General features: G+C 41.5%; 1 protein-coding gene across 1 annotated transcript; it reads left to right on the top strand.

The window, feature by feature from the left end:
- Positions 1–25,508: 25,508 nt before the first annotated feature.
- Positions 25,509–49,211, top strand: ppp4r2.L (protein phosphatase 4 regulatory subunit 2 L homeolog). Its single transcript, NM_001095418.1, is given in 9 exon segments — positions 25,509–25,675; positions 31,736–31,817; positions 34,408–34,578; positions 40,923–41,016; positions 41,421–41,458; positions 43,827–43,901; positions 45,016–45,156; positions 46,719–46,975; positions 48,749–49,211. Coding segments are annotated over 9 exon segments (1,212 nt in total). The 5' UTR covers positions 25,509–25,641; the 3' UTR covers positions 49,069–49,211.
- Positions 49,212–62,696: the final 13,485 nt, after the last annotated feature.

Genomic DNA, 62,696 nt, shown 5'->3' with positions numbered 1-62,696 from the left:
TATTTACGTAAAGTGTGGTTTCAAACTTGCAAATCCCATAGAGTCTATTGATTTGGTCGTTTCTTGACGTATTGGTGCTTCTGCTGAAAAACGCCAATACTGGTTTCCCGTAGCAGATTTCGGCTTGCAATCGCCCTGTGAGAATTGCCATAGTGCGTTTTCCATTAGTTTCAGTGGTAGTGCAGTTTATGCGTATTAATGCCCGACTGAGCTTTTTTAAAAAAAAAAAAAAAAAAAAAGCCTAGTCACCAGATTGCTGAAATTGCAAACTGGAGAGCTGCTGAATAAAAAGCTAAATAACTCAAAAAAACACAAATAATAACAAATTAAAACCAATTGCAAATTGTCTCAGAATATCACTCTTAATATTAAAATTTTATTTAAAGGTGAACAACCCCTTTAAGAGAGAGCGAGAGGACACAAGCAAGTGAAGACTTGGCTTCCTTTAATAGCCCCCAGACATGAAGGACACTCTTACATTGGTGTATTTACCATATAGGCCCTCGAGGGCCTGTGCCTAGGGCAGCAGCTTTAAGGGGGCAGCCCTCTGATGCCTATATGGTAAAAAAAAAAAAACACACTTCCCCTGCTGCCGGATACTTACCTATCAAATCCATCAGCAGAGGTGGGGAGAAGGTGGTCCCTGTTGAGTTGTGCAATGGAAATGACGCTCACACTGTGCCGTAATGAACAGAGGGGGCTCTTACACGTCTGCTGCCTAGGGCTGCTCCGGACTTAAATACGCTCCTGCTTGTAGCTCAAGCTTGTATAGCCCCTTGGGCAGACAATACAAGCTACTTTATAAACTTCAATTTACTATTGAAGAAGGGAAGCTACAAAGCAGTTTATTGCCAATAGATTAGCCACAATAGTGCAAGCTATAACACTAAAGGTATGCTTTACCATACCTGAGTAAACAGCTCTAGAAGCTCTCTGTTAGTTTAGGATAGCAGCTGCCATATTAGCTTGGTGTGACATCACTTCCTGCCTGAGTCTCTCCCTGCTCACTCATAGCTCTGAGCTCAGATTATAGGAGGGAGGGGTAGAGGAACAAACTGAGCATGCTCAAGCCCTAGCCCTGGAGATTTAAACTGAAAACAGGAAGTCTGATACAGAAGCCCATGTGTACACAATAGAAGGAAAGAAATGCTGTGATTCTTTTGACAGAGGACTCAGAGCAGCATTACTTTGAGGGTTTATTGGTGTATTTATATAAAGCTTTCTGATAAAGCTTACTTAGTTTTAGCTTTCCTTGTCCTTTAAAAAAAAAAAAATGTAAAACTAAGGGCAGATTTATCAAAGGTCGAAGTGAAAATTCGAATCAAAAGAAATTCGAATTTCGAGCAGATTTTTGTCTACTTCGACTAGGGAATAGTCCACATTTGTTTCAGATTTTTAAAAATAATTTGAATTTTGAAATTTATCATGTACTGTCTCTTTAAAAATTCGACTTCTACCATATACCATCTAAAAGCTGCCGAATTGGTGTTTTAGCCTATGGAGGACCTCCTAGAACCTATTTGGAGTCAATTGGTGGACTCTGAAAAATCAAAGTTTTTTTGTTTTTTTGCGCTATCGCTTCGCTATTCGAATTCGATCGAAAATGGACCCATTCGATCGAAAATTTACCTATTCGGCCAAAAAAAACAAACTGACTTTTTTCAAATAAATTTCGATTGTCTTTTTGAAATTGAATTTCGAAGTTTTTCATATACGAAATTCGACCCTTGATAAATCTGCCCCTAAATCTAAATCAGATGATAGTCCTTTAATTCCACAGTATGGCTAAAACCTGGACCATTGCAATGGTTTGGAAAAACACGGTGCTCCAGGATAAATGGTGAATGACTCACCAAATAATAAATGTGGTCCGGGTGCTCCAGCCCCAGACCCCCAGCTTTAGGGAGCGGTACAGCAAAGGATAGAAGAGACAGGGGCGAGCAGCACTCAGACGGATCCACAGGACCAGAGAAAATTGTTTAAAAAAATATTTTTATTTATACAAAGTTTAAAAAATTTATATTTGCATCTCCATCCGCCCTACGCGTTTCGCACCCACTCAGGGCACTTAGTCATGGGCTCTCAAAATCTGGAGAGAGGCACAAGTCAGCATATTCTGGCTATCTCTAGTAGATTACACAACGTGCCATTTATTGCAGAACATGGGAACAATATACTGTTATTTTGCCCGGCTAGGAGCCGTCGCCTGCTTCCCCCTTTACGCTTTCATTACTGCCCGCAGCCTTTACTTTTTCACAGTGTGCGGTAATTGAGAGCGCGGCGCTTTCTGCTGGCAATTGAATCCATTCTCACTTACCCGGTGTGATGTAATGGTGATGAGCTGCGTGCTGCAAAACGCAGGGAAAAAAAAGATTAAAATGTTTGCTGTCAGACGGGCAGTGATTTAGTGGCAGCGTAACGAGGAGCCGGTATTGATTGCTAGTGAGCTGGCACATGCACTGGGGACGCCTGCTGGCTCTGTGCTTAATTCTCGGAAAGTAATCTCTCTACATGGGCACATTTCATCCAGAGTAACGGAGCCGATGGATGTTGGAAGTATACAAACAGAGCAGAGAAGGCTTTGGATAATCAATGGGGCACGCTAGCTAAGCCTACTCGTTATCTCTGGGAGGTGAGAAAGGAACAGCAGTATTTATAGCTGCTTATTGGCCTGATTTAAACCCTTATTCCTGGCCGAAAACCCATTAGGATGTTTCCACGGAGCAGCCACATTTGGGCTCGTTCCTCCTCAGATCATTGAAAGATCAAGGAGTCTTTCTCTTCCCTTGCTCTCAAATTCGCTCTTCAGCCTCTTCTGGAGTCCTCCTCCCATGAAAGAAAGAAAATATCATTTTAAGCAACTTTCCATTCATTATACTTCCCCCCAATAGTTACATTATTTGTAAGTGCAATGACTATTAAAAGCTGCATCTTTCTGGCTGTTTCTATTCTATGCACTGCTGGTTCAGATTCTTGAAACTATGTAGGTGATTAAGGAGAACTTATATCTGTATCGTTTCAAGGGACAGAACCAGACAACAGAAAGGCATAAAGAAATACTGATTTTAATTTCTGTGCAATGCTGGTTCTGACTATTGAAACTATGGGGCAAATTCACGAAGCGCCGAACGCTAGCGTTACTTCGCTAGCGTTTGGCATTTTCGTTACTGCACAAATTCACTAACGAACGAAAGTCCCAAAAAACGCTGGCGTGTTTTCTACATTATGGGTGATAGGCTGAAAAAGATCGAAAAATTTTTTGGGGCTCCCCTCCTTCCCCCCTACATTTCCTGACTCATGGCAACTTACCTAGACAGTGGGCACATGTGTAGGGCAAAATAAAATATTTTATTTGATATTTTGAAGCTTTTCTAGCCATTTGTAGTGCTGATATGTATTCCTCCATTGAAATTTGAATTTGGCGCCGTATGCAAATTAGCCTTCGCTAGCGTAACTTCGCTTTACTTAGCGAAGCAACGCTAGCGCAACTTCGCAACCTTACGCTACCCCTGAGCGCAACTTCGGATTTTAGTGAATTTGCGAAGCGCTGGCGAAACCACGCCTGGCGAAGTTACGCCTTGCGCAACTACGAATCTTAGTGAATTTGCCCCTTAGTAGGTGATTAAAGGACCAGTAACATCATAAAATATAAAAAAAAAATTTGTTCGTATACAACAACAACAAAAAAAACCCACAAAGACATATTAAACTTTTAAATCGCTAAGTCTTTATTAAGAAATAACTTACCGAAACTCCACTTGCACTCCTCTTCAGAAAAGGCGATCCAGTGATCCATCGTGCGGCGCTCCATTTCTCTTCCCTGCCTTCCTTATAGGAGACAGCCTGGGAGGAGAAATCGAGAGCCGCACAATGGATCGTCGCCCGGTTGCCTTTTCTGAAGAGGAGCGCAAGCGGAGTTTCGGTAAGTTATTTCTTAAAAAAGACTTGGCAATATCAAAGTTTAATTTGTCTTTTTGTTTTTTTTTCCGTTGTATACTAACGAATTTAAAAAAAAATTGATGTTACTAGTCCTACTACTAGGAGAACTGATGTCTGCATTGTTACAAGTGTCAAAACTAGACAACAGAAAGACATAAAGAAATACTGCTTTCAATTTCTGTGCAGTGCTGGTTCTGACTATTGAAACTATGTAGGTGATTAAGGAGAACTGATGTCTGCATCATTTCAAGCGTCAAAACCAGACAACAATAAGGCATAAAGAAATACTGCTTTCAATTTCCGTGCAATGATGGTTCTGACTTTTGAAACGATGTAGGTGATTAGGGAGAACTGAAGTCTGCATTGTTTCAAGTGTCAGAACCAGAGAAAAGAAAGGCATAAACAAATACTGCTTTCAATTTCAGTAATAGATATAACTTTAAAGTCACTGAAAATGTGATATGAATGCATGCTGGAAAGTTTCTTAGAATTACAGTTTCTCCACTTTGGGTGGAGTTCCCCTTTAATGAGGCATGTGGTATATCTAGTATATGGCCTTCCAGCTTTTAGATTTTTGGGGAACTGCTGGGAGTTGTAGTGCATGCAGGGTCAAAGCTTGGATGTTGTTGGTACAGCAGCTCAAAATAATTGGCTTCTGTGTTGGAAGTTTCCTTAAATGAGAAGGATCTAGGGGTCTTTGTAGATAACACGTTGTCTAATTCTGGGCAGTGTCATTCTGTGGCTACTAAAGCAAATAAAGTTCTGTCTTGTATAAAAAAGGGCATTAACTCAAGGGATGAAAACATAATTCTGCCTCTTTATAGGTCCCTGGTGAGGCCTCATCTGGAGTATGGGGGGCAGTTTTGGACTCCAGTCCTTAAGAGGGATATAAATGAGCTGGAGAGAGTGCAGAGACTAAGTGCAACTAAACTGGTTAGAGGGAGGGAAGACTTAAATTATGAGGGGAGACTGTCAAGGTTGGGGTTGTTTTCTACAGACGAAAACAGACCCTGCTACTACAGGGGGCCCAGGAGGCATAGGGGGGACCCATGAGGACCTAATTAATGAGCAATATCAACATATATTGGTAAAATATTGCTGTTAATTTGATAGCATTAATAACATCTAGTTACACCACTAAACAATTGTTGGACTGAAAAGGGTGTTTTAAAAAAAAAAAATCGGTATTAAAGGGGTGGTTCACCTTTAAGGTAACTGTTATTATCTCATAAAACGGTCCATTATTTCTTGTTTTATAGTTATTTGCCTTTTTCTTCTGACTCTTTGCAGCTTTCAAATGGGCGTCACTGACCCCATCTAAAAAACGAATTCTCTGTAAAGCTGCAAATGTATTGTTATTGTTACTTTTTATTACTCATCTTTCTATTCAGACCTCTCCTATTCATATTCCAGTCTCTTGTTCAAACCAGTGCATGGTTGCTAGGGGAATTTGGACCCTAGTTACCAGATTGGTTAAGCTGCAAGTTGAATAAAAAGCTAAATAACTCAAAAACCCCAAATAATAAAAAATGAAAACCGATTGCAAATTGTCACTCTCTACATCGTACTAAAAGTTATCTCAGCTATACATATGTAGCTGAAATGTGCACCCATCTTAAAAAAATGGTTTCATGTTTGCTAGGGAATAGGAGGTGACTAACAGGGCCATGGCTTTATTATTATTATCTCCAGAATCTAAGTGCACCCCATTAGGTGTTGATTTGCCTTCCAAAACACTGTGAATTCTTTGTTGAGGTCATGTGACAGCGTTTTTTATTTTTAGTAATGCTTTGCACTGACACACGGACACCTGAACTAAAACCGCTGTAAATATATAGAGTATAGCTTTAAAGTTAGAAAAACTTTAATACAGTTTTCTATATAAAATATGAAGATAAATTTTATATGACTGTGGCCAAATGGTATTTTTTTTAAAAATGCAGTTACTGGATCTGGAGGAATTTGTATATGCTTTATAAGATTTATATTTATATAACGGACAAAACATTTCAGGAAGTCATTTGTGCCTATGGAAAAATGCTTAAATGGGGGAAAAAAAATGTATTTGTGTTTTTTGAGTTATTTAGCTTTTTATTCAGCAGCTCTCCAGTTTGCAATTTCAGCAGTCTGGTTGCTAGGGTCCAAATGACCCCATCAACCATGCATTGATCTAAATAAGAGGCTGGAATATGAATAAGAGAGGGATTTAATAGAAAGCTGAGCAATAAAACGTAACCATAGTAAATTTGTAGCCTTACAGAGCATTTGTTTATTATTTTTTTTTGATTGGGTCAGTGACCCCATTTGAAAGCTGAAAAGAATCAGAAGAAAAAGACTAATCTTTAAAAAACTGTAAAAGACCAATTGAAAATTAGAATTGGCCATTCTATAACATACTAAAAGTTAACTTAAAGGTGAACCACCCCTTTAAGGCGGCTATACACGGGCAGATTAAAGCTGCCGATATTGCATACCTCCCAACATTTTGGAAATAAAAAGAGGGACAAAAAAGTTGGCGCACGTAGAGCGGTGACATTTTTTTAATCACGCCCATTTTGTGGCCACACCCTCTGATTACCATGTTCATTTTACAAAATTTGGCAGATTATGAATGTATTGAACATATTTCTGAGGGTTTTTTTTTTCAGTTATTACAGTTTTGCTAATGAAGGTGAATTGCCCTTTAAGCTGTGAGTGACTTCTCCCAAGGGATCTGTTATCTTATATTGTTACAATTACATATTTGCTTATCTCGAAATTGTTACAAAAGTATCTTATCTGCAGCTGTGGCTTTTGTGGGCTCTCTTCTCTCCAATTCTTCTCTCATGGTTTATTTTACTGTACTGGACTTTTGAGTACAAATGATTGACTGAGGGTTGAGCTGTCAAAAGAGGGACTGTCCCTCTAAAAACGGGACAGTTGGCAGGTATGATTCGGCATCTTATCAGCCCGTGTATGGGGGCTTCCGATGGGTCTCCTCGATTGATATCAGGCCAAAAATCGATCGGCGAGGCATGAATTTTTCTGCTATTGAGGACTGAATTGACTAGCCATTGGTTGGCTTATAGGGGAAAGATCTTTAGTAGGATCCTACAAATCTGGTGCTGTTGTGTTGTCTGGAAAGATCAGATAAAATCTGACCCCAAAAAAATCCACGCATTTCCGCAAAAGACATTAAAAAAATAGACAAGAATCACTAATTATTTTTTGGGAATATTTTGCATAATGAGCAAAAAATACTATGGAACATTGCAACAAACTTAATCTGGCCGTACATTGAAAGTTCCAAGGTCACTAAACAATCAAATCAATCCCTGATAGGCCCACACTGAGGTGGGCAACATTAGGCGCGTCCAATCCATGGCTAATTTTCGACATGATATCATTCATTTAGGCCCATCAAAGGGCTCCATAAATGGGCAGATAAACTGCCAATTTGGACTGAACTAATCAGCAGATAAATCTGCCCGTGTATGGCAACCTTTACATAAACCCTAATTATCACGTTCTTTTCACCATGTCATTCAAACCACAACTTGGTTGCCAGTAGGGATGCACAGAATCCAGGATTCTGCCTTTTTCACCAGGATTCGGATTCGGCCGAATCCTTGTGCCTGGCCGAACCAAATCCTAATCCTAATTTGCATATGTAAATTAAGGGCAGGTAGGGAAATCACGTTACGTTTCTTCCCAAAAGAAGATTTTTTTCCCCTTTTTCCTTTCCTGCCCCCAATTTGCATATGTAAATTTAGATTAGGTTCGGTATGCGGCTGAATCTTTCATGAAGGATTCAGGGATCCGGCCAAATCCCAAATAGTGGATTCGGTGCATCCCTAGTTGCCAGGGTCCGAAATCCTAGCAACGAGACAGCAGTAAAACCAGAGAACACACAAACAAACAAATGCCACCAAAAGTATTACATCCGATTGCAAAATGTCTCAGAATACCACTGTTTCTTTGTTGTATTATAATATAAGCTAAAGGGGACACGGTTTCATGTTTTCCAATTCACTATATTGTTCTAAACATAAAAAGTAATGTGCCTTTAAAAGATACCTTTTTTGTGCTTTAAAAAAATATTCCCAAAAAAAAATATTCCCAAAAATCCTTAATAGCAGCAATTTAACTATTATATATTTACAGATAGCTATAAAACTATTGAAAAATGTTTATTGAACAGTTGCTTATAAATAAATTTTCTTACATTGCGCGAAAAATACAGTTTTTTGGGTGAAGTTCCCCTTTAATATAAAGACAGACCCAGTGTAAATTATTTTGCTGGGATCAAGCAAACCTAACACAGCCAATCAGATTAAATATAAGTCCCATTCTTTTGCACTACAAGTTTGCTTATGGAGGGCCGTTAACCCATATGCAAAATTGGGCTCATTAAACCGGAACTATAAACCACTTAAAAAATGTCTCCCTCTGAGAAATGTACACTAATTGCTTTATGTCTCCCAGGGAGATGGCAGATGTGCGGTTATACGTGCGAGAGATTCTCAACGTGTCTCACGTTAACTGTTTCAGGGCCGGTTATTCGGCATGTCGCTGGTTGACGTGCGGTGATCCAGACTGGCTCGTGACTGTTGCTCCATTGGTTAAACTGTGTCTCTGAGTGTAATGTTTTAATCTCTGGTTGATTTCTGTTTAATCTGCATTTCATATAAACATTAATAAAAATCTCTTATGTAAATAATGAATGCGTCGGTCCCTGTGTTCCCGAAAATGCAACATACAGAAGGTGACACTAATTAGGTTGTTTTATTTTAAGGGGCAATATCCAATATGTCTACCATAAGCCGTGTAAAAAAAAACGGCTTAATATGAAAATCTGTTCTTTTCGTTTAAAAATAGATGTATTTGGTGTATTTTTTCACTGTGACGTTCTAACGGGTTTTGTTTTTATACTTCCAACCTCCACCACCCTACCCCTCGGTAAGATGAACAGCAGCCCCTGTCTATCTTTTAGGCTTAAAGGGGTTGTTCACCTTGAAACAACTAGTTGTTTTCAGATAGATCACCAGAAATAACGACTTTTTCCAATTTTTCACCGTGTCACCGTTTTTCTAATATTGAAGTGTAAAGGGACATTTTTCTCCTTCGAAAGCCGCTCAGAGGGTGACCCTGTAAACTTTTCTAAATTGAAACATTTAGTTGATACTAGGGATGCACCAAATCCAGAATTCGGTTTGGAATTCGGCCAGGATTCGACCTTTTTCAGCAGGATTCGGATTCGGCCGAATCCTTCTGCCCAGCCAAACCGAATCCTTCTGCCCAGCCAAACCGAATCCAAATCCTAATTTGCATATGCAAATTAGGGGCGGGGAGGGAAATCGTGACTTTTTGTTAGAAAACAAGGAAGTAAAAAACGTTTTCCCCTTCCCACTCCTAATTTGCATATGCAAATTAGGGTTCAGATTTGGTTTGGTATTCGGCCGAATCTTTCGCAAAGGATTTGGGGGTTCGGCCGAATCCAAAATAATGGATTTGGTGCATCCCTAGTTGATACATTTCTTATCTTTGTCCCTGCTGAGCAGACTCTCTGGGGCAAATTCACTAAGCAGCGAAAATGCGCTAGCGACGGCTTCGCCACACTTCGCCACACTTCGCCACACTTCGCCGCATTTCGCCAGGCGAAGTTTCGCCAGGGCGCTGCTAATTCACTAAAATCCGAAGTTGCGCTCAGGGAGGCGAACGGTTGCGAAGTTGCACTAGCATTAATTCGTCAAGCAAAGTGAAGTTACGCTAGCGATGCCTAATTTGCATACGGCGCCAAATTAAAGTACAATGGACGTATATGTAGCAGCAAATACATTACACTACACAAGCCTGGGAAACCTTCATAAAATAAAATAAAGGTGTTATTTTGCCCTATACATGTGCCCACTGTATAGTTTATGTGCCACATGTTAGGAAATGTAGGGGGGAAGGAGGGAACCCCCAAAAAAATTTATGATCTTTTTCAGCCTATCACCCTTTAAAAAGGAAAAAACGCCAGCGTTTTTTGGGACTTAGAAAAAATTTCAACTTTTTTTGAAGCAATCCCTATCTACTCTATTGCACTTCGCCTGGTCTGAGGTGGCGAAGGCAGGTCTAGCGCAAGAGGTAACGTTCAGAAAAATGCGCAAGTTAGTGAATTAGCGTAGTTATGTCGCCCCTTCGCCATAGCGCAAATTCGCCTGGCGTAAGGGTGCAAAGTAGCGCTAGAGTAGGTCCACTTCGCTAGCGAATTTACGCCAGCGCCTGTTAGTAAATCAGCGAAGTAACGAAATGACATCACGCTGGTGAATTTGCGCTAGCGTTGGGCACTTTGCGCTTTAGTGAATTTGCCCCTCTGAGTTTCATTACAGGCAGCTGTTAGACTTGATACAATAGTTGCTAATACTCCAGAGATGCTGCTAAGAAATGTATCAACTAAGGGGCAGATTTATCAAGGGTCGAATTGCGAGGTGATGGGAGTTTTTTTGTAGTACTCTAAAAATAGCTCGAAAATCGAATTTTAAAATTCGATTTTTTTAATCTGACCCTTGATAAATCTGCCCTCAAATGTTGCAAAATTTGTAACAGTTTAGAATCTGCACCTGAATTACTGAGCTGCCAGAGTCCACACCAGAGACAGGGACATTAAACTTTAAACTTAGATTTTGGAAAAACAGTAAAAAACAAATAATGGAAAGTAATTGTCTTTTACAAAAAAGTCTTTATTTCTAGGGAACAATCTAAAAACAAATGAACTGAAAAAAAAGCGTTTGGAAGGTGAACAATCCTTTAATGGCCCACCAGGTGCTTTCAACCCAGAGAAGCAGAAAATAACCCATGATTGACTCCCGCGGTTTTCATTCACTTGAAAGCTTAGGTCTGAGCACTGTTTTGGCTCAGTACATAGCTGTGGTACCCAGTGTTTCCCTTAAATAGATAGGAGCTATGGGAAGTGATCGTAGACACCTTTCTGCCAGTTTAATTTATGAGGGTGAAAATCTTGTGCAAACCTTGTGTAGCATTGGCCTAAGGAGAAGTTGATTATACAGGCCTGGGAGTTAAAGGGGGGACTGTTTTCCGGGCCCAATGAAATCTTGATCCAAAAGGGGGCCCGGCCATGTAGCAAAAGTTACCTTAAAACTTACGCAATATACATAACTTCTGTAAAAACTGTTGTGACTTGCCTAGAAACCTACATATGTTTCAAGCAATGACAATGACAAACTCCACTGATCCCCAATGAACTGGTGGATTACAAGCACAATGGTTGGTGGGTTTGTAGCTGTAGCTGTGGTTGAAGAAAATATCTCCAACAAGTTCGATCTTTTGTCCTAGCAAAACCAACCTACCTGCTAGACGATCGTTTGTGTAGTGCACACAAGGGGCATGGATGAACAGGGGTGCTTCGCCAATGAGGCGAGTTGAGGCAGTCGCCTCAGGCAGCAGCGCCCCACTAGGTACCAGGGGCAGCAAAAATGCTGCTCCTGGTACTTTAAGAGTGAATTTCCGGGGTAGGGGGGGCAGCAGCAACTGCTGCTGCCTCAGGCGGCGGAGGGGCCAGGATCGCCCCTGTGGATGAACATTAGTGATGTGTTTTGCAGGTTCGGGTCGACCTCACACTTGTCTTCACGGGTGGCGTTGGGTGCGGGTTGAGCTCTTCTCCTGCTCTCCTTGCCCGCCACCTTCAAATGCCGGCTTTCGACTTCCAGGTTTTTCTTTTAAAGACGATGCAACTGTACGCCCGCCCATTTTGTGACGACGTTGGCGGGTCGGGTGGTGCGGGTCTATAAAAGGAACCCGGAAGGCGGTTGAGGGTCGGGGAAATGAACATTTTTGTACCGTGCACTTGTGTTCATGTGGGGCTCCATAACTTGTACAGGGCCCCAAAGTCTGATGGCAGCCCCGGTATACAGAGTAAAGGTGGCCATAGAGATACGATTATGATCTTGTCTAGAGCTGAATTGTCAGATATAAACAATAGAATTCTACCTGTAACTGATGATTCAGCACTAACAATGGCCGATGTGCTGGTGCTTTAAAAGACACCCAATCAAAATTTTCCAGCCAACCCGATCAGCAAGTTGACCGATATCCAAGTCTTCTGCCGATATCGGTCGGCTCATCTCCCACCATGCACGCACCAAATATTGTACGAAAATTAGTATTGTACGATATTATCTGTGCGTCTATGGCCACCTTTAGGGTCAGTTTATTAACTGCTTTTTTCAAAGGTGGCCATGACTCCTCCGGGCAGCTTATTGTCCCATGTATGGGATGCTTACAAGTTCCTTTCCAGTTGATATTTGCCCAGCCAGATATCAATTGGGGTGGATTAAAAATCCGGTCAGGTGAGGTCTTAGCATGTTGACATGGTTATCTCCTGACTGGTCTCAATAGGCCCCCCCATTATGATCTGATCGTTGGCCTTGGGGCCAAACAATCAGAACATTAGGATATTACTATGTATGGCCAGCTGAACATTAGTTACAGTATGAAGAACCAAGGGTAAAATGAAAGTGGTATTCATTTCAAAATAGCCAAAAATTTATGTTCATCACAAGCTTTGTTTATTGGACACATATTGAACCTAGATGTATATTGTCCTAATTAAATACTATTAATTTTATTGAGCTTCCAACAAATAGTGTACACATGTACAGGTATGGGATCAGTTATTCAGAAACCTGTTATCCAGAAAGCTCTAAATTACAGAAAGGTTGTCTCACACAGACTCCATATTTTCCAAATAATCAACATTTTAAAAATTTCTCTGTAATAATAAAACAGTAGCTTCATCCAAACTAAGATATAAATAATCCTTATTGGAAGCAAAACTAGCCTTTTTGGCTTATTTAATGTTTACATGATTTGCTAGTAGACTTTAGGAATGAAGAACCAAATTACAGAAAGATCCTTTATTTGGAAAATCCCAGGTCTCGAACATTGTGCATAACAGGTCCCATACCTGTATTAGAAAACATTCTTGTGTTTTTCTTGCTTGTGGAGAGTGGGTGTGCATAGGCAGAAAACTAGATTATCATTGTCCTTGGGGACCAAACCAAGGGAAAATCCTGATTTATCCTACTAAATTGGTGGCCAGATCGGCTAAAGAGCACTGCAGCTAGGGCTTGCATGTGAAGCAGCTGCTGCATCAGGGAGCGCTATATTGTACAGATCACCCCGGCTTCGGTGTAACTACCCACTCCCGAGTACAGAGTCTCGGGAGGAGCCTCGAACTCGGCTCCCTCTGCCGCTCATAGTATTCTAGGGACTGGCTGTGCCTGTTGTCCCTCTGGCAGCGATTCCCCACTGATGAGCCCAAATTCCCACCTGTACAGAGCGCGATATAGGAATAAGGGGGCTTTTCCGGCGCGGGAGACCTGAATTTGGCTTCTTATTCTTCGAGAAGCCTCAACTGGAGGAGTTGGAAGACCTAGGTACCACCAGTTGCTTCCTATATCGCGCTCTGTACAGGTGGGAATTTGGGCTCATCAGTGGGGAATCTCGGCCAGAGGGACAACAGGCACAGCCAGTCCCTAGAATACTATGAGTGGCTGAGGGAGCCCGGGTTCGAGGCTCCTCCCGAGACTCTGTACTTGGGAGTGGGTAATTACACCGAATATATATTGCTCCCTGATGCAGCAGCCACTTCACATGCTGTCAGTACAACATGAGAGATAGCCAGGGAGGAGAAATCCAGCGCCGCACAATGGATGGTTGCCCTGTTGCCTTTTCTGAACAGGAGCGGAAGTGGAGTTTCAGTAAGTTATTTCTTAATAAAGGCTTTGCAATTTTAAAGTTTTATTTGTCTTGCTGTTTATTTTTCGATGTATACTAACGAATTTTTTTTTAAAAAAAAATTGTTGTTACTGGTCCTTTAAAAGGGATATAAATGAGCTGGAGAGAGTGCAGAGACTAAGTGCAACTAAATTGGTTAGAGGGAGGGAAGACTTAAATTATGAGGGGAGACTGTCAAGGTTGGGGTTGTTTTCTCTAGAAAAAAGGCGCTTGCGAGGGGACATGATTACACTTTACAAGTACATTAGAGGACATTATAGACAAATAGCAGGGGACCTTTTTACCCATAAAGTGGATCACCGTACCAGAGGCCTCCCCTTCAGACTAGAAGAAAAGAACTTTCATTTGAAGCAACGTAGGGGGTTCTTCACAGTCAGGACAGTGAGGTTGTGGAATGCACTGCCGGTGATGTTGTGATGCTGATTCAGTTAATGACTATAAGAGGGACTTGGATGATTTCTTGGCCAAACATAATATCAAAGGCTATTGTGATACTAAACTCTACATGTTAGTGTAGATATTAGTATATATATATTATGTGAGTGTATGGAGGGGTCGGTGTGATTGTGTGTGTGTATGAATGCTGGGTTTTCATTTGGAGGGGTTGGACTTGATGGACGTTGGTCTTATTTTCAACCAAATTTAACTACCGTATATAACTATGTAAATATGAGCAAACTAAAAAATCATGATCTGAATAAAAGTTTGCTGCATACAGTAGTCCAGCTATTTAAAGTTACATCATATATTGGGTTCAGATTTGGCTTGGTTGAACACGGAAATCCAAATCCTGCAAAAATGGGCTGGGATACAACTGCATCCTGCCCAAAATCCTGGATTTTGCTGTTTTTAGTGGTGTCTGGAGCCTTTGCAGCAATGCCATTTTCCAAAGATGTCAATTGAATTTTCTCTGCTGTTCATGTGCCATTTATTTATGAGAAAAAGCAAGGTTTCTCATAATATGTGCTTCAATTGGAGCTGCCATACCGATTGCTTCGTGTGCAGCTATCTCCATCGATGGTGATGTAGTAGTTGTTATTGTGTGTTAAGGTTAAGCTGAAAAATTTCATAAAATTAAATAATGTTTCTAGTTTGACAGTATTTATCCACATATCGACAAGCAGGGCCGCCATCAGGGGTGTACAGAGGGTACATCTGTACGGGGGCCCAGCTGTGTTGCACTTTTTTAAATAGTTGGGCCCCCTAGACAGCACTGGACTGGCGACGTCCTGTAGAGCCGAAGCGCTGATGACCCGAAGCTGTGAAAAGACCCAAAGCCACAAAAAGACCAGAAGTTGAAGTCCTGAAGCCGCATAAAGACCCGAAGCCACAAAAAGACCTGAAGTTGAAGTCCTGAAGCCATGAAAAGACCCCAAAGCCACAAAAAGACCCAAAATTGAAGTCCTGAATACCCGAATCCAGGAAGGAAGTCCAAGCTGAAGGCTCAAAGCCATGAAAAGAGCTTAAGGTACGTTTCACTGAAAACGTTCCATGTGTTTTTTTGTTTTTATTAAACCCCTGGCCACCAATGTATTATTTTAATACTATTTAAGCCCCTGACCACCAATGTTTTTTTTTAAATATTCTATGGGGCACCTGACCACCAACAGGTGGCCATGGTGACCAATATTTTTTTTTTTTAAACTTATAATGGGGTTCTGACCACCAATGGCTTTCTATAACGTGTGTGTGTGGGGGGGGGTAACCATTTTTAGCTCTGTCTGTGTGGCCTTTTTACTGTGGTGTGGGGAGGGATCTTGGGTGGTGCTTGGAGGCTGGGGTCGGACCAGGAGCCCAGAAAATATTTTTTTCCGGACCCCGTAATTTTTGATGGCGGCCCTGTCGACAAGAACACAGTAATGTGTTAAACTTAAAGCTGCCTGAACAATAATTACAGGTTCCTGTGTGCCAGGCAAGTTAGAACATTTTAACATGTAATAATATTTATAATCTGAATAAAGACCTGTCACATCCATATTCCCCTCCTCACATCTGGATCATATTTTCAAGTGGAACTGTAAATGTTTCTCAGCTGAGAGAGAGATTACTTGCAAAGAAAACATATGAAACTCATGATCCGCTCCTCTCTCTGCCAGATAGACCCTAAAGTCCCCCGTCCTACTTCTCTAATGGTCAGAGAGTGATGTTAACAAGAGGAGAGTATAACAACTGCATATCATCATTCTGGTAGTTGGATCCAACAGGGCAGCCATATAAGTGTAACAGTTCGTGAAGGGGGTATGTCTTTTCTAAATATAAATGTATATAATTTAATTCAGGGATAGCCAGTCTACTGAGAATTGTAGTTCAACATCTTCAGGGTTGCAGGTTGTTCACCTAGCTCAACCTGTGTTTTGATTTCCCCTAAAGAAATGACTTCTCCTTTTCTCTGTTTCTTCTAAAATGAAGCAGTGACTGCTCCGAGCTGCTGTACCAGTGGAACACTTTCTATGACTGAACCAATTAAGACTGCAATTTTACAGTGCAACTCGGTCGACATTGGAAAACAAAGCGCTCTGAGTTAGAGTCCTGCAGCGGGTCCGGTACGGTTATCCGCAAAAACCTGTGGTACCCTGCGGGTAGAAGTTCCGGGTGCGGGTATAGAGGCGGGTTTGCTGGTCGGGTCACGGGTTTTCTCAATAGCGATTTTTACTCCTTTTTTCTGATCATGCCTACTTCCGATGATGTCACTTCCGGTTTACAATGCGATAATGAAGTGCTCAACCTTTGTGCTCTGTCTTGTCAGACCAGGTGCTTAGTTGTCAATTACCCTCTCTGCCAAGGGTTGAAATCATATATCCCATCCATGCGACCCTAGCACGCTGATAATAAGCTCCTGTTGTGCTTTATATGTTTATTGGCTCATTTCAGTAGACAAAAGGCAATGTTTCGGGCCTCACAGGGCCCTTTATCAAGCCTTCCGGTTTACAATGACAGCACTTCCTGTTTTACTCTTTTTTTTCTGATCACGCCTACTTCCAATGATGTCACTTCCAGTTTACAATGACATCACTTCCTGATTCTTGATGGTCAGCAGGTCGCAAGTCTGGTTTGCGGATAAGGTACTTGCGGGTCGGGTAGCAGGTCCAAGTGGGTAAGAGTGCGGGTTGTGGGTCTGGTTTGCGGATTGCAGGTTGCGGGTACGGGTTCCAAAAAATGGACCCACTCAGGACTCTACTCTGAGTGCCATCCCACCGGCGATTTAGATTCTAGCTGGCGGGAAGGCAGTTCGGGTGGAATAGTCGCCCGAAGAAGAGGCGATTTGTCGGCGGGTGACTAATTTACCCAATCTCCACGTTTGTCTCTGCCCTAACTCTCCACTCGCAGAAGAGAGAGTGGAGATCCTTTCATGAGAATGCAAGCAGATTTGTCATGTTCTTGGAAGAAGTCCCTTCTGTCTTGCAGCAATCCTTTCCTGGCAATCATGTGTAATACCAAACGCTATGATATGTTACCAGTAACGTAACTAGAGGGGGCGGGCCCTGGCGCGGGATGTGCAGCCGGGCCCCCTCCGTAGGCCCGGAATTCCACCAGAGTCAGTGGCACGCGAGCTGCCGGGGGGCCCTGAGGGGGTGCAGACCCTGGCCCAATCGCACCCCCTGCTCCCCCAGTAGTTACTCCACTGTATGTTACATGAATATATAATATGAATTATATGCACATCTGCCTACCACCCTTCCATTCCTTAACTCCTGAGAACTGCAAGATTCCCTAGATCCAAAAAAAGAATGATTGTAGTGGTCATTATTCACAGCCAAAAAGCTGGAGAAAGAACACTGAGCAGCGCTGCATTTTATTAAGTTACATATCACCCGTTTTTTCTCTCCCATATGTGCTACGCTGACGTTGCAGAGACACTTTTCGGTCCCTGCCCTCCTGCTTCTGCTGCTGGATCAATTTATAGGGCTGGTAGGGCCATGTAGGGATTGAAGATACTGTTTACATCAGTATCATATGGTAGGGAAAGTACATGCAGTCCAAACCAGTAGTGAGAGCATCAAGTGCAGAGACTTGTACGCTGACATCCACACTGAACCCATTAGTACTGGGTAAAAGGTCCCCAAATTGTATCAATTGCCCCTCTAGCACGAGGTCAGGATGCTAACATGAACACTAGAATGAGATATGGGCTCGATTTGAGGCTTAAAGTCTGGTATTAGGAGTTTAAAACTCCTACTGTAGCAGAAACCACAAAAAAAAAAAAAGCAAATGTATGTAAATTGCAGTTGTACTCAGAGAAGCAGCCTGAGTAAGTTTACATCAATTAATTTTTTGGGTTTATATCCCCTTTAAAACTAATTTTTTGAAAACAATGGCTTACTTTGTCGTACTGTAAGGTTTTTGCCCCAGGGGGTATAAATGGGTTATTTCCAATGAGAGTGATAGCTGGAGAGAATTCTTATTCCCTCTACTGGAGTCAGAGCAGGGTGTCCATTGTACCTCCATTGTCTTTCTGAAACCAGGTTTTGGGGCAAGGGGTTCTGACCAAATGAAAAGCTCAAACCCCCAGTATGTGTGGAAAGCACTGGCTTCAGTGTGCCGGCTGTGTGTCAAACCCCTCTATTGTCACCTGCTTTTTTTCCCATTTGGTAGACAATCAACACCCATTTCCCAGGATGCAAAGAAATGTTTGGAATGTTCTCCTTTTTGTTAAGGAATGCTTCTAATCGGTCAGTATGGAACACACGCACGAGCCTGGTTTGTCTCAATGTGTTGGTTTCATCTGGAGAAACTGGACAGGGTCGCTGGCTATTAAAAACCCTATTCACACACAGAAAGGAGATGAGAAGTTTGTTTTAGAAAACACGCAAACTAATTGCATAGCAGCTTCTGTCATTTCAGGAGAATTTGCTCTTTAAAGGAACAGTAACACCAAAAAGTCAAAGTATTTTAAAGGAATGACAATATAATGTAGTATTGCCATGCACTGGTAAAATGGGTGTGTTTGTTTCTGAAATAATACTATAGTTTATATAAACAAGCTGCTGTGTAGCCATGGGGGCAGCCATTCAAGCACAGGATTCACAGTAGATAACAGATAAGTACTACTATAGTTTATATAAACAAGCTGCTGTGTAGCCATGGGGGCAGCCATTTAAGCACAGGATACACAGTAGATAACAGATAAGTACTACTATAGTTTATATAAACAAGCTGCTGTGTAGCCATGGGGGCAGCCATTCAAGCACAGGATACAAGGTAGATAACAGATAAGTACTACTATAGTTTATATAAATAAGCTGCTTTGTAGCCATGGGGCAGCCATTCAAGCACAGGACACACAGTAGATTACAGATAAACTCTGAAGAATCCCATTGTATACTATTATCTGTTATCAGCGGTGTAACCTGTGTCTGTTCTCCTTTTCAGCTTTGAATAGCTGCCCTCAACTTTCGCTGGAACTTACAAAGGTCTGAAACAGTGAAAACTAATGGGGTAAAATCTGCTGTTTGCTTGGCGTAAAATAACACACAGCTTAATAAATTCGACATTTATTTTACACTGCTTTTTACACAATTTTTTTTGGCAAATTTTGTTTTACACAGTATAATACATATGCCCCTAAAACTCCTACAAGTATTCCGGGCTCTTATGTATTGCTGGTCTATGAGAGGAACATAAAGAAAGGATGGTGCTTATTTATAAATAAAATCTATTATTTTCCCTTTTCAATGGGCTGCAACCTTGGCACAAGTGAGGGGGCTGGGCAGTGAGGGCAGATAAAGCTGTGAGTGGCACAAGTGAGGAGGATTGGGCAGTGAGGGCAGATAAAGCTGTGAGTGGCACAAGTGAGGAGGATTGGGTAGTGAGGGCAGATAAAGCTGTGAGTGGCACAAGTGAGGAGGATTGGGCAGTGAGGGCAGATAAAGCTGTGAGTGGCACAAGTGAGGAGGATTAGAAAGTGAAGGCAGATAAAGCTGTGAGTGGCACAAGTGAGGAGGATTAGGAAGTGAGGGCAGATAAAGCAGTGAGTGGCACAAGTGAGGAGGATTGGGCAGTGAGGGCAGATAAAGCTGTGAGTGGCACAAGTGAGGAGGATTTGGCAGTGAGGGCAGATAAAGCTGTGAGTGGCACAAGTGAGGAGGGCTGGGTAGTGAGGGCAGATAAAGCTGTGAGTGGCACAAGTGAGGGGGGCTGGGCAGTGAGGGCAGATAAAGCTGTGAGTGGCACAAGTGAGGAGGATTAGGAAGTGAGGGCAGATAAAGCTGTGAGTGGCACAAGTGAGGAGGATTGAGTAGTGAGGGCAGATAAAGCTGTGAGTGGCACAAGTGAGGAGGATTGGGTAGTGAGGGCAGATAAAGCTGTGAGTGGCACAAGTGAGGAGGGCTGGGTAGTGAGGGCAGATAAAGCTGTGAGTGGCACAAGTGAGGGGGGCTGGGCAGTGAGGGCAGATAAGCTGTGAGTGCACAAGTGAGCACAAGTGAGGAGGATTAGGAAGTGAGGGCAGATAAAGCTGTGAGTGGCACAAGTGAGGAGGATTGGGTAGTGAGGGCAGATAAAGCTGTGAGTGGCACAAGTGAGGAGGATTAGGAAGTGAGGGCAGATAAAGCTGTGAGTGGCACAAGTGAGGAGGATTGGGTAGTGAGGGCAGATAAAGCTGTGAGTGGCACAAGTGAGGAGGGCTGGGTAGTGAGGGCAGATAAAGCTGTGAGTGGCACAAGTGAGGGGGGCTGGGCAGTGAGGGCAGATAAAGCTGTGAGTGGCACAAGTGAGGAGGATTAGGCAGTGAGGGCAGATAAAGCTGTGAGTGGCACAAGTGAGGGGGATGGGCAGTGAGGGCAGATAAAGCTGTGAGTGGCACAAGTGAGGAGGATTGGGCAGTGAGGGCAGATAAAGCTGTGAGTGGCACAAGTGAGGAGGAATATGGGCAGTGAGGGCAGATAAGCTGTGAGTGGCACAAGTGAGGAGGATTAGGAAGTGAGGGTAGAATAAAGCTGTGAGTGGCACAAGTGAGGAGGATTAGGAAGTGAGGAACAGATTATAGAGGAGGGCTGGGTAGTGAGGCCGCAATAAAGCTGTGAGTGGCACAAGTGAGGAGGGCTGGGTAGTGAGGGCAGATAAAGCTGTGAGTGGCACAAGTGAGGGGGGCTGGGCAGTGAGGGCAGATAAAGCTGTGAGTGGCACAGTGAGGAGGATTAAGGCAGTGAGGGCAGATAAAGCTGTGAGTGGCACAAGTGAGGGGATGGGCAGTGAGGGCAAGATAAAGCTGTGAGTGGCACAAGTGAGGAGGATTGGGCAGTGAGGGCAGATAAAGCTGTGAGTGGCACAAGTGAGGAGGATTGGGCAGTGAGGGCAGATAAAGCTGTGAGTGGCACAAGTGAGGAGGATTGGGCAGTGAGGGCAGATAAAGCTGTGAGTGGCACAAGTGAGGAGGATTAGGAAGTGAGGGCAGATAAAGCTGTGAGTGCACAAGTGAGGAGGATTAGGAGAGTGAGGGCAGATAAAGCTGTGAGTGGCACAAGTGAAGGAGGATTAGGCAGTGAGGGCAGATAAAGCTGTGAGTGGCACAAGTGAGGGGAGATTAGGCAGTGAGGGCAGGATAAGCTGTGAGTGGCACAACGGTGAGGGGGATGGGCAGTGAGGCAGATAAAGCTGTGAGTGGCAACAAGTGAGGAGGTTTTAGGCAGTGAGGGCAGATAAGCGTGTGCACAAGTGAGGGGATGGCAGTGTAGGGCAGATAAAGCTGCACAAGTGAGGAGGATTGGGCAGTGAGGGCAGATAAGCTGTGAGTGGCACAAGTGAGGAGGATTAGGAGTGAGGGCAGATAAAGCTGTTGAGTGGCACAAGTGAGGAGGATTAGGAAGTGAGGGTAAATAAGCTGTGAGTGGCACAAGTGAGGGGTATAAGGAAGTCAGAGGACAGATAAAGCTGTGAGTGGCACAAGTGAGGGGATGGGAGTGAGGGCAGATAAAGCTGTTGAGTGGCACAAGTGAGGAGGATTGGAGTGAGGGCGATAGTGGCAGTGATTAGGAAGTGAGGGCAGATAAAGCTGTGAGTGGCACAAGTGGGAGGATTTTAGGGTAGTGAGGGCAGATAAAGCTGTGAGTGGCACAAGTGACGGAGGATTAGGAAGTGGGAGCAGGATAAAAGCTGTGAGTGGCACAAGTGGAGGAGGGCTGGGTAGTGAGGGCAGATAAAGCTGTGAGTGGCACAAGTGAAGGGCAGATAAAGCTGTGAGTGAGGGCAGGTAAAGCTGTGAGTGGCACAAGTGAGGAGGATTAGGCAGTGATGGCAGATAAAGCTGTGAGTGGCACAAGTGAGGAGGATTGGGCAGTGAGGGCAGATAAAGCTGAGTGGCACAAGTGAGGAGGATTAGGAAGTGAGGGCAGATAAAGCTGTGAGTGGCACAAAGTGAGGAGGATTTGAGTAGTAAGGGCAGATAAAGCTGTGAGTGGCACAAGTGAGGAGGATTAGGGAGTGAGGGCAGATAAAAGCTGTGAGTGGCACAAGTGAGGAGGATTGAGTAGTAAGGGCAGATAAAAGCTGTGAGTGACACAAGTGAGGAGGATTAGGGAGTGAGGGCAGATAAAGCTGTGAGTGGCACCAAGTGAGGGGGATGGGCAGTGGAGGGCAGATAAAGCTGTGAGTGGCACAGTGAGGAGGATTGGGCAGTGAGGGCAGATAAAGCTGTGAGTGGCACAAGTGAGGAGGATGGGCAAGTGAGGGCAGATAAAGCTGTGAGTGGCACAAGTGAGGAGGATTAGGAAGTGAGGGTAGATAAAAGCTGTGAGTGGCAACAAGTGAGGAGGATTAGGAGTGAGGACAGATAAAGCTGTTGAGTGGCACAAGTGAGGAGGGCTGGGTAGTGAGGGCAGATAAAGCTGTGAGTGGCACAAGTGAGGGGGCTGGGCAGTGAGGGCAGATAAAGCTGTGAGTGGCACAAGTGAGGAGGATTAGGCAGTGAGGGCAGATAAAGCTGTGAGTGGCACAAGTGAGGGGGATGGGCAGTGAGGGCAGATAAAGCTGTGAGTGGCACAAGTGAGGAGGATTAGGCAGTGAGGGCAGATAAAGCTGTGAGTGGCACAAGTGAGGAGGATTGGGCAGTGAGGGCAGATAAAGCTGTGAGTGGCACAAAGTGAGGAGGCCTGGGCAGTGAGGGCAGATAAAGCTGTGAGTGGCACAAGTGAGGAGGATTAGGCAGTGGAGGGCAGATAAAGCTGTGAGTGGCACAAGTGAAGGGGGACTGGGCAGTGAGGGCAGATAAAGCTGTGAGTGGCACAAGTAGGAGGATTGGGCAGTGAGGGCAGATAAAGCTGTGAGTGGCACAAGTGAGGGGGATGGGCAGTGAGGGCAGATAAAGCTGTGAGTGGCACAAGTGAGGAGGATTGGGCAGTGAGGGCAGATAAAGCTGTGAGTGGCACAAGTGAGGAGGATTAGGGCAGTGAGGGCAGATAAAGCTGTGAGTGGCACAAAGTGAGGGGGCTGGGCAGTGAGGGCAAGATAAAGCTGTGAGTGGCACAAGTGAGGAGGATTAGGCAGTGAGGGCAGATAAAGCTGTGAGTGAGGGGGCTGGGCAGTGAGGGCAGAATAAAGCTTGTGAAGTGGCACAAGTGAGGAGGATTAGGCAGTGAGGCAGATAAAGCTGTGAGTGGCACAGTGAGGGGGATGGCAGTGAGTGCAGATAAAGCCTGTGAAGTGGCACAAGTGAGGAGGATTGGGCAGTGAGGGCAGATAAAGCTGTGAGTGGCACAAGTGAGGAGGATTGGGCAGTGAGGGCAGATAAAGCTGTGAGTGGCACAAGTGAGGAGGATTAGGAAGTGAGGGTAGATAAAGCTGTGAGTGGCACAAGTGAGGAGGATTAGGAAGTGAGGACAGATAAAGCTGTGAGTGGCACAAGTGAGGGGGCTGGGCAGTGAGGGCAGATAAAGCTGTGAGTGGCACAAGTGAGGAGGATTGGGCAGTGAGGGCAGATAAAGATGTGAGTGGCACAAGTGAGGAGGATTAGGAAGTGAGGGCAGATAAAGCTGTGAGTGGCACAAGTGAGGAGGATTAGGAAGTGAGGGCAGATAAAGCTGTGAGTGGCACAAGTGAGGAGGGCTGGGCAGTGAGGGCAGATAAAGCTGTGAGTGGCACAAGTGAGGAGGATTAGGAAGTGAGGGCAGATAAAGCTGTGAGTGGCACAAGTGAGGAGGGCTGGGTAGTGAGGGCAGATAAAGCTGTGAGTGGCACAAGTGAGGGCAGATAAAGCTGTGAGTGAGGGCAGGTAAAGCTGTGAGTGGCACAAGTGAGGAGGATTAGGCAGTGATGGCAGATAAAGCTGTGAGTGGCACAAGTGAGGAGGATTGGGCAGTGAGGGCAGATAAAGCTGAGTGGCACAAGTGAGGAGGATTAGGAAGTGAGGGCAGATAAAGCTGTGAGTGGCACAAGTGAGGAGGATTGAGTAGTAAGGGCAGATAAAGCTGTGAGTGGCACAAGTGAGGAGGATTAGGGAGTGAGGGCAGATAAAGCTGTGAGTGGCACAAGTGAGGAGGATTGAGTAGTAAGGGCAGATAAAGCTGTGAGTGACACAAGTGAGGAGGATTAGGGAGTGAGGGCAGATAAAGCTGTGAGTGGCACAAGTGAGGAGGATTAGGCAGTGAGGGCAGATAAAGCTGTGAGTGGCACAAGTGAGGAGGATTAGGAAGTGAGGGCAGATAAAGCTGTGAGTGGCACAAGTGAGGAGGATTGGGCAGTGAGGGCAGATAAAGCTGTGAGTGGCACAAGTGAGGAGGATTAGGAAGTGAGGGTAGATAAAGCTGTGAGTGGCACAAGTGAGGAGGATTAGGAAGTGAGGGCAGATAAAGCTGTGAGTGACACAAGTGAGGAGGATTGGGCAGTGAGGGCAGATAAAGCTGTGAGTGGCACAAGTGAGGGGGGCTGGGCAGTGAGGGCAGATAAAGCTGTGAGTGGCACAAGTGAGGAGGATTAGGAAGTGAGGGCAGATAAAGCTGTGAGTGGCACAAGTGAGGAGGATTGAGTAGTAAGGGCAGATAAAGCTGTGAGTGGCACAAGTGAGGAGGATTGAGTAGTAAGGGCAGATAAAGCTGTGAGTGGCACAAGTGAGGAGGATTAGGCAGTGAGGGCAGATAAAGCTGTGAGTGGCACAAGTGAGGAGGATTAGGCAGTGAGGGCAGATAAAACTGTGAGTGGCACAAGTGAGGAGGATTGGGCAGTGAGGGCAGATAAAGCTGTGAGTGGCACAAGTGATGAGGATTGAGTAGTGAGGGCAGATAAAGCTGTGAGTGGCACAAGTGAGGAGGATTAGGAAGTGAGGGCAGATAAAGCTGTGAGTGGCACAAGTGATGAGGATTGGGCAGTGAGGGCAGAGGAAGATATGACTGGCACAAATGTCTCTATAGAAAATATTGCTGTAGCCCCAAAACATAAAACATGTGAACTGCACACCACCAAACACAATAGAACTAGAACTCCTCACACAGGTTAAAAAATACAACAGAACAGTTTGTTCTGCTCTCTCTCTCTCTCTCTCTCTCTCTCTCTCTCTCTACTGGATGAGGTCATTCGTTAACGGCCAATCACACTAAAGTCTGCCGGTACACACGTCCAATCAGCGGGTCCGACGAGAATCTTTTCTAGAAAGCGTCAATCAATAGCGCCCAACCCTCCCTCCTCCTCCCCTGCTATGTGCTCGTTCCCGTGACGCGCCCAGTATCAGAGAAGCCGCTGCCTTCTCCCGCCTCTCCTCTTGGTGACGTCACGAGCGCCATTATTGCGCGGCGGCTTCTGGGATCTCAGTTCACTTAGGTGTTTCCGTCGTTGCTCAGCGTGGTCACCGAAGGCAGGGGACTGGACCTCGTTCCCTCCTGTGGGTTTCCCTCTCTGTGACGGAGGAAGCGATTTCGGACGGGGCTGAGAGCGAGGAGCGACGGGAGGCAGCCGGTGTCTGTCTGTCTGTGTGTGTGACACCCTCCTCTTCCGGCAATGGACGTCGACCGGCTCCAGGAGGCTCTGAAAGGTCATTGTCCCGACAGTTTCATGGCTATAGGGGTGAATGGGACGCAAACTAGGCATCTAGTCTAGTGGGGCTTTTAACCTCTGGCTGATTAGGGATCATGGGAGATGTAGTTCAGTGTAGGCTTAATCTTTAAAGGGGAAACTCCACAATGGTAAAAGAAATGTCATTCTTAGTAACTTCTCCATATACATTCATTACACATTGTCATTGGTTATAAAGTTGTGGCTAAATATAATTATCTGGCTGCACTGCTGGTTCTCACTCCTGAAGCAAAGCCACATTAGCTCAGGTGATTAAAGGCTCTGTTCCCCTTTAAATTAACTTTTACTATAATGTACAGCGTGATATTCTAAGACCATTTGCAATTGGTTTTCATTTTTTAATATTTTCAGGTTTTTGAGTTATTTAGCTCTTCATTCAGCAGCTCTCCAGTTTGTAATTTCAGCAGACTGGTTGCTAGGGTCCAAATTTCCCTAGCAACCATGCACTGATCTGAATAAGAGACTGGAATATAAATAGGAGAGGCCTGAATAGAAAGAGGAGGAATAAAAAGAAGCAATAAGAATATATTCGTAGCCTTACAGAGCATTTGTTTTTTTTAGATGGGGTCAGTGAAACCCATTTGAAACGTAGATAGAGTGAAAAAAAAATGAATTCAACAAATCAACTATAAAAAAAAATAAGGACCAACTGAAAAGTTGCTTAGAATTGGCCATTCTAAATCTTACTAAGTTAACTTGAAGGCGAACCACCCCGTTAACAGACCTGGAGGAGAACTGAGTTCTGCTGCATGATTTTAAGTGACATAAATCAGCCAAGAGAGGAATAAACAATATGGCACTTTCTATAACTATGACATTTACACAAGACTTTATAACCACTGAGGATGTATAACGTGAGTGTATTGGCATGGAATTCTTTATTTTCTTACATGAAGCAAAAAAAAAACAGCTTTTGGGTGGAGTTAAAGTGTTTTAGAAGAATGACAATATTATGTAGTTTTGCCCTGCACTGGTAAAACTGTTGTTTGCTTCAGAAACACTACTATAGTTTATATAAACAAACTGCTGTGTAGCCATGGGAGCAGCCATTCAAGCACAGGATACACCGTAGATAACAAATAAGTACTACTATAGTTTATATAAACAAGCTATGTAGTCATGGGGGCAGCCATTCAAGCACAGGATACACCGTAGATAACAGATAAGTACTACTATCTATGCTTCAGAAACACTACTATAGTTTATATAAACAAGCTGCTGTTTAGCCATGGGGGCAGCCATTCAAGCACAGGATACACCATAGATAACAGATACGTTCTAAAGAATCCCATTGTATACTACAGAGCTTATCGGTTATCTGCTGTGTATCCTGTGCCTTTTCTCCTTTTTCAGCTTTGAATGGCTGCCCCCGTGGCTACACAGCAGCTTGTTTATATAAACTATAGTAGTACTTATCTGTTATCTACTGTGTATCCTGTGCTCGAATGGCTGCCCCCATGGCTACACAGCAGCTTGTTTATATAAACTATAGTAGTACTTATCTGTCATCTACTGTGTATCCTGTGCTTGAATGGCTGCCCCCATGGCTACACAGCAGCTTGTTTATATAAACTATAGTAGAGTTTTTGCAGCAAACACACAAGTGCAGCACAATCAGAACTTTATATTTTCATTACTTAAATGCATGTTATTTTTTTTTTTTGGTATTCTTTTGTGTTTTCTAGAAGGACCAATTCCAAACAACCTTCAATTAGTCTTCATTTTTTTAAATAGTTTTTAAATGATTTGCCCTTTTACTGACCTATGTACATATGACTAAAAAGTATCTTGGAAGTTGTTGTGCCAGTGGTTGGTTACAGGTGGCTTCTAGAAATGGTGGCCATTTATTTACTGTAAACTCTATGAGAATGATCAGTGCACCCTGAACTACAGATGGAAAACCAATTGTGTTTTGAAGGAGCTGGGAGTTGTCATTCAGCAACTGCTGAAGTCCCTGGGGTTATAACTATGACTGGCCTGGGCATGGAGAGTCTCGGCTGTAGTATTCTGTGTGTTATACAGGTGCTGTCCTTTGCTTACTTGCTGGCCATGTGCCCCAGGGGGAAATTGGTGTTATATTTATGGATGGATATGGAAAAGTCTCCTTAGTCAATGGATACCTGGCCAGCTGCTGTTAAAGGGCAAGTCAACCCCAAAATAAAATGTGCCTAATAAAAGAAAACATAGTTCTAAGCACATTTCCAATATACATTAAACATTTTCAGCACTTTTAGTTTTTTTGTAAAAACAATTGCTTTTGAAAGCAGCATTGGCTTAAAGGGCATGTAAAGGCAAAAAAATAAAGTAATTGTTACCTCTATGGCCACCTTTACAGAGCATTTGTTTTTAGATGGGGTCAGTGACCCCCATTTGAAAAATGGAAAGGGTCAGAAGAATTTAAAAGCTATGAAATATAAATAACGAAGACCATTTTAAAAGTTTCTTAGAATTGACCATTCTATGACATACTAAAAGTTAAAGGTTAATCGCCCCTTTAAGAAGCACTGGCATAGGCAGTAATAGAAAAGTTATACAAATTCACCCACACCCCTCCCCATAGACACGCAGATCTAACCCAAATTATCCATAGATGAAGCAAGAAATCCCTGCGGGTGGTGCCAAGATGTTAATGAATGTAGGGTACGTTTAGGAGAGGGCCGGGTGTGGGCCTGGCTTTTTGTCTGTCACGTGTTAATTTCCTTCCTCTTCTGCCACTTTCCACCTTTTAAGTGGGATCACTGGTCAAAAAAAAAGATGATGGCTCTGTGAAGCTGCAGTTTTATTGATACTTTATTTATCGTTCTTTCCGGGCCCTCTCCTATTCATCTTCTAGTATCTCATTCATATCACTGCCTGGTTGCTAGGGTTATTAGGACCCTAACAACCACATAGCTACTGAGAGTTTAAACTGAAGAGCTGCTGAACTAAAAGCTAAAACCATTAAACCACAAACAAAAACTAATGAAGATCAATTGTAGAATAACACTGTCCACGTTGTACAATAAGTTAATTTAAAGGTGAACAACCCCTTTAAGGACTTTGGTTAGGGAATGGTATTAGCCTTAGGGTTCCAATGGTTTATGTGCTGGCACAAACAATAGGCCTTTACTGATCAGGTTGGGTAGGGGGAATTCTCCGTGACATGGTTCTGAACAAGAGCTGTGTCTGTAATGGAACTGTAATGGTGATGAATGCCTTATTAAAAGAAGGAAGGTTGATGCATTTTAGCAGGGATAAATGTATTTGGCCTCAGCTCTGTGCCAGGGGAACGTTGGACATTTGTGTTAATGAAAAGTGAACTTTTAAAGTTGCCTCTGGCTGAAGGTGCACTGCTTTCTCCTCGCTTTGTACTAGGGATGCACCGAATCCTGGATTCGTTTCGGGATTCGGCCAGGATTCAGCCTTTTTCAGTAGGATTCGGCTGAATCCTTCTGCCCGGCCAAACCAAATCCGAATTTGCATATGCAAATTAGGGTTGGGAGGGAAATTGCGTGACTTTGTCACAAAACAAAGAAGTAAAAAAATGTTTTCCCCTTCCCACCCCTAATTTTCATATGTAAATTCGGATTTGGTTCGGTTTTCGGCCCGAATCTCTCGCAAAGGGTTCGGCCGAATCCAAAATAGTGGGTTCGGCCGAATCCAAAACAGTGGTTTCGGTGCATCCCTACTTTATACACATTTGCCTACCTAAATATACATGTGCCTAAAGGACCAGTAACACCAAAAATGAAATAGTTTTAAAGTAATACAAATATAATGCAGTGTTGCCCTGCACTGGTAAAACGGATGTTTACTTCAGAAACACAACTATTGTTTATATAAATAAGCTGCTGTGTAGCACTGGGGGCAGCCATTCAAAGCAGAAAAGGCTCAGGTTACACAGCAAATAAGCTCTGTAGAACATAATGGCGTTATCTGTTATCCACTATTTAACCTGTGTCATATAGCCTTTTTTTCAATGTCTTTAATTGCTACACAGCAGCTTATTTATATACACAATAGTAGTGTTTCTGAAGCACAAACATCAGATTTACCAGTGCAGGGCAACCCTGCATTATATTTTCTTTATTTTAAAATACTTTAAAAAAATACTTTTTCATTTTTTGGTGTTACTGTTCCTTTAAAAGAGAAGGAAAGGCTAAAATTAAGTAAGCTTTATCAGAACGGTCTATATAAATACACCAATAAACCCTCAAAGTAATGCTGCTCTGAGTCCTTGCACAGCATTGCTTTCCTTCTATTGGGTACACATGGGCTTCTTTATCAGACTTCCTGTTTCCAGCTTAAACTTCCAGGGCTAGGGCTTGAGCATGCTCAGTTTGCTCCTCTCCCCCTCCCTGCTGTAATCTGAGCCCAGAGCTATGATCAAGCAGGGAGAGACCCAGGCAGGAAGTGATGTCACACCAAGCTAATATGGCAGATGCTATCCTATAGAGACAGAGAGAGCTTCTAGAGATGTTTACGCAGGTTTATAATGCATTCCGCAGAATAAATATAGTGTTATAGCTTGCACTACTGTGGTTATTCTATTGGCAATAAACTGCTTCATTAGCTTTCCATCTCCTTTAAGGCCAAAGTCGGACCTGATGTGCAGTCTGCTGGTCTCCGTCTGTGTTTTGTAGGCAGGCGAAGAGAAGCGGATCCTCTCTCATCCACAGCTCCGTGTAGCTGAACTGACCGGCACAGCTTCAGCCTGAGTGCCACTACACAGAGCTGCGGATGAGCTTGCATCTGAGATCAGCCTAAAAAAACATGAAAGCCAACACTTTGGAGCTGATCTGTTTTAATGTTTTTTTTTGGGGGGGGGGGGCTGTGGTTAGGAGCAGATCCAGTTTTCTCCTGCCTACAAAACGCAGACTGAGAGAAGCAGACTGTGCTCCAGGTCGGACTTTTTCCTAAAGGCAGTGGCACCAGCACATCCATAGCTTCAGCTTCTCCGTGTCCTCCCTCCCCCATCCCTTCCATTGCACCGGCGTAATCCGGCTTTGCACTGCCTCTGCTTTCTCCATCTGTCCTCTGTTTGTTTGTTAGCAACTGAGCAAATAACATCCCTGTTAATGTAGTTCCCTTACTAGTGCTGGCCACTCCACAGAGCTTTTAAAGGGGTTGTTCACCTTTGAGATAACTTTTAGTATGATATAGAGAGTGATATTCTGAGACAATTTGCAATTGGTTTTCTTTTTTTATTATTTGTAGTTTTTGAGTTTACATTTTCTTTATATTTAGCAGCTCTTCAGTTTGCATTTTAAGCAGTCTGGTAACTAAGGTCCAAATTACCCTAGCAACTATGCATTGATTTGAATAAGAGACTGGAATAGGAGAGGCCTGAATAGAAAGATGAGTAATAAAAAGAAGCAATAATAATACATTTGTAGCCTTACAGAGCATTTTCTTTTTAGCGGGGGTCAGCGACGCCCATTTGAAAGCTGCAAAGAGTCAGAAGAAAAACGCATATAATAACTATAAAACTATAAAATATAATGAAAACCAACTAAAAAGTTGCTTGGAATCATTCTATAACATACTAAAAGTTACCTCAAATGTGATTGGTCTTCATTATTTATATGTTATATGTTTTGTTATTTGCCTTTTTTCTTCTGACTTTTTCCAGCTTTCAAATGGGTGTCAATGACCCCATCTAAAAAACAAAAGTTCTGAAATGCTACAAATGTATTGTTATTGCTACTTTTTATTACTCCATTTTCAATTCAGTCTCTTATTCAAATCCATGCATGGTTGCTAGGGTAGCTTGATTCTTAGCAACCCGATTACTGAAATTCCTGAAAATGGAGAGCTGCTGAATAAAAAACTAAATTCAAAAACCACAAATAATGAAAACCAATTTCAAATTGTTTCAGAATATCACTTTCTGAATCATAGTAAAAGTTCATTTAAAGGTGAACAACCCCTTTAACTCAGGTTTTTCCCTCTTTAATCTGTTAATATGTTTGGGCTGCTAAATCGCTGGCTCTCATATAATGCACATATAATGAACTCTCTCTTGCTTTTCCCTCCTTAGATTTTGAAAAAAGAGGAAAGAAGGAAGTTTCTCCTGAACTCGACCAGTTTCTGTGTCATGTTGCAAAAACTGGAGAGACCGTGTAAGTTGCAGGATATTTTTATCATTTTTAAAGTTCTCATCCACCTCGTTTCCTATCTTTGTTATTCTTCAGCCCTATACTTATAGTATGAGTTAAGGTGGCCGTACAGATTTTATTTTACTTCCAAACAACCGATTTCAGAACGTTCCGATAATATCGGTAACTTATCAGATGGTTGATAGCGTACGAACGATCGTCGGACGAACGATCGGCTCGACTTTATCGTTCGCAAAATTGGTGAGTTTAAAAATTTTGGTCGTTCAGGGATAAAATCGGGCAGTGGGTGCAGATTAGACATTTGTCGTAGAAAGATCGTTCTTTGCGCATGTCAGGATTGCAGCGCAAGTCAACGAACATATATGGAAGGACTTGAACGTTCTTTGCTGAAAGCTTCATTTTTAACCATATGGACCAAGTAAACGTATAAGTTGGTGCTGACTGCAGGAATATCACCCTATTTAATATGTGCGGGTTGAGAATTTCTCGACCCGCACCCGACCCTAACCAGCCCCCTCCCAAACCGCAGCAGGCCCAGGCCTGCTCCTGCCCTTTTCATCGACCCACCCAACAGTGACGTCACAAAAGGGGCGGGGCAGGCAAAAGTCTATAGATTTCGGCACCGGAAGCTGAAAGTACTAGGTCGCGGGGAGAGCTGGAGAAGAGCTCGACCCTCACCCGCCTGCGACTCGAAGATTTTGTGCAGGAGTCGTCCCGAACCCGCCCGACCCGCGGGTAAACCTGCTAAATCCCGCGGGTTTCAGGTCGGCCCACACATCTCTACACCCTATCACCTCATATGTGAAAGAAGTTTATTATGCCATAGCATAAATCCATATGTCTACAGGAAGCCTCCTTACAAATTCAATGCAAAGCAAACATAAGGATTGCACACGCAATAAATCTGAAAAGTCAAAATTTATCAAAAACTTGAATGTCAACAATTAACCCTATGCCTTTCGACGACATAGGTGGTCTTCATTAGGGGTAAGATACACATTAATTGCAAAAAAGATGAAAAGGGCAGGTGCCCACCTATGTGGTCAAATCATGTAGGGCTAATTGCTGACGTAAGTTTTTGATATAATTTGACTTTTTATATTAAATGCAATCATTACATTTGTTTTGTCTATTGTTTAGGGCATCTTTTGTATGTCCGTGTCACTGCACATGCTCTGTGTGCTCTGGGCTGCTGTTGAGAAATTAAGCGTATGGTTGGAACAAGTCATCAAAACAGCAGAAAGTCAAGGTTCTGCCTGTCAGAGAAGCTGAAGCTACAGGTTCAGATTTTTAAAGGGGGACTATTGTGAAAATGAAAATTTAAATAAGCATCATACGTAAAATTTAATACAATCAATTAAAAATTATTAGTGATGCACCAAATCCAGTATTCGGTTCGTGATTCAGACAGGATTCGGCCTTTGTCAGCTGGATTTGGCCGAATCCTTCTGCCCGGTTTAACCAAATCCTAATTTGCATATGAAGTAAAATTGCTTGACTTTTTGTCACAAAACAAGGAACTAAAAAATGGTTTTCCCTTCCCACCCCTAATTTGCATATGCAAATTAGGATTTGTTTTAGTATTCGGCCTAATCTTTCGCAAAGGATTCGGGTGTTCGGCCGAATCCATAATAATAAATTCAGTGCTTCCCTAAAAATTATGTACCGTTTCTAGGGATGCAACGAATCCACTGTTTTGGATTCAGCTGAACCCCCAATCCTTTGCAAAAGATTTGACTAAATACCAACCCAAATCCTAATTTGCATATGCAAATTAGAGGTGGGGAAAAACATTGTTTACTTCTTGTTTTGTGGCAAAAAGTCATACAATTTTCCTCCCCGCCCCTAACTTGCATATGCGGATTCGGTTCGGCCTGGCAGACGGATTTGGCAGAATCCTGCTGAAAAAGGCCGAAATACCGAACCGTGCATCCCCAACCGTTTCTGAAATAATCAAGTTTATCTTCGCTATCCCTCTCTCAGCATCTGTTATTCTCTTCATTCAGGAGTTGGGTGTCGGATAATAGACAGTTAGATCCAATATATCTTATAGGGGGGCTCATTTTGCCCAGAAGATGTATTAGAGCTCACTCTATTAAAATCACCAGACATCATGTCTCTCTATATGCAGAATTTGTGCAAAAGTCAGTTATTTTGTTACATTTTGTTTGTACTGGAATCAATTATTTGAGTGAGCTCTAATTCATCTGCTAGGAAAGGACATATTTTTATTTTCGCGATAGCTCTCCTTTAATAAAGGAGACTGCATTGGTTTCTATTCTACCATGCAGTGCGATTGCTAATCGGCCTTGCAGAAGCACAGATCACTGCTAAAGGGCTTTGTAGGTGTACCATTTGAAATCTTACTTGACGTTGAGCTTTATTTCTCTTTTTTAAGTTAAAAGATGGAGAGACAGAATAGAAAGACTTGTTTAAAAATGCAAAAAGAAACAATAATGGCAAAATTGCTTATATCCATTGTTGGAAAACTGTTTTGCAGCTGAATGTTATTTTGCTCCATACATTCACATAGTTCTAGTTTCAAGGCAACTATTCGGTTGTAAATTCTTTAACCGTCTGAACTGTTTTGCAGGGTCCAGTGGCCACAATTCAAAGAGTACTTCGTATTTAAACTGGAGATGGTAATGGATGATTTTCGCACTTCTGCTCCTGAACAAAGAGGATCCCCGAATCCAAATGTGGAATATATTCCTTTTGATGAGATGAAGCAAAGAATACTGAAGATTGTCACTGGCTTTAATGGGTATGTTTTCCTTATATACAGTTGTAATTCGAAGACTAAAGCTGCTTCAATGTGAGATCACATGCTTTTTAGCGGCATCTCTGCCAATTTCGGTGTAAATTAATCCACTATTTGGGATTCGTCCAAATCCCGGTTAGGCTAGGCAAAATGATTCGGACGAATCCAAACCCTGCTGAAAAAGGCCAAATCCGGAACTGAATCCTGGATTCGGTGCATCACTAGTGCAAATTTCTACACAGTGTGTTGCACTTGTGCCCCCACCTATTAGAATTCTCCCATTAGAAGCTGATAGACTGTATGCTTTATTTGTTTTGGCTTCAAGCTGCTACTTTGAGGGTTACGGGTAAATTAACACATTCTCAACCATTTAGCCATATTGTACAGTAGTTGGTATTGCTGCTTTGCAGTGTTGGGGCTCTAGCTTTGATTATAAAGCTGGCCATAGACGCAATGATCCGATCGTACGAGTCGTACGAATTTCGGACCGTGTGTGGAGAGTCCCGACATTTTTCGTCCGGCGGAGATCGGTCGTTTGGTCGATCGGACAGGTTAGAAAATTTCTATCGCCTGCCGATAATATCTCTGCGTGTATTGCCGATCGTACGATTTCCAGTGGGAGACTGTCACCAGCTTTGTCAGACATAACTTTCGTACGATTGCTGTCAGGGGCAGAACATGGTAAGACTCTGATTTGAATGGTTAGTGGAGGGTCGGGAGATGGGAAAGTCCGATCGTACGATGATTCGTACGATCGGATCTTTGCGTCTATGGCCAGCTTAACTAGGGCACTATCTGTATGTTCTTCGTGTGTATGCATGGATATGTACCCTCTTGTTTCCACCCATACTTCAGAAACCTACCGGCATGTTTGTGCTATATGAGCAAATTAGTCTTCACCCTAACTGTCATTAAAGGTATAGTGACACATTCAGTTTAAAGGAGAACTAAACCCTAAAAATTAATGTGGCTAAAAATGCCATATTTCATATACTGAACTTATTGTACTAGCCTAAAGTTTCAGCTTCTCAATAGCAGCAATGATCCAGGACTTCAGGTCACCATCTTGGAAAGTGTCTGTGACACTCACATGCTCAGTGGGCTCTGAGCAGCTGTTGAGAAGCTTAGGGGTCGTCACAATTTATTACTACTATATCACTAGCAGTAACGACAATGTGCACTGTGTCAAAGCTGACATGCTATCAATTTAACAATAAATAAAGAAGCTTTTAACATTTCACGAAAAATGAGCCATGGAAATCCATATTTGAAATTAGTGAGGACGTTCCGTTGCCAGGGAGCTGGATTTTGGACACGTGATGGTCGGGAGCCAATTGGGGAGCTTCAAACTGGTGAGAGAAACCTCATTTTCTGCTGCTTAATTAGTGAAGACCCCTAAGCTTAGCTTCTCAACAGCTGCTCAGAGCCCACTGAGCATGTGAGTGTCACAGACACTTTCCAAGATGGTGACCCCCTGTGACAAGTTTGAAGTCCTGGATCATTGCTGCTATTGACAAGCTGAAACTTTAGGCTGGTGCAATAAGTTCAGAATATAAAATATGGCATTTCTAGCCATGTTCATTTTTAGGGTTTAGTTCTCCTTTAAGGCTAAGCTTCCAGCAAATGGGCAATGTCAGGCTGCCCTCCCCCCTCCAGTCAGTTAATTTGGGACCTGCAGTAATAAAAACACAAACACATACTGGCATGTCCATAAACTGCACAAACTGGGCTGAGAGGAAAGTATTTAGTGCATTTTCTCATTGACCTTCATAAGATAAACCGGTTACTGTAGAGGACCCCTGCGTGCAATTGCTGCAGCCAAAGGGAATTGACTTTCATTCAACTCCCATTGGGACAGAGCCTGGTGCAAGAGGCTAAACAAAACAGCATTATTAAGTGGTTTAAGGACAGAGGATACAGAATGCAGGGTAATGAGGAGCTCTCATTAATAAAGCACAGTATTAATTAACATAATGGCTTTGCACTGAATGGAGGTTCCTTTCTTGGTCAGCGAAAATTTAGCGGGGCACTGTGTAACTACACGTGTGAGAACACAACTTCTGCAGAGTGGTAGCAAGTCTCTGGCAGTGATGATTGGCTAGCCAACGCTTAAAGGAACAGTAACACCAAAAAATGTATAGTGTTTTAAAAGTCACAAAATAATGTTCTGTTACCCTGCGCTGGTAAAACGGGTGTTTGTTTATATAAACCATAGTTGTGTTTCTAAAACAAATTGCTGTGCAGCCATGGGGGCAGCCATTCAGGCACAGGATACACAGTAGATGACGGATAAGTACTACTATAGTTTATATAAACAAGCTGCTGTGTAGCCATGGGGGCAGCCATTCAAGCACAGGATACACAGTAGATAACAGATAAGTACTACTATAGTTTATATAAACAAGCTGCTGTGTAGCCATGGGGGCAGCCATTCAAGCACAGGATACACAGTAGATAACAGATAAGTACTACTATAGTTTATATAAACAAGCTGCTGTGTAGCCATGTGGGCAGCCATTCAAGCACAGGATGCACAGTAGATAACTGATAAGTTCTGAAGAATCCCATTGTATACTACAGAGCTTATCTGTTGTGTATCCTGTGCCTTTTTTTTTTATTTTTTCAGCTTTTAATGGCTGCCTCCATGGCTACACAGCAGCTTGTTAATATCAACTGTAGTAGAGTTTCTGAAGCAAACAGATCAGTTGTACCAGTGAAGCGCAACAGTACATTAAATTTTCATTACTTAAATACACTTTCATGTTTTGGTGTTACTGTTCCTTTAAGGGCTATAGCCATCGGAAACCATGATGGACGAAATGCCCCTGTTATACAATTACCATGCAATTGTTTATTACTCTTCAGCTGTACAACATTGTGGTTTACGGCAGCCATGTGTAAGTATGCTTGCAATCTGACCTCTCCCCTAGACAGCAACTTCAAACTAGAGAGGTACATTTCCTGAAGAAAATGTGAGTGGTGCTTGCCGTGGCAAAACTCAGGCCCAAATCTGATTGGCTGTTGTTGCCCCGCCCCTTTTTTTCCTAATTGTGAACCACAGTCACTCAGTGACTAACATACCAAAGTTTGGGAATGCTGTCATTTAATGTGTAAAAATGGCAGCATTTCTATTTATTTCTATTGAAAATCAATGAATGAAATTTGATTGGTTGTTGGTGGCTCCGCCCACTTTTTCTAAACTTGAAGTGGAAACCCCCAGCGACCACATTTGTGATATTCAAGGTCCATGACATCAATACTGAGAGAATGGCAGCCTTCTTAATTTTTCCCATTAAAACCAATCAAAGAAATCTGATTGGTTGGTTTTGGCTCCACCCACTTTTCTTAATTTTAATCCCAGTCCCCCAGTGACCAACTGTGCCAACTTTGAGGAGGCTGCCATTAACCGTCTAAGAGTGGCAGCAGTTTAAAATTTTCCTATTTAATTGAATGGCTGAAATTTGATTGGCTGTTGTAGACTCCGCCCACTTTTTGTAAATTTTGGCTGCAGTCACCCAGTGACCCACGGTGCCAAGTTTGGGAGCTCTGGCTTTATTACTGTGAGAATTACAGCTGTTTACATTTTCTCATTGAAGTCAATAGGGAAAATCTGATTGGTTGTTTGCGGCTCCGCTCACTTTTTTGGGTCCCCAAAATAGGACAGAAAAGTCACAACACCCCATTCCCGAATAAGCTGAACGGTTTGACACCTCATTCATGGGTCTGCGACAAACTAATTATTCGATAAATTCCCCATTATAAGTCAATGGGGCAAATTTGGGGACCTCTCCTGCCCCGGGGGTAAAACTTATACCCCTGTGTGGGGTATCATCTGACACAGGTCGCAAACCTCTTCAAATGTGGTAAATTTAACGTTTCTACAAGATTCCCTCTCTGCGCTAGAATCCGTCAAAAGTTGGCCTCAATGTTAATCTATGGGACTTTTCGGGGTGGTTAATTGCCCCCGCAAGGGGCAATTAACCACCCACCCCTTAGAAAAGTCATACCACCCCATTCCCGATTAAGCCGCACGATTTGACACCTCATTCATGGGTCTAGGACAAACGGTGCGGGACTAGTTACGCGCCAAACTTTCATACGGAAGAAGAATAAAAATAAGTTTGCAAGATAACAGTAGTGATGCTTTGCTTCGCAAGCACCACTAAAAATGAAAGTGTTTTAAAGTAATAAAAATATAATGCAGTGTTGCCCTGCACTGGTAAAACTGGTGAGTTTGCTTCAGAAACACGACTATTGTTTATATAAATAAGCTGCTGTGTAGAAATGGGGGCAGCCATTTAAAGGAGAAAATGCCTTCGTTACACAGCAGATAAGCTCTGTAGAACATAATGGTGTTATCTGTTATCCACTATTTAACCTGTTTTCAATTCCCACCATTGCTGCACAGAAGCTTGTTTATATGAACTACTGTATAGTTGTGTTTTCTGAAGCAAACAGAACATGATATTTTCATTACTTTAATTTTTTGTTTTTTTACTGTTCCTTTAACTCGCTGGTTCCTTATGTGCGTCGTTCAAGCCTCCCCCGCTGCCTGTATCTGCATCAACTGCATAATAGAGAGGTGTATCTGTGCACCCACAATACAGAGGGACAGACCTTTATATCGTATAACAGACACTGCTGCTGGATTAAAGTGTCTGTGAGAATCTAAATGATCTTATTTCTTGTGAACTCCAGCAACAACTTTGTTTATGATAATGTTAATACATTCTAGGCCTCAGACTTGCATCCACACAAGTGGGCAGCCTATTGGCCCTCGCACGCTCCAAAGCAATCCCATCCATCTCTAATCAGATACATCAGAAAATGATCAACCGCCTGGAAAGTCTTGTTTACAGAGGAATGTTAGGGGCTGGCGCAGAATCGATGCCCATCTTTGTTTCCAGGCGAAAGAAACTAAACTTGAGCTCATTCTCCATTATGTTGGTGTCTCAGACGCTAGTAACATGTGATCTTCATGTTTAATAGTGACCTCTAGAGGGAAATTATTTAATTACACTAGTGCTCATCACAGCACAAATGACTTCAATTGTGTAAATTATGAAAAGGGAATTTTTTCTGTAGAGAGAAAAGTAGAAAGTATCCCGCAAGAAACTATTATTGTAGAGTGTCGGTCACTAATTCCCTTCGCTTCCTCCCTACTAATTAGACACATGTATTAATTCTAGAATCAGTGGTTGGGGATTTGTATAACACCACTGTATTAGGCCAGGGATCTATGCCTTATAAATACTTATAATTGGCTGCTCTGTGATACCGCCAATACACTTATTTAAAGGGATACTGTCATGGGAAAACATATTTTTTTCAAAACCCATCAGTTAGTGCAGACTTCTCCACTGAAATCCACTTCTCAAAAGACCAAACCGATTTTTTATATTTAATTTTGAAATCTGACATGGTGCTTGACATATTGTCAGTTTCCCAGCTGCCCCCAGTCATGTGACTTGTACCTGCACTTTAGGATGGAACTACTTTCTGGCAGGCTGTTTTCTCCAGCCTACTACTACTTTCTGTTAGGCTGCTGGGGGGGGGGGGAGAAGGGAAGGGGTGATATCACTCCAACTTGCAGTACAGCAGTAAAGAGTGATTGAAGTTTATCAGAGCACAGGTCACATGACTGGGGGCAGCTGTGAAATTGACAATATGTCTAGCCCCATGTCAGATTTCACAATTGAATATAAAAAAATCTGTTTGCTCTTTTGAAAAATGGATTTCAGTGCAGAATTCTGCTGGAGCAGCACTATTAACTGATGTGTTTTTTTTGTTTTTTTTTTAAAAAACATGTTTTCCCATGACAGTATCCCTTTAACAAACCAGTGAAAATTGCTTAGTCCATTCAAAATATAAATTAGTATCTAGTCTGTTTAGTAGAAGAAATTCTTTTAAATTGATTAGTTATAAAGTGCAGTGTATACATTAATCCATTTCATATCCATTAATTAATTCTAAATGAAATGCGCTAAAGTGCATTGCAAACAATTGTCGAAGGACCAATCCTACTAATTGTAGAGATTATGTAAAATAAACATAGTATTCAATTAATTCATCCCCATTAATTAATAAAAATAGAATTCATAGGTCTAAAGTGCAGTGCAATAACTATTTGTGCAATGCCAATGCCTGTTAATAACAGGTAGGTACGGTAAAATTATGCTGTGACCAACAATAAATTAGGATATATTATGCAACTTGTGTAAAAGAATGTATCCAATTATATCCGGATGACACAAATTTAAATTATTTCAGTACCCTTGGATTTCATTTTATTTCGCATTCCTCATTTGACCTTCCCCCCCCCCATATACATGTTTCTTTTCTTCCAGCACTCCTTTTACTATTCAGCGGCTCTGTGAGTTACTGACGGACCCACGAAAGAATTACAACGGCACGGACAAGTTTCTTAGAGGAGTGGAAAAGGTATATGTATATGCACATCAGAACAGCAGCTCTTCCACAAAATCTCTGTTTTTCACAAGAATAGATAACAATTTTGTTTTTTATTTTGAACTTCAGAAACTCTTAATGGCAAGGCAGAGACCATTCGACATTCTTTAGATTTCTCTCTAGCCCCAGGCTCCCGTGTCTCTCTAGCCTGGGGCTCCCGGGTCTCTCTAGCCTGTGCAAAGGGAGGAGGAGGGCTTTGAGAGAAAGCAATGTTGCTTGTCTTGTATAGTTTGAAAATGTTGGAAACCAAAGAAATCATTATACATTCTGGCTTTTAATAGGCAAATACAAGGAGAAATAAATTATAGAATTTAAGAAAAAATCAGTGTTAATTATCCTCCATTTAGCACTCGCTAAATGTTTCTTTCCTTTTGCAGAATATCATGGTTGTGAGCTGTGTATACCCTTCTTCTGAGTAAGTACTCTCGATTAAACACCTTGTTGGAACTTGTTTTTAATTCTCCCTGTTCAGTTAAATTGACAGGACCACTTGTATTTAGTTCTAAACCACAGGTACACGGTTAAAGGACCAGTAACATCATCATTGAAAGTGTATTGAATTAAAATATAATGAGCTGTTGACCTGCACTGTTAAAACTGGCGTATTTCCTTCAGAAACGCTACTAAAGTTTGTATAAACAAGCTTCATGTAGCCATGGGGGCAGCCATTCAAGCACAGGATACACAGTAGATAACAGATAAGTACTACTATAGTTTATATAAACAAGCTGCTGTGCAGCCATGGGGGCAGCCATTCAAGCACAGGATACACAGTAGATAACAGATAAGTACTACTATAGTCTATATAAACAAGCTGCTGTGTAGCCATGGGGGCAGCCATTCAAGCACAGGATACACAGTAGATAACAGATAAGTACTACTATAGTCTATATAAACAAGCTGCTGTGTAGCCATGGGGGCAGCCATTCAAGCACAGGATACACAGTAGATAACAGATAAGTACTACTATAGTTTATATAAACAAGCTGCTGTGTAGCCATGGGGGCAGCCATTCTAAGCTGAAAAAGGAGAAAAGACACAGGATACACAGCAGATAAACGATAAGCTATGTAGAATCCCATTGTATACTACAGAGTTTAGCTGTTATCTACTATTTGTCTTGTGCTTGAATGACTGCCCCATGGCTACACAGCAGCTTGTTTATATAAGTATAATAGTCTTTCTGAAGCAAACATCCCCATTTTACCAGAACAAGACAGCACTACATTTTTTGTCCATTACTTAGAAACACTTTAATTTTTTGATGTTACTGTTCCTTTAAGGATGAGCTTTTCCAAAAGGACATTCAGTTGTAGCTTTAGTCATTTCAGGGATGTCAGCCCAAATTTCAAATATTTTACTGTGGAAGAACCAGTCAACTTTCTGTTTTACATTAATTGCAAATGTAAGCGCTGTTAAAAGCAGTATCTGTCGGTACCTTGCTGTTCTCTGCTCCATTCCCCTACTAGTACCATTAACTTCTACATGAATTCAAAGGGGTTGTTCACCTTTGAATTATCTTTTAGTATGATGTAGAGCAGTGATCCCCAACCAGTAGCTTGTGAGCAACATGTTACTCTCCAACCCCTAGGATGTTACTTCCAGTGGCCTCAAAGCAGGAGCTTAATTCCAGGTTTGGAGGCAAGTCTTGGTTGCATAAAAACCAGGTGTACTGCCAAACAGAGCCTCAATGTAGGTTGGCAATCCACAAAGGGGCTACTAAACGGCCAATCACAGCACTTATTTGGCACCGCAGGAACATTTTTCATGCTAGTGTTGCTCCCCAACTCCTTTTAATTCTGAATGTTGCTCAGGGGTTCTAAAGGTTGGGGATCCCTGATGTAGAGAGTGATATTCTAAGACAATTTGCAATCGGTTTTCATTTTATGTTTGTGGTTTTTTCAATTATTTAGCCTCCGTCATGGAGGTTACTTCGAATATCCTCAAATTTTCCAACAATTGCTAATTTATTTATTATAATACACAAATTTTATTAGTCGTATGACAAATTACATCACTACTCACCGTTTATAACCAATGACATCACTACTCACTGTTTATAACTGATGACATCACTACTTACCGTTTATAAGGATATAATTTACTGGATATTCATGCCTCTTGTGTATATATTTAAAGGGGGACCATAATGAAAATGTAATTAGCGTCATCATGCTGAAATAAGAAACTTTCTAAATACAATCAATTAAAAATTCTGTATCGTTTCTGAAATAATCCAAGTTTATGTTCATTATTCCTCTCTCAGCATCTGTTTCCTCATTCTGTCTTCATCAGGAGTTGGGTGTCAGATATTCATTGATGGTTAGATCCAATATACCTTATAGGTGGGCTCTTTTGCCTAGAAGATGTATTAGAGCTCACTCTATTAAAATCACCAGACATCATGTCTCTCTACATGCAGGATTTGTGCAAAAGGCCGTTATTTTGTTACATTTTGTTTATACTGGAATTAGTTATTTGAGTGAGCTCTAATTCATCTGCTAGGAAAGGGAGCCCCCCCTATAAGATATATTGGATCATTCATCTGACACCCAACTGCTGCATGAAGAGAAACAGATGCTGAGAAAGGGATAGTGAATATAAACTTTATTATATCAGAAACAATGCAGAATATTTAATTGATTGTATTTCTTTCATTATTACAAAGCTTATATTTAATTCATTGTCCCGATAGTTTCCCCTTTAATTTCTCAGCTTTTCCAAAAAATTTTTTAACCTTCCTACCTGTTCACTGCCCGCCTAAATGTAACATTTATTTCTAGGAAAAACAATTCTACTAGTCTGAACCGCATGAATGGCGTTATGTTTCCAAGTAACTCCCAGAGTTACACAGACAGGTAAGTCGTGCGCACACCAGTTACACATCCTCCATTTTCAAAAAAGAAGAATCTTAACCAAAATGTTCAGTTACCCCACCTCCCCCCACTCCTGAAACTAAATGGTGCATTGAAAGTCTAATATTACCATTTTTGTGCGCTAATGTTTGAAAATTTGTCCGTATTTCAGACTCACTGCCATTTTCATCTCGCAGCATCACCCCCCCCCCCAACACTTCGATATTGCGCATGAGTCTCCTGTAACCAAATGGGAGCTGGCGTCCCTATGGTAACGACACCAAAAATATTGGTTAAAGGAAAACTATACCCCAAAATGAACACTTAAGCAACAGTTCACATCATATTAAGTGACATATTAAAGAATATTACCAAACTGGTATATTTAAGTAAATATTGCCCTTTTACATCTCTTGTCTTGAGCCACCATTATGTGATGATCTGTGTGCTGCCTCAGAGATCACCTGACCAGAAATACTGCAGCTCTTTCTGTTAATTGACTCATGTGACCTAAGAAGTATGGTTTGTGTGCATCATGAATCATATGATCCCAGGGGACTGCCCTTATTTTTTAAATGGCAATTTTCTATTTAGCATTGCCCAATGGCACATACTACTAGAAAAGTATATTATGAAAATGGTTTATTTACATGAAGCAGGGTTTTACATATGAGCTGTTTATGCAATATCTTTTTATCGAGACCTACATTGTTGGGGGGTATAGTTTTCATTTAAGGGGATAAGCCAGGCGAGGTTCAAAGGTCACTGACATGTGGGATCACATGACCTGGCAGCCTTCACTAAGCAGACAGACAGCAAGGAACGTGTGCGCAGTTGCAGGGCTCCTAAATTATTTATTGCGTGTACCCTAAACTGGCTCATTGTAGTGATCAAAGGAAAAAAAGAATTTACACAAATTAACTTGTTTTAAAAATGACAAAACCAGATGACTAAGTGAGCAAGTCCATGGAGAAATCACTCCATGTAAGTAAATCTAAATTTAATGCCCAATAATTTGATTTTCTTCATTTTTAAGGGGCATAGAGATTTTGTGTGTGTTCATTATTTTCTTCACAAAAGAACTTTGGTTAATTTTTTTTTTAATTTTTTTTTTTAGGTCAAACGTTAATGGTCCTGGAACCCCAAGACCAATGATTCGGCCAAAATTCTCCTTGTCAAGCCCAATGAACACAAATGGTTTGCCTGACAGTACGGAAAATAAAGAGTCGGACTTGCAGCAGAAAGAGAAGAGTCAGAGGTTGTTATTCTGTACTCCTGATACAATGGAGCATTTGTATTGCTTGGGGAGTGGGAAGCACAGTTCTGTTGGATTCATTTGGGGAACATGGTGGCAGATCTCTGCCAAATTCATGTAGACAGTGCAGTATTTTACAGAATTTACTCATTATTTGTAGGGATGCACTGAACTGAATGCACTATTTTGGATTCGCCCGAACCCTTAGTGAAAAATTTGTCCGAATACCGAACCCCCGAATTCTAATTTGCATATGCAAATTAAGGGTGGGTTGGGGAAAACATTTTGTTACTTCCATGTTTTGTGACAGTCATGCAATTTACCTCCCCACCCCTAATTTGCATAGATTCGGGTTTGGCCGGCAGAGGGATTCTGCCCAATCCGAATCCTGCTGAAAAAGGACAAATCCTGGATTTGGTGCATCCCTAATTATTTGTAAAGATAACGGTTTAGCAGCTTATTGGCCCATAACTTCCAGAAACCTTGGGACTACTGGACAATATGGGGCAAATTTATTAAAGTTTAAAATTCGAAATTTCTAATTTTTTTTTTTATGGTCAAAACTCTCAAATTTGAATTTTGAATTAGAATTTCGAGATTTATCAAACTCTTGCCCTTTAAAAATTCGAATTCGACTATTCGCCATGTAAAACCTGCGGAGTTCATGTATAAGTCAATGGGAGAGGTCCAGGGACCAATTTGGACATGTTGCTAGCCTTCCTGACATTCAAGGAGAAAATTTAGTTGAATTCAATTCGAGATTTGGTACAATTCGTGCTTGTTTTAGCTATTCGATTTTTTTAATTTAATAACCCCCCCCAATCGAATTTCGAGTTTATTCAAATTTATTAGTTAAAAAAAACACATTCGACCTTTTATAAATGCCTCCATTAGTCCAAACAAACAGCCTACCTTGCTGGTTTCTGGTTGGTGATTGGCCACATATACGTCTGCTCCGGTGTGCTGTAGTTTAAAGTGGACCTGTCGCCCAGACACGCAAATCTGTATAATAAAAGTCCTTTTTAAACTAAACATGAAATCCAATTTCTATGTTTTTATTAAAGCATTCATAGCTGTTGTAAGCGCATTTAAATATCTCAGCTGTCAATCAAATATTTCCTACTTTCACTTTCCATTCATCCTAGATGTCACTGCTCTCCCCACATTCCCCAGTTCTCTTCACGATTTAATTGTGTAGCCAGGGCATGGGGATGGACATCAGGTCCCCCATTCTGGTGCACAAACAAGATTCTGAGATGATACAAGACTTGTCTTAATAACAGTGTCCACAAAATGACTCCTGCCTGCTTGTTATAATTATGAGCTCCCAGACTGAGGGAAACAAGATTCAAATAAATTATACAGTGTAATTAAAGCTCATTTTGTGATAAAATAGGATTTTGATTTTTTTTGGGTGACAGGTCCATTTTAATGTAAGAAGAGTGATAAGAATGCTAAAAGGGCTTATTTCAGTGGTAGCCGGAACCAAATCCTAACAGCCGCCATTCAGTCTCCTGTGTAAATGCCGCCCGCCTTCTGAAAGATTCACTTTCTTCTATTCTCAGTGATTCTGCCGTGTCTGATGATGGATCACAAGCAACCACTTCAAGAAATAAGCACTCGGCTGAGGACTCGGCAGAGGTTGAGGAACACGAAGTGAAGAGACTAAAATTCGACCCGGACGAGGAGGAGGAAGCTGCCTGTGCTAATCCAGACGCATCTAGTGAGGTCTCCACAGAAATGGCAGAGGAAGCAGAATCTGCATCTACAAGTGCGGATAAAGGGAAAGAAAGCTGTCAAACAGCACAGGCTTCTGATGAAGGTATTGGCTGACTTGCATAGTGTGTAAGCTGCGGAATCTGGTTTGCCTGTACTTAACAGACCGTAATCTTTATTATATACTCCTAATATCTACATACATTTTCCTACTCTTATTGCGGTGTGGAATTTTTAGACTTTTAAAATGAGGTTTGTCTGTAATAAAACCTGCAGACAATTTAATTTACTCCATGAACAGTGGGCACATTTCCTGACCCCAGGGCTTAAAGGAGAACTAAACATTAATATGGTTAAAAATGTCATCTTTTATATACTGAATTTATTGCACCAGCCTAAAGCTTCAGCTTGTCAATAGCAGCAATGGACTAAATTTGTCACAGGGGGTCACCATCTTGGAAATTGTCTGTGACACATGCTCAGTGGGCTCTGATTGGCTGTTGAGAAGCTAAGCTTAGGGCTCGTCACTAATTATCCAGCAGAAAATGAGCTTCCCCTGTAATATAAGATGATGCTACAGGTTTGCTGATTATTAAATTCTGATGCTAATTGCACTGGTTTTTGTGCTGCCATGTAGTAATTATGTGTATTAATTACTAATCAGCCTTATATTGTGACATTTCTATTCTATGTGTACTGTATATTGTGAGTGGGTCCCTAAGCTCAGTAAGTGACAGCAGCACAGAGCATGTGCAGTGAATCAGCAGAAAAGAAGATGGGGAGCTACTGGGGCATCTTTGTAGACACAGATCTTTACTGCTTAAGGGCTGTGGTTGCCTTGGGCTTGTACAGAAGCACACAACATAATGTACAACATTTCTAGCTACTTTAATTAGGCTTTAGTTCTTCTTTAAGGAATTCTATGGAGGCAGGGTATCCTATTTTATCATTGCCAGTGTAAGTCACACCTGCAAATCTATTGAGGATTGAGAATGGGGCAGTAGCTGCTGCTTATTCCTCCTAGTGCCTGTTAACATTTCTCTTGTTTTATTGAAATTCTATAGATCTGTAACTAGCTGAATACTTAGGGTTTTGTTCAGGGGTGTAAAGTTAAAGCTCTGGACAACTGAATAATTCTAGATTTGTTATATCCCTAACTAAAGGGGTGATTCACCTTCAGCTAAAGTTTTAGTGTGTTATAGAATGGCCTGTTCCTAGCAAGTTTTCAATTGGTCTTCATTTTTTATTTTATAATTGAATTGTTTGCCTTACTCTTACTCCAGCTTTCAAATGGGGGGTCACTGACACCAGGAGCCAAAAAAACTATAGCTAAATAACTGAAAAAAATTAAAACCAATTGCAAATTTTCTCAGAATATTACTCTCTGCATTTCCTATAGCAACCAATCAGTGATTAGCTTTTTGAAGCCAACTGCAAGTAGAAAAATAAATGCAGCAATTTGATTGGTTGCCATGGGTTACTGCCCATGGGCAAATTTGCCCAGTGTTGATAAATAACCCCTAGAGAGTGATATTCTGAGACAATTCGCAATTGGTTTAAATTTTTTATTATTTGTGGTTTTTGAGTTATTTAGCTTTTTATTCAGCAGCTCTCCAGTTTGTAATTTCCACAACTAGGTTGCTGGGGTCCAAATTACCATAGCAACCATGCACTGATTTGAATAAGAGACTGGAATATGAACATGGAATAGAAAGATGAGTAATAAGTAACAATACATTTGTAGCCTTACAGAGCATTTGTTTTTTAGATGGGGTCAGTGACCCATCCACTTTCCATTGGAAAGCCGGAGAGAGACAGAAAAATAGTCACTTGGGGCTTATTCGTTCTCATTCACTCTCGCATATGTTTCCCTTCACAGAGTCTTTAATGACAGCGAGTGAATCGACGGAGGCAGAAAGCAACGAGAGAGACAGTGAGAACGTGAGTGTGACGGAAGAATCCTCAGAGGAGAGTCATCACATGGACCAATCGGAAGAGTCCGAATCAGCCTGTTCTCTGACCAGTGACGAGCACAACTCTACTGCGGCAGCAACAACGAGCACTGAGGATGCCGACCCCAGCGAGGAGGAACATCTGGCAACTTCTAGTGGGAAGTCCACTGAAACCCTTACATTGTCTCCTATGGAAAACAGTGAAGAGGCCACCGATGCTCCAGAGGAACCAATGGAACAAGACTAACCCCCGACACACCAGTATTTTCCACACACTTCTGTTTTTACACTGTATAAAAAAATTTTATGTACAAAAACAAAAAAAAGGACCTTTTAGTTTTTTCAAAAGGCAAGTAAACCACAAACTCCTGGAATAAAAACAAAAAAAAACAACAAACGAGCTTTATTTTCCATTTATAAGACTGTGAATCTGCGCCTTCAGGTTCTGCGCGCGCCGCTACGTTGTCAGTTTGGTAAAAAAAAAAATGGTTTCTGTATCGATCTTTCTTTTTTTTTGTTTAGAAAGTGTTTTTAAACAGGAAGCCTCCTCCTTTCCACATTGGTTACGTTATTAGAAGAAAGAAAAAAAAGCGTTTTGTTGTCGTTTGGGTTCTTTCAGTTCATTTCATCTGTTTTGTAGCGTCGCCATTTAAACAGTTACATTTTCAGATTCACAAAGAAGCGTAATATCGGAAATACTTCTCTTCCCCCCCAGTCAGCAAAGTTTTTCCTTTTTTGCATTTTTTTTTTTTAACAAATCTTCTATACCAAGGGGGTTATTTATCAAAATCTGAATTTATCATTATTCTCTGAAATATACGCCAACCAAATCCCCACGGGTTATTTTTCAATACACTTTGCCATAAAATTCTAGTTTGGGGGAAAAAACTCGAAACAATCATCCCAAAATTTGTACTGTAGGAATTTTTCAGATTTTCCGCCTGTTTTCTTTTTTTTTTTTTTTTTTTTTTGGATCTTTGCCTAAAAGCCAGGAAATCTTCAGATTTTTGCACAAAACCCAACACCGATCAAGATATCTTTGGATCTTCGGGACGTCTCCCGTTGACTTATACAACCTCGGCAGGTCTGAGATGCCGGATCTTTCAGATTTAGACTTTTTCCATTCTCTGTGTATAACAAATCGCGAAAAACTCGAGTTTTTTGGGGTTTTCACTATAAATCCAGATTTTACATATAAAAAAAAAAACAAACCCTTGAGTTTTGGGAATTCAAACTTTAATAAATAACCCTGCAAGAGTTACGGTGGGCGGGGAACGGACGCTGCAAAAATCCCAATTTCCACACATTCCAACTGATCGAACCGCCGTATTTCGTGTATGTTTTATTTCTTTTGGAGGTGCCGGAGGATGAAGTTGTGTTTTTGTTTTTTGTTTTTCCCCCCCCATTTTATTGATGAGAGAATGCCCTTATCAGGAAACTGCACTCGATGTGTTGGTGATTCTGTGCGATTTGGGGTCGGCATTCAAAAGGTATTTTCTTTCTTACTTTCTGTCTCTTTCATTCTGTCTTTCCTTCTTTCTGTCTGTCTTTTTCTTCTTTTTGTATTTCTTGTCTTTCTTTCTTTCTCTATTCTTTCTCTATTTTTCTTTTCTTTGTTTTCTCTCAAATTTCATGTACAATGGAATTGCCGTATCGAGAAATTTAAGTTCCCTGCCTGGGCTGAATGAAGTTCTTGGGGTGCATTAAGACCGCCGGCATTTGTATCACATTTTTGAAGTGAATATTTTTGAACTAGGGATGCACCGAATCCACTTTTGGATTCGGCTGAACCCCCGAATCCTCTGTGAAAGATTTGTCTGAATCCAAATCCTAATTTGCATATGGGAAGGGGGAAACATTTTTTACTTCCTTGTTTTTTAACGAAAAGTCAAGTGGTTTCCCTCCCCACCCCTAATTTGCATATGCAAATTGGTGTTCGGCCGGGCAGAAGGATTCGGCCGAATCCGAATCCTGCTGAAAAAGGCCGAATCCCGAACTGAATCCTGGATTCGGTGCATCCCTATTTTGAACACCCTCCTCTGACAGCCATCGGTGAGAGTTCTCCGAGCAGCTCAAAAGCACAAACAGCCGTCGTTCTTACACATTATTCTGTGGTTTTCTCTCCCGACATCCTCTGAACTTGATGTAGTCTGGAACTATTTTTTTCTTTTTTTCGTCGTCGTTGCTGGCTGCCAAATTTCTACCTGTTTTTTCTTCCACTTAAAGTTTTTTTTTTGGATATTTAGAATTTTTAAATTTATGTAAAGTAGATTTTGTAGGATGTAAACAAGTGTTCACTGCCTTTGTGAAATGTTCTCTAATTGTCTAATTCCTGTGTGTAAACTGAATGCTTGGGCTTTCAATACAGTATTCATACGAAGCAATAAATATTAATGTTATTAAAAGTCCCCGGAGTAAATTTTTATCAAATATATGCACCGAAAAAAAATAAAAGCAAAAGTACACAAATCAACGTTGGTGGTTTTTCTCTCCAGCTTTAATGTATCTTTGCCCTGGCCATTTTTAATTCAAGGGGAAGTAGCACTTGATCTAAAAGTACATATGCTGTCGCTAAATGTCTCCTATGAAAGTGCTGAGTCTTGTAATATTTCCCTGTATATGTGTTATTACCTAGGGGGTTAATGCTTATTAACTTTCTGAACACACCGTAAGATTAAAGAGTCCGGCAAACCTTTTGTATGTCATAGGATAGCGGATTCTATGCAAATTTTCTTCAATTTATTAATCATTAGATGACTTCTGACCTTTTCCAGCCTTCAAATAGGGGTCACTGACCCCAGTAGCCAAAATATTGTTGCTCTATCATGTTATTTCTACTTTTTATTATTTCTCGTATTCAGGCCTCTTGTTGCTGTGGTAATTTGGACCCTAGCAACCAGATTGCTGCAAATTGAAGAGTGATAATTAAAAAAGAAATGAAGACCAATTGCAAATTGTCTCAAACCATCACACTACATAATATGAAGTTGTTTTAAATCCTTTAAATTTTGTTGTAATGTAAACATCCGTATTTGCAGATAGACTTTATGGTTTTATTTTTGGGATAGTTCTTGGGTTCTTGTTGTTAGGGTTTAATTACCGTAGCAACTAGGCAGCTGTGTCCAAGTCAGAATGGAAGATCAATAGATGAGGGAATGTTGAACACTTAAAGTTAAAGGGGAACTATCTTGAAAATGAAAACTGAATAAGCTTACTCATACTGAAATAAGAAACTTTCTAAATACAATCGATTAAAATATTCTGTACCGTTCCTGAAATAATCAAGTTTATGTTCGCTATTCGTCTCTCGGCATCTGTTTCTCTTCATTCAGTCTTCATGCAGCAGTTGGGTGTCAGATAATCATTGATGGTTAGTTCTAGGGATGCACTGAATCCAGGATTCAGGTCGGGATTTTTCCGAATCCTTCTGCCCGGTCGAACGGAATCCTAATTTGCATATGCAAATGGTCAGTGAGGGAAATCACGTGACTTTTTGTCACAAAACAAAGATTAAAAAAAAATGTTACCCTTCCCACCATCCCCTTTCGGTATTTAGCCGGGTCTTTCGCGAAGGATTCCGGGTTTTCTGCTGAATCCAAAATAGTGGATTTGGTGCATCCCTAGTTAGATCCGATATCTTATAGGAGGGCTCCTTTTCCTAGCAGATGAATTAGAGCTCACTCAAATAACTGATTCCAGTACAAACAAAATAACTGCCTTCTGCACAAATTCTGCATGTAGAGAGACATGATGTCTGGTGATTTTAATAGAGTGAACTCTAATACATCTTCTAGGCAAAAGGAGCCCTCCTATAAGATATATTGGATCATTCATCTGACACCCAACTGCAGAATGATGAGAAACAGATGCTGAGAGAGGAATATTGAATATAAATTTGATTATTTCAGAAACGGTACCGAATTTTTAATTGTATTTAGAAAACTTCTTATTTTAGTATGCTGAAGCTTATATTTCAGGGACTATAAAATTGAAGCCTTGCTGTTGCTAGGGTCTGTGTCACAGCCAGGCAATATTTTCAGTAGAAAGTTAGGCTAAATACAAAATAAATACTGTAGACTAAATGGCAAGTTGCTTCTAGGTCCATCTCTAAAGGGATACTGTCATGGGAAAAAATTTTTTTTTCAAAATGCATCAGTTAATAGTGCTGCTCCAGCAGAATTCTGCACTGAAATCCATTTCTCAAAAGAGCAAACAGATTATCTTATATATTCAATTTTGAAATCTGACATGGGGCTAGACATTTTGTTAATTTCCCAGCTGCCCCAAGTCATGTGACTTGTGCTCTGATAAACTTCAATCACTCTTTACTGCTGTACTGCAAGTTGGAGTGATATCACCCCCTCCCTTTTCCCCTCCAGCAGCCAAACAAAAGAACAATGGGAAGGTAACCAGATAGCAGCTCCCTAACACAAGATAACAGCTGCCTGGTAGATCTAAGAACAACACTCAATAGTAAAAACCCATGTCTCACTGAGACACATTCAGTTACATTGAGAAGGAAAACCACAGCCTGCCAGAAAGCATTTCTCTCCTAAAGCGCAGGCACAAGTCACATGACATGGGGCAGCTGGGAAATTGACAAAATGTCTAGCCCCATGTCAGATTTCAAAATTGAATATAAAAAAAATCTGTTTGCTCTTTTGAGAAATGGATTTCAGTGCAGAATTCTGCTGGAACAGCACTATTAACTGATGTGTTTTGAAAAAAAAAAACAAAAAAACATATTTTCCCATGAGAGTATCCCTTTAACATGCAAGTGATATATACAGGTGAGCATCCCATTGAAAGGGAGGGAAATGGTATTTGACATCAGTTCTAAGATGTGTGATACAGTGTATATGTATGTATAACAGCTATTCAGCAAACTAACATGCACCAGACTTCTGTAGTGCCCCCTGCTGATGGCAACAAGCGTTTCACTGGTGGTGGGTACTAGGCACCTTCTTTGTTTAGAACAGGGGTAAGAATTTAATCTTTTCTTCCAGAGTTACCTGGCATCTGCCATTGTTGCATTGGTAGATACTTGCTTCAAACATGGAAACGAACACTTCTTCCCAACATTGTCCTGTTATATATATATATATATATATATATATATATATATATATATATATATATATATATATATATTTATATAGTTTGCCTTTAAATGAACTTTTAATATTGTTTAGAGAGGGATATTCTGAGACAATTTGCAATTGTTTTTCTTTTTCTTATTGTGTTTTTTGTGTTATTTTGCTTTTTATTCCGCAGCTCTCCAGTTTGCAATTTCAGCCATCTGGTTGCTAGGGCTTAAATTACCCTAGCAACTGTGCGTTGCTTTGGATAAGAGACTGGAATTTGAATAATATGAAACATAACAATAACAATGCATTTGTAGCCTTACAGAGCATTTGGTTTTTTTTTTTTAGACGGGGGTCAGTGACGCCAGTTTGAAAGCTGGAAAGAATCAGAAGCCAAATAATTCAAAAACTATAAAGAAAATATGAAGACCAATTGAAAAGTTGATTAAAATAAGCCATTATATAACATACTAAAAGTTAATTGAAATGTGAACCGCACCTTTAAATATCTCCAATTAAAGGAACAGTAACACCAAAAAAGTAAGTGTTTTAAAGTAATGAAAATATCATGTAGTGTTGCCCTGCACTGGTAAAACTGATCTGTTTGCTTCAGAAACACTACTATAGTTCATATAAACAAGCTGCTGTGGAGTAATGGCGGAAATTGAAAAACGGCTATATGGCACAGGTTAACTAATGGATAACAGATAACACCATTAGACAGACATCTTATATGCTATCTGCTGTGTAAATTGAGCTTATTCTCCTTTGAATGGCTGCCCCCATTGCTACACAGCAGCTTATTTATATAAACAATAGTAGTGTTTCTTAAGCAAAGACGACAGTTTTACCAGTGCAGGGCAACACTGCATTATATTTTCATTACTTTAAAACACTTTTATATTTTGACGTTACTGTTCCTTTAAGTCTGTGCATCTGCAATCAACAATGAGATTTTGTAATTGACGCTGTTATCCACTGGAGGGAGCTGTGGGCCCATGAAAACTGCCACACATTTTCCTCTTTAGTTGTATTTGTGTTCTCCCTGCATGAACCATTGCTGCTCAGTGCAGTATTCAACCCAACACATACCAGGAATATTCTATTGCTTTCATAGGTGCTCCCCCCGATAAAATGAAATGAGTCGAGCTTGTACTTGATCCCAACTAAGATATCATTAACCCTTATAGGAGGCAAAACCAGCCTATTGGGTTTATTTATTGTTTAAAGGGGTTGCTCACCTTTATTGTAGAGTGATATTCTCAGACCATTTGCAATTGGTTTTCATTTTTTATTATTTGTGTTTTTTGAGTTATTTAGCTTTTTATTCAGCAGCTCTCCAGTTTCAGCAGTTTGGTTGCTAGGGTCCAAATTACCCTAGCAACCACTCACTGATTTGAATAAGAGCCTGAACATGAATAGTAGAGGCCTGAATAGAAAGATTACTCATATTCTCATAAGATTACTCATATAATGTAGCAATAAAAAATGTGTAGCCTTACAGAGCATTTCGTTTTTAGATGGGGTCAGTGACCCCTATTTGAAAGCTGGAGAGAGTCAGAAGAAGAAGGCAAATAATTCAAAAACAATAAAAAAGAAAAAATGAAGGCCAATTGAAAAGTTGCTTAGAATTAGCCATGCTATAACATACTAAATGTTAAGGTGAAGCACCCCTTTAAATGATTTTTTTAGTTGACGAAGTATGGAGATCCAAATCACAGAAAGATCGGTTATCCGGCAAACCCCAGGGCCCGAGCATTCTGGATAATAGGTCCCATACCTGTACAACAAAAAGTAGTTTTCATTTGTTGCCAAAAGAGGGAGCTCCCAGCCTGTCATTATCTTCCCTCGTTAACACTAATGCGATGATCTTACTCATTACACACATTTCGGAGGTATATTATCACAATGCTTCTTCCCTGTTTTATAAACCCAAGAGCAGGAATTCCTCTGATTCTATAGCAATGGCTCATTCGAGGTTATTCCCCCCTTTGGACCCCAGATTAACCATTTCAGTGCCAGGCAGGTCTGACAATATGTGGCAGTAAAAGGGTTAAGGCAAGTTTAAAGTGGCAGGATTTATCCACTGGTTTCAGATCTGTACTTGCTCGCAGCAGGGTATCAGGCAGAGACTGGCATTCTCATTTGCATCCGTAGCCCGAGGGCAACATGTTTACAGGACATAACAATTATATTTTGCTGGTATCTCACGTGCCCGGGTAGGGGGAGATAATTGGGGGGGAAAGCTGAGGTCTTATAACAGTTCTGTGCGAGGGTTTTATTCCTTTTAATGACTTTTCCATTTGTGACAGCGAATGTGCTGAATCTCATTTCACTTTTGGAGAAAGGAGATAATGCCGGCCCGGAACTTTCATGTCTTGCACAATGACAGCTCCCACAATGCTCCGGTAGACTTTTCCTGGGGGCGTAAAGGTGGCCATAGACGCAAAGATCCGCTCGTTTGGCGACATCGCCAAACAAGCCGATCTTTCCCCAATATGCCACTAACGGGCATGGCTATATCGGGGGTAATCTGAGCGTTCGGCCCTATGGCCTAACGATTGGATTACGATGAGAGTGCAATGGGCTCCGGCAGGACGGCCGGGACAAAATCAAACCTGTCCGATCGACCTAACGACCGATCTCCGAAAAATGTCGGGACTCTGCACACACGGTCCGAAAATCGTAAGAATCCTTGATTCGTACGATAGGATCTTTGCGTCTATGGCCATCTTAAGATGGGAGCTTTAGTTCAATACAATCTGGAATGACTGAGGTTAAACATGCCAGCAGTGAGAGTCAGTAGTGCTTGGGCATGCATGCCAGGGATTTGAAGAGATGAATGTGAAATATACAGATATGGGACCTGTTATCCAGAATGGGGTTTTCCAGATAATGGATGTCATTTGGATCTTCATACCTTAAGTCTACTAGAAAACCGTGTAAATGTTAAATAAACCCAATAGGATTGTTTTGCTTCCAATAAGGATTAATTATATCTTAGTTGGGATCAAGTACAAGCTACTGTTTTATTATTACACAAATTTGGATTATTTGGATAACATTGAGTCTATGGGAAATAATGGGTTTCCTGATAGGGAATCCCTATACCTGTAATACAAATAACCAGTGACAGCATAGAGTTCAGCCCAGCACTGAGAGAATCCTATGTAATAGTGATGTACTTTTCCTTTTCTTTGCACCCATCCCACCCATGACCCCACTATTCCCCCTTTAGCCTCCAGCCTTTGCCTTTTAAGGATGTCGTGCATGCACACCCCACCCCCTCTGTGACATAACAGGGGGGTGGACGCAGGCCTATTTATAGGGACGCTCGCTGGGTTAGGTGTGGGTTAGGGTCGGGTGCAGGTTGACGTTTTGTCGACCTGCACATCACTACTATGTAGTACTGTATATACAAACACATAAACTACACATACTTACAGACAGTAAAGAGTTCAACACAGCTCTGCAGGAATCTGCAGTACAATATACTGTACATACTCAATGACAATACAGCATTCAATCCAGTCCTAAGGGAATCCTTTGAAATATGCTGTACTTCAGCAATGAAACATAAAGTTCAACTTATAAAATATTAGTATATTCACCCAATGGCAGCATACATCAACAACATAGAGTTCAGCCCTGCCCTGAGGCAATCCTATAATACATATTACGAGTAAAAAAGTATAGAAGCAACACTGGTTGGTATCCCTGTATGTATGTATATATTTAATCCTATAGGTAGAGGTCTGACAAAGGTCAGATAAAAAGGTTAATATTGTTTAAGAAAAAAGAAACCCCACCAAATAGAGGGTTACTATATCTATACCAAGTAGACTCACAATAAATATTACAAAGCCAAAATAATCATTAAAGATAATAATTCATTCCTAAAGGTGCTAACTAATAAATTGGTTAAAGTGCTAGTGCAATTGATTATAGTGATAGCGATCAGTCTGGGGACTGATAAAAAATGGATTATTCCTAAATCAAAAAGGGTGTGTTACCCCACCAGTAGACTCCAGAATCATCCCTTAATAAATAAATTCATTAATTGATATATAAAATGTAGTTAATCAAATTAATTGGGTTGAATTGATTTAGCAATAGGTTATATCGATAAAGTGCAATAGGTTACACCAATAAAGTGCAGTGCAATAAATAGGCTGAGAAAATGAGGCTTGGTAATTGATTAATGAGTGTGCATGCCCCATATACATTGTATTGAGCTTTGGGTACTGACTGTGGGTGTACTCTTGGGTTGTCTGCACCTCATATACATATTGTATGAGAGAATCTATAGAAAAAAACGATTTGTTGCTGTGTTTGCAGTGCCCTCTATTAATCTGTATCTGGATCTACATTAGTGTCCTTTTCTTGTCCCCAAGTGCAGAGGAATGAAGAGCTGGCACTTTATCGTATCGCTTTCTAGTCAGCCCATTAATGTTCTGCTGTTCAGCCTAACCAGCAATTACTGCAAAGTGTATTCAAACCGCCAGACTTCTCTTCTCATGGCCACGAGGCAGCCGAGATGATGTATAATAAGTATCACGCACAGTCGCTCACACTAATATTTTTATTGATGCATCGACGGCGGGAAAGGGAGGCTTAAATGGCAATTAAAGGAAATGCAATTTCCGAAATTGTTTCAGTAAACACTCCGAGAGCCCAGAAAGTGCCAAGAAGAGAGATGGGAGGAGATTGTAAGTGGAATGTCATATTATTTCTGTTGATGTTTCCTCGCTGCCCGGAGAACACAAATATGACCCGTTATCTGAACATCATCACTTTTCATGGGGCAAAAGGAGAGATTACGCACAAGGTACCAAATTGCTTCCAACATTAGCACCAGTATCATTGGCGTTCCCTCCCATTAACTTATCATGATCTACGGCCCATTAATGCAAGAGATCTACTCTGTGTAACTGGGACTTGTAATTGACTACAGATGCCTAAACGGTCGCTGTTTGGTACAAATGAATATTTAAAAGGACAGTACACCCTATTTCCAGATATGAGTAGTAATGGGTGAATTTATTCGCCAGGCATGGATTTGCGGCGAATTTGTGCATTTCACCACCAGCGAATAGTTTTGCAAAACTGCTGCAAAAATTCGCCGGGCGAAAGATTAATTGCGACAAAAATGTCATGCGTGTAAAAATTGTCGCGCGTCAAAATTCTTTTGACGTCCATTGACTTCAATGCATTTGTGCAAAAAAGTCGCACATGTAAAAATTGTCGCTCGTGTAAAAATTGGCACGCGTTAAAATTATTTTGATGCTCATTGACTTCAATGCGTTTCTCTAATTTTTCGCCGTTTCGCTAATTTATTCGGAGTTTCACAAACTTGTCGGCAAAGCGAAATGGGACAGATTCGCACATAACTAGATATGAGGAGGGCTCATTTGCCGACGCAGTGCAATGTGCAAAATTCAGTTGCAAATCACTGTTTTTCCCCAATATAAATGCAAGTTGGCATTTTGGCAAATCTAAATCCAGAAAGTTGAAGGCTGCAAGGTATGCTGGCAGTAAGAGTTCAACAGCAGGTGGAGAGTTGCAGTTTATCACCATTTAAATTACTTTTTTTCCCTTTATATTTGAGCATCGGATTCGGACCCCCTGCACGCCCCATGCCCCCATGTTGTGCAATGGCCAGTAAGCTATGGACTCGGTCTGGACCGGCCTAGTCAGCTGATCTATAGCAAAAATTCAGCAGATATCACTTGGGTAGGTTTGATTTTCCCTTCAGTGTGTTGATGTGGTCTTCATCCAATGGGACTGTAGGACCTTCTTTATAATCCTATCCTATCAACCAGCATGGGAGAAACCAGATCTCCTCTTGTTTGTCAACCTCGTCAAACAAGCAGATTATGGCCTGGCAATGTATGGCCTGTTTAACTCTGGCCCAGTGGTGTAACTATAAAGGAATCAGACCCTGCGGTTGTTTAAGTAGGGGGCGCAGGCGACTGGGAGACTCAGGTGCAGGGAGGGAGTAGGCATGTGGGGGGAGTGGGCAGGTAGTGGGAGGGAGATTGGGAGGGGATTGCAGTGCCATATCTCCCAACTGTCCCGTTTTTGTGGGGGACATTTGTAACAATTTAAGATAAGCTAAGAAGCAATCGTAAGAATTTAAAATAAGCAGGTCTCTTGGGGGAACTGTGACTTGCAGCTTATTCACCTTGGTTGGCAAAAAAGGAATAACACATAAAAACCTAACCCTAAAACCCCCGGAAATGTGTTTCAGCCATAACCTGCAAAATTTTGTAAAAAGGATGTGATATTTAGGGTTGTGGCCATATAATAGGCGTGGTCCAAAAAATGTTGGCGCAATACGCGCTCCAAAATGTTTTTTTGTCCTTCTTTCTAAAATGTTGGGAGGTATGCAATGCGCTGCGCCCCTCTGAATATTGTTTTGCAGGGGGCCCCACATACTATAGTTATGCCACTTCTCTGGCCCCTGTGTGTACCTGTACCTTCATACTGAAAGGACCATACAGTTTAAGATTATCTCCCCTTTACACTCTATGCAATAGAGATTAATGACGCACCTATCAGCATGTCTGCCTCCCTTGACGGCCTCAGAATCTCCGCTCTCTCTCTGTGTCGCTCTGAAGCGACCCCCCTGCCTGCGCCGTTGCTTCCCAAACACATTTCTGGCCATTAAATTGTTACCTTTTGATTCAGAGACCCAATTATCCATTGTGTGTCCTTGAGCGCGGCACTTTGATCAAGCGCCAGCAGGACTGCACTCTAATCACTCTATTAATCCCCCCATAATGACATTGCCCTATTACACTGCAACTTGTTTGATACTTTCATTAACTGCGCTCTCAGCTTCACCATCGTTACCCCGGCCTTATGCAAATGCTCAGCTGCTTTATTAGGATCCCATCTATAAAGGTCCAGGGCAGGGGGCAGTGGAAGACCCTTGGGGAGAGACCATCAAACAGCGCTCGGTGCAGCCGCTGACTTGACATTTCATTTGCAGCCAAATAAGTCCCATTATCCAGACCCGGGGCTGCTGTGCAGCTGAGCTCTTTCTCTTACTTCTGATACGTTCAAATTAACTGGGGACCGGACATTTGTTTAATAAACTGCCCTTTTCTTGCTCGCTGCTGGGCGGCCTCTTATTTTTTCTCTGGTACAATTCAGCAGAGACACTAATTCCCTAACATGACATTCACTTACACACAACCGCTCGGCAAGTGTACAGGCATAGGATTCGTTATCCAAAAAGCTCCGAATAACAGAAAGGTCATCTCCCATAGACATTTAAAATCCAACTACGGTAATAAAAGTTTTAAAAAATGATTTCCTTTTTCTCTATTATAATAAAACAGTAGCTTGTACTTGATCCCAACTAAGATATAATTAATCCTTATTGGAAGCAAAACCAGCCTATTGGGTTTATTTCATGTTTACATAATTTTCTAGTAGCTTTAAGGTATGAAGATCCAAGTTATGGAAAGATCTGTTATCTGGAAAGCCCCAGGTCCTAAGCATTCTGGATAACAGGTCCCATACCTGTACTGACATTGGCACTAATTGTGGCACATTTTTATCTAAGAAAATGAGAATGAGTTCAGCCATAGTCATATGTCAAATCCAAAATAGTGGATTCGGTGCATCCCTAATATATCTGTCTGTCTGTCTGTCTGTCTGTCTGTCTGTCTGTCTGTCTATCTATCTATCTATCTATCTATCTATCTATATATATATATATACATCATAGATGCACAAAACATGGAGCTAAGAGTGGCTCCAGGGAGACAAATGTCTTCAAACCCCATCTGAAGATGGTCCAGGACGGGGACCTGGACACTTATATGCAAGGTGTTGAAAAAACCTGCAGACAATTTAATTTACTCAGTGAGCAGTGGGCAAGTTTCCTGACCCCAGGGCTTAAAGGAGAACTGAACCCTAAACATGAATATGGTTAAAAATGCCATATTTTATGTACTGAACTGATTGCACGAGGCTAAAGTTTCAGCTTGTCAATAGCAGCAATGATCCAGGACTTCAAACTTGTCACAGGGGGTCACCATCTTGGAAAGTGTCTGTGACACTCACATGCTCAGTGGGCTCTGATTGGCTGTTGAGAAGCTAAGCTTAGGGCTCGTCACTAATTATCCAGCAGAAAATGAGCTTCCCCTGTAATATAAGCTGATGCTACAGGGCTGATTATTAAATTCTGATGCTAATTGCACTGGTTTCTGTGCTGCCATGTAGTAATTATCTGTATTAATTACTAATCAGCCTTATATTGTGGCATTTCTATTCTATGTGTACTGTATATTGTGAGTGGGTCCCTAAGCTCAGTAAGTGACAGCAGCACAGAGCATGTGCAGTGAATCAGCAGAAAAGAAGATGGAGAGCTACTGGGGCATCTTTGGAGACACAGATATTTACTGCTAAAGGGCTGTGGTTGCCTTGGGCTGTACAGAAGTCCAAAACATAATGTACAACATTTCTAGCTACTTCTTTAGTTAGGTTTTAGTTCTCCTTTAAGGGCAAAGCTATTTATATACAGTAGATGCACAAACGCGGTTGCTAAGACTTCGTCGAGGCAGGAGTTCAAGGGCACCCGTGCATCTATAGACCCAGTACTCTGCAGCTGGCGCATGCAATGAGTCCAAGCAGGCTAAAGACAGCAGAATGACACACAGTTTAAGGAGAATGAGTACATGAAATTAGTGATGGGCGAATTTATTCGCCAAGCGCAAATTCATGGCGAATTTGCGCGATTCGCCTCTACCGAATAAATTCGCGAAACGGCCGCGAAAAA

Source organism: Xenopus laevis, chromosome 4L (assembly GCF_017654675.1).
Source record: "Xenopus laevis strain J_2021 chromosome 4L, Xenopus_laevis_v10.1, whole genome shotgun sequence".
In the NCBI taxonomy this organism is placed as follows: Eukaryota; Metazoa; Chordata; class Amphibia; order Anura; family Pipidae; genus Xenopus; species Xenopus laevis.
Note: the sequence above shows the minus strand (reverse complement) of the source record. Positions and strands in the feature narration are given on the sequence as shown.